General features: G+C 48.5%; 1 protein-coding gene across 2 annotated transcripts; it reads right to left on the bottom strand.

Annotated features, from left to right (window-relative positions):
• Nucleotides 1–7197: 7197 nt before the first annotated feature.
• Nucleotides 7198–42050, bottom strand: TNFRSF21 (TNF receptor superfamily member 21). 2 transcript variants are annotated; one of them, XM_017813099.1, is made up of 7 exons: nucleotides 41956–42050; nucleotides 35617–36271; nucleotides 33410–33907; nucleotides 18848–19113; nucleotides 12338–12391; nucleotides 9494–9713; nucleotides 7198–8611 (listed from the first exon to the last, which is right to left on the bottom strand). In XM_017813099.1, exons 1-7 carry the CDS (start codon nucleotides 42007–42009, stop codon nucleotides 8382–8384), a joined length of 1977 nt encoding a protein of 658 aa, XP_017668588.1. In that variant the 5' UTR covers nucleotides 42010–42050; the 3' UTR covers nucleotides 7198–8381. The 2 variants fall into 2 exon arrangements, with proteins under 2 accessions (XP_017668588.1, XP_017668589.1); XM_017813100.1 differs by lacking the exon at nucleotides 41956–42050 and adding an exon at nucleotides 40968–41030.
• Nucleotides 42051–66812: the final 24762 nt, after the last annotated feature.

Below are 66812 nucleotides of genomic sequence, written 5' to 3'. Positions count from 1 at the left end.
CACAGACACACATCTATCCATTTAAAATCTGGCAGGCCATCCTAATTTGGTTCCTCCAGAGGAGTCTGTAATGAGACAGAGCACCTGTGGCTCAGGGTGTTTGGCTCTGACTGTGACCCACATGGCCACCCATGGCAGCAGCAAGGCACTGCTGGCATTATTCATCCACAGGGATTATGTACAGGAGCACATCACCTTGGCAGTGGATGCAGAAAAACAGTCCCCTCCAGCCCTTCCCACTCCACATCCCTCCACACCGAGGTCCTCAGGGATGCAGCTGTAGGACACAGAGCAGGGGAAAGCAGAGCAAGACAAAGGGAGTGGAAAATGACAGTAATTACATGGGGGTCCTTCAGTATGAGGTGCAGAAAACCCAGGTTACTTTTATTTTTGCCATCAAAACAGCTTTTTCTTTTTTTCCCCCAGCATGGAATTGCTCAGGTGTCCTAGGGACACACTGAGCTTCTTCCACAGCACGTGCCCACACTTATGAGTTCAGAGATTACATCCGCCAGTGACTTGCCAGAATTTGGTCCCTGCTGGACCAGCTTTTATTTCCCTGCCTGGTCCAGAAAACCTTGCTGATTCAACTCTTTGGCACCTCATCCTGCACGCTCATGGCACGACCAAGTAGCTGCAGCTACCAAGAAAGTGTCACCCCCAATTTGTGTCACCATAGGAGGGAGAAGAGCCAGGGCTATTTCGTGCTTATTATATTAGTGTCCCTATTTCTACACTAACAGTAAGACCAAGGGATGCTTTGCAGAAGGCTGTGTGCTTTATACCAGGCAACAAATCCTGACTCAGCCTGTTACATAAATTATTTATCACAATCACAGAAATTCAGAGGAGAGGAAGGCTGGATTAGTCCAGACAAGGAGGTTGATGGAAGTGCAGTGAAAGTGCAAGCAAGCCCATGGGGATAAGGCTCCTGATTTCAAAAGGACAAAGCCCACAAACTCAGCATCACCACAGCCTGGCAGCAAATGCCACTAGTGTGAGGACAATAAAGATCTTCTCAGAAGGGAAGGCTCCAGGGAAACCTCATTGTGACCTTTTGTACTTAAAGAGGGCTTATAAAAAAGAGTGAGAATTACTTTTTGTAAGGACAGATAGTGATAGGAGAAGGGGGAATGTTTTTAAACTGAAAGAAGAGGGATTTAGATTAGTTATTAGGAAGCATTCTTTACCATAAAGGTGGTGAGGCCCTTGCACAGGTTTCCCAGAGAAGCTGTGGCTGCCCCATCCCTGGAAGTGTCCAAGGCCAGGCTCGATGGGGTTTGGAGCAACTTTGTCTAGTGGAAGGTGTCCCTGACCATGGCAGGTGGTTGGAACTGGATGATCTTTAAGGTCCCTTCCAACCCAAACCATTCAGTGATTCTATAAGATCCCTGAGGGTAGTGCAGAAGTGGATGGTATTTCAGCTTCCATGAGTGATACGTGCTGATGGCATATGGCTTTCTCCATGCATTGGATGTACCTGGATGATACCCTGAGGTCCAGACCAGCAGCAGCAGCACCATCCACTGGCCTGATTTCCCACACAGAATCACAGGATGGTTGGGGTTGGAAGGGACCTCTAGAGATCATCTAACCCCCTTGCTAAAAAAGGTTCACCTGGAGCAGGTTGCACAGGATTGTGTCCAGGTGGGTTTTGAGTATCTATAGAGAAATGGATTCCACAGTCTCTCTGGGCAGCCTGTTCCAGTGCTCTGTCACCTGCACAGTAAAGATTTTCCTTATATTCAGACTGACTGACCCAGAGAGGGTCTGATGGGGAAGGATGGATTTGCTCACTCAAGGAGAAGGGGCTCTGGCTCATGATTTGTGCTGAGTTAAGCTGTGGGAGGTGGGAAAATACCTGCTTTCTCCTCCCCACCTTTGCTACAAGTGTGAAAACATCCATAGAAGAAGAGCAGATGCTTGAGGATGGGAACCCCTTAAATAACCAGGGGTGACACAAAACCCTGAGAAAACAAAGCCCAGAGAAGAAAAAAATAAAAGATAGGGAATGGGATCACAGTCTTCAAATACTCCAGAGAGGAGCTAAGGGGCAGCCAGGGAAGTATAAATATCAGGCAGGGAAAATATTTAGTTTAGCTAAAGGACCATATTGACACTAGAGCAAAACAGGATTATCAGTCCATGGACACATTTAATTAGAAGAAACTTTCCAGCTATTTGATCAGAAAAAAGCAGAGGTGAGGGGGGAAAAGAAAAAGCCATTTTCAAGTTTAAATGTCATTTTAAAAAAGGAAATTTTATAAGATGGCAGCAGCAGGGGTGGGGGAAAAGGTTGATGTCCTGTTCCCACATTTCCCTAGGGGGTCTGATTGCATGTGGGCTGGTTAATTCAACTTTACTGTCGAGACTGTTGAAGTTTTTGGGTGGTTCCCATGCCTGATTTCAGCCCAGGCCAACTCACAGGCCTGCAGGGCCTGTCTGGGGAGTGGAAGGCAGGTGGGTGCTCCCTTCCTGCAGCAGAACTGGGAGGTGCCACCCATCCTGGAGGCTGGCAGAGTGAGAGTCCATCCTATTCCCATCACTGCCAATGCCTGTTTCACCATCCTCTGGCCACAGAAATGATGGCCAGATGCAGGGGGCTGGTCCATGGGAAAGGAAGAAAAGGAGTAAAAAACACAGAAGGAAGAAAAAATTGCTGTTACTCAGCTGAAATCTTTATTTGCTATGTGGCAATTCAACAGCTGTAATTTCCTTCCCTCCTTTGAGGGAATCTGATGGGAAGGTTTCCACCAGTCGTGGGCAGCTGTGATTTCCAGGTGTGAGTTCCCTGGAGCTGTGGAATTAATTGTTTTGCCTGCAAAGCCAAATGCTTTGATTTTGTGTCTTTCTTCCATCAGTGATTCGGGCATCACTGCCATGCTGTGCCCTTCCATGGGACAGAGAGAAGGACCATCCCTGCTCTGGGGACACAGCACAGGCTGGGGCAAAAGGCAGGAGTGAGTGGTTTTCTCTGGGGGAAACAGGTACTAAGGATGGAGGACGAGGCTGTTGGCTCAGCTCTGGAGCTGGGCCTTCCTCCCAGCTGTGCTTGCTGAAATGGGGCAAGAGGAAGGCAAATGGTCTAACCAGGGAGCCAGCAGGCCCACAGATTTATTCCCAGCTCAAAAACTAGTTTAAAGGGCAAATTAATTAATGGAAAGCATGGTTTGGGAACATTGCCTCCACCCTTCCCCTTTTGCAGCACTTCACATCCCAAATTTCACCCATACGCTCCTCGACGGAGGCTGGTGCAGGGGCTGGTGGAGCAAGACTTTTCTCTGAATTTTATCCTGATTTTTTTTCTGATCAGTTTGCCTATGGGGAGTTTCATCTCTCTTCTTCAAGTTTCCCCACCTGGAAAATTACTGTAACCCTGCCAGCCTCAGCTGTCAGGCACCTGAAGCTCTGTTCATCAGGAGAGTGGAAAGACAACTGATTATTTTTAAAATAAATTAATATTATCAGTAGAGAAGAAGCAGTTACCACAAAAAGCACTCATCAGCTACTGAAAGACTCTGGAAGATCAATGGTTTAGTTAATATCATTCTCGCCAAGTATTAGCCTGGAGAGATCAGAGCTGCCAGAAACAAAGTCAGGCAGATTAATGTCCTGCCCTGGTCCTGGTTTCCTGCAGAGCCTAACTGATCCTGGCAAAAGCTCATGTGCCCAGAAATGTATTCTGAGACCAGCATGCTTACAGAGTAACTCATTTCCTTCAAATTAAATCAAAGTGAAGGTAATCTCATAAACAGTGGGCAGGGATCAGACAGATAAAGCTGGCGTGGCAGCCAAGGGGTCCCTGAGGGGCTTGGAGCAGAAAGTGGGGAGCAGGAGCACAGATACAAGGGTGCATTGGCTACAAGGGCTTGGGGTACAGTGCAACAACCCCGAGCTGCAAGAAATACCCGTAGCTGCCACAACAGGCAGGTCCTCCATCATCCCGCAGCTCCCTCCTCTCCTACCCACCCTAGAAAGAAAGGAAAATTAAATTACAGCATCCCAAAGGAAACTATAAAGCTCATGGATGCTCACACAGGGAAGCAGCAGGCGTGTCCTAAAGGCTGGTGAGATAAACACCTCGGGGGGTGCCACCAGGCATGTATCCAATGAATACATAAATGATGGCTCCTCTTATCTCTCCTCCATCTTCCCATTTCCTACCAGTTGCCCTGGAAACTTCCCCGTCACGGCACTCACAGGAGCAAAGTCCAAGAGAAAAACCAGCTGCAAAGCCTTCGTGATGTAAAAGCTCGAGGCCAAGCGATTCCAGAGGAAGATTTCGGGGAGAGCTGTCCCTGTACCAACCTGCCTCCCTCCCACACACTGCACAGCTTGGCCCTGTGTGATGGGCACAGACACCCCTCCCGAATAAGCCCCATGCCCCAGAGAGCCCGCGGGGCATCCTCGGCCTCCCCACAGGTTCTTCACACAAAAGGCTGCACAGACGATCCCTCCTACGCAGACACTGTTGCAATCCACAGAGAATTGGCTGATATACAAAAAACCAGAGGGGTGAATGACCTCCCAGGAGACCTGGGTGCTTTTCCAACCGGGACACAAGCAGCCACACCCAGAGGCTTGTAATTAATTCCCCATTAAGATAAACTCCAATTTGGCTGAGGTAGGAGGAAAGTGTACAAGATGTCTTGTTCTTCTGCAGAGAGCACCTGCAATTCATGGGGGGGAAAAAAAAGAGAGTTAAAAAATACAATCTCAATTCCACTGGAGGAATTAAAAGGCACTGGAACAGCAGAGCCAGGCTGTCCTGAGGATGCCAGGCCATGCTGGATGTGTCTCCGGAGCGTTTTGTCCCAGCAAACACTGTGACCTCGGGGTGAGATGCAATGTCTACACCTCGTGTCCAAGCCCCACCATCCAGGACTGGAGCAGTTGATGTTTCATGTGGCCCACACCAGAAATTTCTGTCTCTGCTCTGAAGCAAAAAGCCCACAGCAGGCAGAGGGGGGCATGACTGTGCCCAATATGCTTCCTGTCTGCTCTGGTTTTACATGCTCTGCCATCCAGGACTGCCACCTCAGCACCAAATTCCCACTCCTCTTGCCTGTCCCGAAGTGGAGACATCACACAAGGAGCAAACACCATAACTGAGCGAGGCCAAGTGAGGGCCAAATCCCAACTCTCACCTGCAATGCACTATCAAGTACGTTTAATGCAGATTTTGTATAGAATGCATTTTTATGGATATTGCATGTATTTATGAAGATCTTTATATCACACCTTTACTCTGCTTAACCATTTAGCCACAGACTTGACCCATTTGAGTTGCACATCACAGCTGGTGCTGCAGAGTGCACAGTTTGTGCATTGCCCACAATGCTTCAAATAAGCCCAGGATGAGAACAAGTCCATGAACCCATCGATCCCACCTGCCTGGTTTATTTTCTTAAGGCTTAAGGGAGCTGGCCCAAGAGGAAGGGTGAGGGTGCAGGGCTTGTGGCTCCTCACACCTCCCACGTGTCCAGGAAATACCCTGCCTGTACATGGGGCTCAGCTGCTCTCCGACACTTCCCCTGCACACCCCCAGAGACAGAAAATATTTATATATTATACACCTGTAAAAATACATAGTAATAATATAGAAAAATATGTAAATATATAAATAGCATAATATAAAAAAGTTTATGTTGTGTATATAAATACATATGTTTATATAAGTATATAACAAATAAACATATTTCACACACATACACATGCATACAGCAAAAGACTGAAAATCTGAAATGATGGAGCCAGGAACAAGGCCAACATCCAGGTGCAAACAGAGGAGAGAGTAATGCTGGAAGTGTGCACAGCACAGATGGAGCTAAGGATTGCTCCAATCCTGGCCTGTTCCATGACCTGCCATCAAGATTAGTTAAATGCAACCCACCAGCTTCCTTGTGCTTTTTTGGCATCTCCAAGGCACCTCCTCAACATGCCTGCTTTGTGGTGTCTCTTTAGCTGGCTCTTCAGTCCTTCCCACGACTGTTCTTCTTTTCGCTTTTCCTTCAAATCCCATCAGAAAATGTGAGCAGCTGCCAGGATGGGAAGCAGAGCTGCGGGATAGGGCTGGTGGTTCCCTGTGAGGGTGGCCTGGTGGCTCTAGTGCTTTACAGGAGAACCTGGCCCACCAGAAAAGGAAAAATTCTTAATTTCCCAGCTGGACTTGCTCCCAGAGCCTGGAAAGGATAATTTAAAGCCAGCTATCGATTGAGCCCCCAATTGCACATGTTCCCTCCCCTTATCAGTTCTTGCCGAGGTGGATTGACAGCAACCACCACTGCTCCCAACATGGAGGTAAAAAAATCCACCTGCCCACAGCTCACACTGGGCTCCACCTCAGCATACAGCTTTTAGCAACACGGTGTATGCCAGGCACATGAGCCACACTCACTATTTCTTTGTGATGCTTTGAAGACACATTGCAGGTACCAAATGTTCAGTGCTTCATTGCCAGCAAGGGAAAACTCCATCCCAGAACTCCCAATAAAGGCTCTTGCTATTTCACACTATATTTCATCTGTCCATGTGTCAAAGAGTTTTAATCCTGCACCTATGTATAGTCCTGTACCAGCAATTTCCAATGCCAGCCGGAAAGAAAACACAGCACCATAGTTAACAGAAAAGACTCTGGATCCAAGTAAACAAAATGACAGTCTTATAAACCAGAAGCATTTGTCCCATTAAGGATTCCATTTGTAGACAGAATAACATGGATGAGTTATTTGGAAGCAGAGACTTTAAGGACCTGGGTAATGTAACAGCAACAGAAATGCTGTAACTGCAAGACCTTCGCTCAGGAGTGACTCAGCACAGCAGCTGCATCCTGGAAAATTAATACTTCAGCCTCCCCAAAATGCCTGCAAAGCCTTTGAGAGCTTGCAAAAACCAACCCTGGAAGCCCCATTAGCCATCTGATCTGGCACCGCTGTGGGGATTAACACACGTCCCCACCCCAGCACAGGGCGGGGACCTGCAGAGAGCTCCAGCAGCAACCGTGGGGGCTCAAGGCACTGCTGTCAACAGAAAGCAATCATATTTTGGAAAAGCTAAAGGAGACAACCTCTTCACCACCCCCAACCTCCAAAATCTCTCTCGTCACCCTGCCATGGGCCCCCTGAGCAAGACCCTGCTCCAAAACCAGGGGTCCCCAAGCAGAAGCAGCTGTTAAGGAGGTTAACGCAGAATCATGTCAAATAACAAACATCTAGTATTTATTAATAAATTAGTACACTGGAAGGCAATTTTTCAATTCATTTCCCTCTTCCCCCACTCCCACCCCCTTCCCACGGGGCAGCTCATGCCACCCTCGTATCATTACTTCTTCAGATTGAACGTAGTACAGACTGTTCGTTACGGGAGCATAATAATTGCAAATATAATCAGACAGATTTCTTACGATGCAGCTTTTCCTCCCCCCCCCCAAACCTCTTTTAATAAAAAGTGAAGTGTGATTTGAAGAGACTATTAGAGACCACGTAAGGTCTTCGAAGAACTTATCGGCCACGTCTGTATAAAAAACAAGAGACACGAGTGTAAAAGCAGAGCTTGGTTTAAGTCTTACAGCACGAGGAGAGCGGGACCACCGGCGGCCACCTTCGCCTCCCCACGTCCAGCACTGGCTCCCTTGGGGGCCCCACCATTCCCACAAGGCAAGATAACTCCTTACATTCGACTGGAGGCAAAGGATCTTTCCATCACCTCAGAGGTTGGTGGGACTCGACCCTTTTCTTTTGCGGTTAAAGCGCTTCTGCTGTAGCGTAATAGGAGCGCGATGCATTGTCCGGGTTAAAACCATACAATAAATAACCGTGCTAGTAAAATCTCAGCAATGGATATGAGCCAAACAATAGTACATTAATAAAAAAGTCAGCTTGGGTGGGAAGCTTAGCTGCGTTAAGAGACAGTAACCAGCAACAGTTGGGGGGGTTTTTTTGCGTGTTTTTGCCATTTACTGCTCCAAGGCGAAGGGGAGGTGATGGGAGATGGTCACTCTGAGTGACAGCTTTGACAGAGGAAGGGGGTTACAGAGGAATCCCCAATTCCATGTGTTAAATTACACCAGATTCGTGGTCTTTTAGTTCATTAACTGCGTTTTTTTTGTCAGATTTTTTTTTTTAAAGTGCATCGGCTGATCTGATTGGAATAAGAATAAGGAGAGAGGTTCGGGAAGGGGGCAGAGACTTGGACTGAGAGCGATAGTTACGGTGGAGGGGTGCAACGCTGGCAAACTGCCCCCCCTCCAAAAACCAAGGACACCTCAACGAAAATACTGGCCATATATTCTACAACAAAACCTGCCTGCGTATTGTCGTTCATCTTAACGAGCGCCAAGCTAGCTCTAGCAGATATTCGGAGAGTGTGTGGTGACCCAGTGCCTACAGTAAATCAGGAAGGTGGCTATAGACAGAGTCCAGGAGGGTCTGGCTGGCTTCCTGGCTTTTGACACCGGCGATCTCAAATAGCCTGTCCAGCTTGTCTTCGGCCTGCGGGATCTCCTCTATCACGTGGAGCTCCTCGGGATTGAGGATGTGCAGCATGTCGTCAAAGATGGGCTGCAGGTCGCAAGGGTCCAAGCGCACCTGGCGCAGGACAGTGTCCTTCTTTTCTGTAGGAGGAAAGGAGAGGGTGGTCAAGAAACTCCTTAAGGAACCTCTGCTAACCAGGGCTTGTTCTCCTGGGACCATACCCTGGTGCCACCTCTGGAGAGGGACACGTCACAAGGAGAACTGAGGGAAAGGATGGAGGGTGATGGGGAGAAGATGGAGAAGCCAGTGCTGCTGAGGCACCTCAGTCAGGATCTTGCAAGAGCAAACACAGCATTTGTAAATGCTGAATGGTGAGTGCAGAAAAGTGAGGGCAGGAGGGGAGCCAAAAAAGCTGAATTCTGCGCTTTCAAGTTGTTTTCGTTGGGTCAGCTTTATTTATGCACCCAAGTATAAATTTGGTAGATTGACTGAGCTCAGTGTTTCACCTTCATCAGAAGTTAAAGACTGATTAAATGCAGCAAGTTAAATATGGTAAATTAAACCCTCTGAAAAAAAGTGGGGGTGGCTAACAGTACCTTCCGTCCCAAGTCACATGCTGCAACAAACAGGACCAAGAGTGAAAAAAATTTAAAAAGAAAAAAAAAAGGCAGTCTTGAAATTACAAATTACATCCTCTGGTTTCAACTCCTAAAATAACATAGAGGCCAACGCAATAGCAAAAGTCAGGAGAAACATCCAGGGATGCTACAACTTCCCTGGCAGAAATTCAAAGAGTTAAAGCCTTTAAAGGTGTTTTTCGGTCTGAAATCTTTATTGTCTTTGCCAACAGGATACTCTGGTCTAGAATGAGGATGTGATAAACGTATCCTGGAGGGCCAGTTTTTCTAGTTATTTTTTTAATGATATCATACATTGAGCAGCTTTACAACATGTGCTGACCACATGGGACATGTCGTGGCATCCCTTCAGTCCTCCCATTCCCGCCAGGCTGATTTTGGTACCTTTGGTAATAAAAGAGCCTGTCCGGCTGAGCGCGGAGGAGCCGCTGGAGGTGGAGTCGCACCGCAGGAGGGGCTCTGCTTCATCCACGAAGAAGCATTTCTTCTCAGAAGGAGAGGGCTCCACGGTGAGCACAGCAGCCTCAGGGGGCTTGGGGCTGGGGGTGGGTGCGGGGCTTACCGGGCTGGGGCTCACCGGCAGCGCCAGCTTGTCACCTTCCAGCTTTGGGGGGAGGAAAGGGAGGGAAAATTAACTTGGGGGAGATGCCATGCAATGGGCTCACACTCAAGACCATCTGCACTCTGGCTTCCAACATGCCCCAGCCCACCCTCAGCGAGTGGTCCCTGCATTTGGTGGCCATCTTGTCCCAGAGGACCTGCTGTCCCAGAACAGGCACTGGAGAGCCGGGCTGGGCATCAGCACCGGGATTTGGCACATCAGGCAGGAGGGGTAACACAACCCTGCACCCTTGGTACCTTTGGTAGGACCAATCACTGCACCAGGATGGTGCCTGCAAGCAAAGCAGAGCATTTTAGCTCAGTTTTCCTTCTCACCCTCAGTTTATTGAAGCCCAAAGCACAGCTCCTGGGGGCAAGTGGTGACGATGCCCAAACAAGGAAGCTCTCCCCAAAACCTGCTCCACAGCTACTGTTTGGTTAAAAGCAAGGTACAGCCTGGCTCCACAGCTCCAACCAGTGCCAGGGCTGCAGGGTAAGAGCTGTGAGACCCCTCAGTGATCCCCACTGCAGCTCTCACCAGCTACACTGGTCACACTTTGAGTTAATTATTTGTTTGCCCCTTTTGTTTGCCCTTGTTCCCGTGAGCACCCCATTAAAGCCTGAGGGAGAAGTCTGTCTCACCAGACTATAAGCTCAGAGCAAGGAAGGACAGGCAGGAGGTGGCACTGACCACAATGTCATTCAAGTGCCTTTGCTTTTTCCTACTCTGATGTGAGCCAAGGGCAAGCATTTGGCTCCGCAGTCCCAAAGACAGAGGTACAAGCACTGCTGGGAAGCACTGCTGGGAAGCAGCACTTTGACAAGTGACAGGTGACAAGTTACAGAACGAGAAGAAATGGCCTCAAGCTGTGCCAGGGGGATTTAGATTGAATATTAGGAAAAATTTATTCACCAAAAGGGTGGTCAGGAATTGCAATAGGCTGCCCAGCAAAGTGGTGGAATCACCATCCCTGAAGGCATTAAAAAAACTTGTGGATGTGGCCTTGGGGACATGATGCAGTGGGTGAACATGGTGGTGCTGGGTTAACAATTGGACTTGATGACCTTAGAGGTCTTTCCAACCCTAACAATTCCATGATTCTATGATTTCGGGGCTATTGTGAACCCACTTCCTAATTTGACTGTACTCTGCATCTTCCTTCTTGGATCTCCTTCCCATTTTCGTGGCAGCAGCCAACATTATCTACCCTCCTCCATCTCCCAACATCCCCTCGAGGTGCAAATCTCAAGCACAGCATTTCTTTGTTCCCATTCCCTGAAGGGATGAGGTGCCCTGGGCAGCATCACTCCATCCCTGGCTGGCAGCTTGGGCACCTCTGCAGGTCATCAGGTCCTTCTAAACAGGTTGCTTTAAGGGCCATCCAATATTTAACCATCTTTGCAAACCCTGCATCCCTGCTCGACCTGCCAGAGAACAGAATTTCAAGCCCTGTCCACATGCAGTTCTCTCTCCCAACAGCATTTCACATCCATTTTCTCCTTCTACAGAGGAAAGACCAGGCTATTCCTGCTAACACACTTTTGCCTAGTACCCAGGGATAAAATGCAAAATTGGGATAAAAGGCTGTGGGAAAGGGAGCTGCTGAGCCACCTCCGCACTGGCATGGATGTGCCCGAACATTCCTCATCCGTGTCGAGGAATTCACCACCCACAAATCACATGTCTGCTGGGACGCCCATTAGTTCACATTAAATTAACATTGAAGTCTGTTCCTGGTAGAATAAAAGGGTTTTTTTCTCCCCTCATTGAAAATAAACAGGGGAGGATTTGTTCTAGCTCAGCACATTACGCAATAGGCACGTTAAAAATAAAAGTCAGCTTTAATTTTTAATTAAAAGAATCTGCCTTCTCCTCTGAAACTCCCTTTCCAGAACAGTTCATCATGGAGAATCAGCTATTGCCATTAAGGGGGAATATCAAGGGAAGGACCAGAACGGCAGCTGGCTGCTTTCCAAATTGTAATATGCTCTGATATCCCCTTTAAAAATAACACAGGCTTTAAGGGTTAGTTTTTCTTTGTGCAGCTCATCTACTTAATATCCAACAACAAACTCATCTACTGATTCCCAAAAAGGGGCCTGATGACTGAGCAGCAATTGGCCAAGAGAGAGCAGGAAGCAGACAGCTGCCCCAGCTCTATCATCCCAGCAGAAGGGAAAAGCCCTTCCCCAAACCAACTCATTTGGAGTTTAATTAAACAGCTGCTAAAACAGGCTAGGAAAGACAAAATCACCTGAGGTTATTTGACTGTAGCCGTCCCGGGAGCACAAGGCTTTCCAAATAGCTGAACAGTTGCGAGCTTGAGGCAAAGCAAACAGGATGCTCGGATGTGTGTTAATATTTAAACCACGGGAAGAAAGCAAGTGGGAATGAGGGCTTTGAAAGACCAGGGAATGCAGAAGGTTGCTGAGAGGTGAAGCCTGTGGAATAGGTCTAAAAACACACTATTCATAGCCTGTGACTCATTTTGTTGAAACCACCTTGGCCATTCCTATTTTTAAGAACAACGGTGCTTGAGTGAAACCAAGCTCTGGCTGGGAAAAAATCCCACAAAAAAAACCCCTCTTGCAGCCCTTTTGCCTTTCCAAAGATACCGAATTTCTCACCTTTACATCCTCGTTGCCGGGGTCCTGCGCTTGCCACTGAGGCTGCATCTGCACCTGCAGAGACAGACACATGAGACACTGTTAGATGGACAGTCCAGAGTGGAAACCAAAGGCACCGTGGTGGCTTTGACACATCAGCAGCCTCCTGCGACCCATCAGTGGCACTGGGGCTCTCTGCCAGCTTTTTTCCATTTTTTTTTTTTTTTGAGCACTGCAGCAAGAGATTTTCAATGCCAAAAAAATATTAATTAAAAAAAAAAAATCCTAAAAGCTCCAGTGTACTTGCAGCCCTTTAGACTGCAGTTCAAGCACCTCTTCGATCCCAGTGCATGTGGGAGGATGCTCTAAGCAGCTCAGGGTATCTCAAGGTCCTTCCTAAATGGAAGAAAAGGGGACAGAAGGGGATGGAGGCAGAAGAAGACACAGGCTTGGCTTTGTTTTCTTTCCACAGCTGCTCTCAACAGCTCTGTTTGAACTGGTGGGTCCCATTTTCTGCCTCCATTTTACAGTACTGCAATAAAAGCTTAAGTCAGACAAACAGAAACTGCAGCTGCTGTGCTAATATTAGGAAGGAGCAGCAGCAAGCACTAAAAAACACCCTTCCCTCAGGCAATGCTTCCCAGTAATTCCTCCTGCAGCAACCAGGCGGGAACAAAGCTGGTGGCAGGTTGGTGCTGCCGAAGGTGGCTGTGCACCCTCCAGGATGTGGGGGGGATAAATTTAGCACTGAGGCAGCCGTTTCCCGGATTCCCTGCCAAAAGATGACACCCGGCTGACACCAGCCCTATTCCCAGGTCTGTTATGCCTCTGTAGGGGATGTGGGAGGAAAAACCCCAGCACAAGAAGCAGGGTGGGCTGGGTGGCACCCCGGAATAGGCAATGCTGCCGGCACAGGGTGGTGTTGAGGGGGGGGATGCTCTCGCTATGGTCCCCACAGGCACAGGGAGGATGGATAAACAGCTTCATGGTGATCATGGTGTTTGGGGATCCACCCTAAGGGCAGACCAGATCTTGGCAGGTGAAACACCACTGGGCAGGCCAGGAGGTCTCATTGAGGTGGCTGAGACAGTGATACTGTGTGGTGTTGCAGAGCAGGAGGCAAGCCCTTTGCCAGGATGGGAAGGGCACGAGGATGCTGGAGTGGGAAAGCCCAAATTTCCTCTGTGCCCCTCATATCACCAGTCAGGTTTCAGAAGAATGCTCGACCCATCTCTATGGTAGAGCTGCATCCCTCAACACACGGCAGCCCTGGAGAAGAGCTCCTCAAATCAAGCCCCACACAACCCAGAATGGGCAATGCTGGGTCTGGGGAAGGTTTAGATGACAAGACTAAAGCACAGCCACCTACGGAGGAAGCAGCTCTTCCCCTTCTGTCCTGGCCATTTGTGGGTAAAGTGTTTCTCCAAGCAGGAGATGCTGTCTCCGGGAGAGCTCCTGGTGGTTTCTCCTTTCTGTAGATTTGCCTACCCACTTTTTCAATTCAAACCATAATGAAGAGTTGATGAAATTCTGATGAAGATTATCCAAACCCAATTACAGGCTGAGTAAGTCAATGCTCAGTTTGGCTAGTACAAGAAACCATCTTCTAGTTTCTTCTTAGGCACCCAAACCCATTACACTGCAAATGCACAGACCCCAGTAGATGTGGCCACCACAGCAGGGAAACTTCAAATATCGCTGCATCTATAAAGTTTCTATTTTTGTGTTTATGTTATTTATATTTGTATTACTTTATAAATAATTACATTTTTGTTTATTGCACATTTCCAGCCTAGTTCAAACCCAAGCTGAAAATCAAGTCACGGTTTAGAGCAAACCCGGAGTGATGCCCACTCCAGCAAAACTCAACCAGCCCTACCCCTTCCCCAGGGCTCTGGCCACTTCAGCCTACAGCTTTGTGCCTCAAATAAAACCTGATGCAAGTCCAGAAGGAAAATTCTGTTCCTTTTCTGGCTGCCTGGGCATTTCCCAGCCCTAGGACCACAGCCTCCTCCGGCTGGGAAATCCATCCAACCACTTCACCCTCACTCCCACTGCTGACACATGAAGTGAACACAGAACAAATTTAATTCCTAATTACTGGGCCCAGCCCAGTTCTGTGTTGCCAAAAGAGGAAATGAAGGGGATAGGTAGGAGCTGACAGTGGCTGGAGTTGAGGAACGCTGCTCCAGGCTCAGCAACCACCCCTTTCACCTCGGGGTTTTGATCTGTGAAAGAGCCACAGAAAAGGAGCCACAAGACACCTCCACAGCTGCAACCTGGACACGGGGCTGCTTTCATATCCAATTCTCCTCTGGCACCCCCAAAAACCTCACAGCTTAACCTCACACCAGCCTCTGCCCCAACAGATCTGCTGACTCATGGGATTATTCACAAGGTGAAATTAGCCAGGAAACTAAAACTCACTGGGTTCAGGGCTGCAGCCTCCTCTTTCCACTTTCCACATCTCCCTTATTCATATATTTTTTTTTTCAGCTTTGCTGAGGCTGCACTGCTGAACTGAGGTTGTTTGCTTCCCTTCCATCCAGTCCCTGAAACATTTCAGCCGAGGCCAGCAGAGCCATAAATAAAACGATAAGAGCTTAAAGCCCTGCTCACAGCAGGGCACTCAAGAGTAGCCAATACGGCCGGCTGTGCCAGCTCTACCCCAGGCCAGCCCAGGTGAGCACAGACTCCCTCCCGGTAGCTGCAAAATGCTGTTATGCACCACAAAACAAAATTTCATAACCAGTGAATTCACTGAGCTTTTCTGATTTCAACCCCAAAAATGGAGAATTGCAATTTGCTGGGATAGCAGTGAGAGACCTCTCCCTTTTTCTCCCGCCTTCTGTCCCCTAACTTTTGTTGTTGTCAGTACCATTAATTTGGGGTGTGCTCGTGCTCGCTAAGCAGTCCCCAGGCTCACATGCTGCTGTCCAGTAAACCTGCCTGCGAGGGGAGAGATTTTGCAGACACTGAGCCCAACAAACATTAATGGTCAGGCCAGGCTTTAGCAGGAGCCCTGTGAGTTAATAGCACCCCAAAAAACCCCTCCCACAGCTGCTGCTCTTGCCGTATTTTCTGGCTCAGCAGCAAAAAACCCCAAGCAAAATGATTCAGAGGGCTAATCTCGGTTTAACCTAAATTCATCCAGCGCCATGCAAAACCAGCATAATCTCCCACAGCTAAAAAAGCCGGCAAGTCTGCAGCAGAGCTGTTCATTACCTGAAGGAAAATGTTCATGCCACGTACTGTAACGCTCCATAGACTCTGATTAATTCCCCTATTCCTATCAAGGGTTGTAAATATTTGGATTTCGGAGCACAAAAGGCTGCCAAGGGAATAGGGCTGTACAGGAGAGAGCAGCTTTGCCTCCATAGGTTTTACAAGGCGAAGCCAGACACCAGATAAAGGATTTAGGACAAGGATGTGATAGTGGGTGGGATGGACCGGTGAAGGGAGGCTGGATGCGTTTAGGGTATTGATTTGCCATCTGAGAACTACATTATTCAACAACACAATTTTTACCTCTGGGTTGGAGGTGTTGGTGCTTTCTTATGACACAGCATCAGGGGAGGGATGGGGAAACTCTTTTGCACCCAGGGATGCTGGGCAGGGCCAAAGGCATCACACACAGCACAGTCACCCATGCATCCATCCCTCCTGGGCTCATGTAGGACACACCAGCATGCATTAAGAGACTTGCTGCTGGCTCAGGTCACCCCAAGGGCATCATGCTGTTACTCAGAATCACAGAATGGTTTGGTTTGCAAGGCACCTTAAAGCTCATGTCGCTCCCATGGGCAGGGACACCATCCACTAGACAAGGTTGCTCCAAGCTGTGTTCAACCTGGCCTCGAACATTTCCAGAGATGGGACATTCACAACCTTCTTTGTTGTTGTTTCGGGGTTTTTTTTGCAAGACTACTTCTGCAGAGTTGGAGGGGCCCATGCCAGCCACCAACAGGGCGACCCAGTCCTTTGGATCAACCAGTTTGGCGTGGAGAAAAACTGCCTCAATTTGTCTGCATTTCGACAGACAAATCAGCATGAGTCAAGCCTCAATTAGCTCTAATTAAAGACCTTCCAACCAGCAGATTAAAAAAAAAACAAACCCAAAGATCAACCTCCCTGCCTACTCCTGGCAGTGATCTCTCGGCTCCCTGGACTGCTGGGATGCAGATCAACCGTCAGCACAATTCTCCAGGGATTGTCTCCCATGCACAAGCTGCTTCCCACAGGCTTCCTGCATCCTGCCCGGAGCCATTCTATCACCACCCACATCGACAGTGCAGGAGCCAGCTCAGGAAGAGGAGGCAGACAGGTTACAGCAGGTAACACCTTGCAGAAACACAATGTGCTGCTGTGCTGAATGTGCACCCCTGGGTGCTTTCAGGCTTTGACATCCCACACACAGCTTCAGGATCTCCAGGGCAGGGGAATGGCCAACTCCTAAGGTTGATCATGAGGGACACTCATCTGAAAAACCCCAATCAGATGCATGGGGAAAGAGGATGTGCCAGCTTGGGTGAATTTGTTAAAAAACAACTCCTTTGCTGAAACAAGCCATATTTCTCATGTGGATCCACTTGAGCCACCTGCTTAAAAGATCAACAACCCAATTTTACCCATTTCTAGAAAAACAAGTGAAACTGATGGGGAACCATCACAGTCCAGGTGCTGCTGGACACTGGAGAATACACCACCACACTCTTTTGAAAAACAAAGAGACACAGAAAAGGTGGTTGGGAAGTCCAGAAGACTTGTGTACAGTTATCCATGAGAATTGGGTTTGCTCATTCTCTGGAGCTCCTGCTTGATGTATTTCCAGCGTTATGGGCACAGCCTGTGGTTACTCCATCAGCAGGAGTCCGCCATCCCAACAAGTCACACAATAAACCCTGCTCCTGGAGCTACCACCTCCATTTTTGTGCTATTTGATAAGCACAACCTGATGATCTTGGCCAAAAGAGTTCAAAGCTCAGAAGCATTTAGCACTGCACAGCCCAAGTCTGTTAATTAGGCATCATTCTCATGAACAAGCCCCAGGTTTTATCTGATGTCCTTGCCCAGCATTTTGCCATAGAATTCAAAGCAATAACTAGGAGGACAGAGGTTACTACCTACACCAGGAGAGCAAGAAAACAAGGTGTCCTTCTGAGACACTGCACATACCAGAAACTTTAATTCACATATGCAAAATGACAATTTTCTCTGCCTCCCTCCTCTCTCTAACCATAGTTTTTCTTGGTCTTTTAATTTCACTTTTTGCCATCAATGAGAGGACCATACACTGCTTAGTTAAGTTACCAGGAGCTGGAAGGAAAAAACAGTAATTGAATGGGAGCAGGAGAGCTGGGGCAGCTGGCAAAGGGAATCTATCCAAGATCTGGGCAGGGCACGCAGGGTGATGCTCAGCACACACCTGACTCAGGGTCTCTCAAAAACACAAGCCCAGGGCTCCTGCCAGTGCCTCAAACCCTGTGATTTCACACAATGGTTACAAGGGACCAAGACGTTTCACACTCTGAGTGAAGTGATTTAAGATATGCAAGACAGTGAGGGGACCACAGTCTCTCTTAAAGGGTGAAGTCTGCGATGGTCAAATCAGGATTTGGGAATCCCCTGCCCTAACAAATGCTATGCCCCATAAGCTTTACTATCTGTTAATGTCCACCTTGCCAGGCCCCCACCAAGTGCCCAGAGAGGTCAGCAGGCACCCACCTGCTCCTGTTTGGGTCTGGGTCACTGCTGAGGCAACAGGAAATGTTTCAGCAACTAGTTTAGGGAGAAGACCCCCTCCCTCAACTTCCCCCACTTCCATCCCTGTGCTGTCCCATTGGCTTCCACGTTCAGAAAAAGCCCCATCCAACACCTTTACAAATGCTTCCAGACCACTGAGTTACTAGAGGCAAAAAACCGAAACAAGTAAAGCAGCCGTGGCCAAAATAAACTGCAAAGGTCACTGAGGCACCTTCCAATAACTTACACCCAGCTGAGAACCTACTGCAGGATATTCTGCAGCAATTTATTTATTTTCCCAAAATATGGGACAGGTTGTTTTAAGGCCAGGGCTGCCAAAAAGCAACAACTCTGGAGGGCTGCATGGACTCCCCAGTGCTACTGGTCACCATCTTGGAGGAAGCATCATTTAGTACTCAAGATACTCGGCCCTTCTCACAAAATCCATGGCATTTAATTACAGCATTTAAGAGCAAATTTAAAGGGAGATGCTTTTTCCTCCATGTCCCTGACACAAGGGCTCAGGTACTAGGTCCTCCTGGTGATCTTCAAGGATAATGTGCAAAGTGCAACACATGGGATTTAAGAGCTCATCAAAACTTTGACTAAGATTTGAGCAAACTTTGGCACAACTTTGCTCAACAGCAATGTACAACTTAAAATAAGCCCCCTGAGGAGCTCTGTGGAGAGATGGAGCCCAGCGAAGCTCTTAGCTAAGCTCCAGGCCACAGCTGGGTGCCCTGCCTCCACATGCTCTCCAAGCCCACGCAGAGCCCAGCCCATCGTTACCGGCGTGGTGTCCTCCATCAGGCCGCGGATCTTCTCCACGACATCGTTGCGGCGGTGCTGCCGGAGCGCGCTGATGAGCTGGGCCAGGCTGGCCTCGGGCCCACGGATGGTCCAGTGCTGCAGGGCGGCGTAGGCACGCTCGTGGTCGGCCGCGTAGCCGTTGGAGAAAGCCGCCACCTCCCGCTCGCTGGCGTTGCACAGGAACTGGTAGATGTCCTTCCACTGGCTCCCCACCTGGGCGGCCACCAGCTTCAGGATGTCGATGCCTGCGGGGGGGCAGAGAAGCTACAGGTGAGGCACGGGGCTCTGCAGGCTTTAGCAAAGCTTCTCTCATCCCCAAATAGCCATGCTTTGCTTTTCTTGGGTTGGTCTTTGAGATTTTGTTGTTGTTATTATTATTTTAAGACCTTTCAGAGTCCAGGCTGCAGACAAGCACCACCCATAGCATGCTCAACAGCTGCCTATGCACATAAAGGGGGACAGACCCGTCAGATGCCCCAGCGTGCTCTAAAATCAATCACATAATTTATCTGTGAAGTTTCCTGCACTCTTCAGCACAGGAAGACCCCTGGTACTCAGCCAGTGCATGGCTGGAGGAGCAGGGCAGAGGGCCACGTGCTCATCCACACACCTGCATCGAAGCCACTGCTTTGAACAGGAGCTGGATTAAGAGGTGAGTCACCAAAGCACCTCTATAAAGATCTGTATTTCCATAACAGAGCACCTACAGCAGCTATGATTGCATTTAGAGCCATTTCCAGTTCGGACCGGTGGGATGACTCAGTTATGGGGTGGGAGACGCTGCACCGGGTAAACACTGGGTGAATGGAAGATCTGGTAGGAATTTTGCTCTAGGGAGAGCAAAAAGACAGAGTTTCCCTCAGAAAAGCCCTTGACACATGCTGGTTTGAGACGGTGAGGGTTTTCTCCATGAAGGTTAGGGAGCAATACAAACAACACACTTATCCTTGAGTCTACTAGAGGTCAGGAGTTACACCTTCGTGTAAAGCCATATATCCTTCATAACAACTAATGAACTCTGTTTTATCAAGCTGAGCAACACCTTTTTTTCCAACAACCACGTGAAGGGTCAGCATAGGTGAGCTGCAAAGAGAAACTCACTTTTTCCAGAGAGACAAGCGCACCTCAGGTTTCCAAGTGAGCCAGCATGCCCCCATCACTACAGGGAGCACTTCTCTTTCCCTCTGCAGGCACAACAGCTGTGTCAGCAAAATCAGCTGCTTACAGAAGAATATCATAGCCATGGTCTTTCCATCTGGTCTAAAATCTAACAATTTCTAATGCTGTTTAGACCAAACCTCCCAGCTCCAGGTCAGAGCTCTGATATAGCCAAATAGATTAAAAACAAAAACAAAAAACCACCAAAAAAACCTCAACCAAACCAAACCAAACCAACCAACCAACCAAACACACAAAAAACCCCTATACAGCCTTATATAGATATATTGCTATCTCCTTTTTATATGTAAACATATATGTACCGATATGCGGTGGGTTGACCCTAGCTGGACACCAGGTGCCCACCAAAGCCACTCTGTTCCTGCCCTCCTCAGCTGGACAGGGTACAGAAAATATAACAAAAGGCTCGTGGGTTGAGATAAGGGCAGGGAAAGATCCCTCACCAGAGACTGTCACTGGCAAAACAGACTCGGCTTGGGGAAATTAGTTTAACTTATTACCAAACGAACAAGAGTAGGGTAATGAGAAATAAAAACTAAATCACTTCCCACCCACCCTTCCCTTTTTTCCAGGCTCAACTTCACTCCTGAACTGTCTCCTTCCTCCCCTCAGCAGCACAGGGGGATGGGGAGTGGGAGCTGCAGTCAGTTCATCGCAGTGTCTTTGCAGCTCTTTCCTCCACAGGAGGAGGAATCCTCACACTCTTTCCCTGCTCCAGCATGGGTCCCTTCCACAGGTCACAAGTCCTGCCAGCAAACCTGCTTTAGGTGTGGGGTTGTCACTCCTTCTCCTTCTTTACTGACCTTGGTCTCTGCAGAGTTGTTGCTCTCACATATTCTCACTCCTTTTTCTATTGGCTGAAGTTACTGGCTTTTTTTGCCCCCCTTCTTAAATCTGTTATCCCAGAGGCACTATCATTATCCCTGATGGGCTCAGCCTAGGACAGTGGTTGTTCCTCTTGGAGTTGCCTGGCATTGGCTCTGTCAGACATGTGGGAAGCTTCTGGCAGCTTCTCATAGAACCCACCCCTGCAGCCCCTGCTACCAAACCCTTGCCAAGCAAACCCAATACAATATACACACCCCTATATAAAATATCTATTCAGCCTGATATATTTATATATATATTACACATACTTTTATATATACTAATCTATGATACAGCTATTTTACATATATGTGTATATATGCTTATATAAAAAAATACATATACAAAAACGATACAGCTTCATGATATTTTTGACCAAACCTCTTCTCACTTAAGGGAAGCTTATCAAGACCTGCTATATATAGACTTTAGTTTTCGCTTCCAAACTAGATAACACAGCCATGAGCCCACGTTGCTTGGTGCATTCAACCTGCTCTAAATCAGAAACACCAAGAAACACAAAGTACAAACCACATTTTGTACTTCCCCACCCTCCTCCCACCACAACCACACTTCCCTCCCGAGCTGTTTACAGTCACATGCATGTACTATCTCACATGGGTTGTAAGAGTCAAAGATTCTCCTACCAGAAAAGCTCAGCTCACCAACCCAGCATGGGGGATGCAGCCCACCCAAAAAACCCCAAACCAACCAGAGGACTTAGTTTTAACTATGGAGAAAAGGCTGCAGACCTGCTGTTGAGATTTATGGTGGGGTTATTGACGTGTCTCAGATCATTACAAGAGTGTGGCAGGAATTAAGCCTGGTCTTGTTAATGCTTCCCAGATGAAGACCCAGTGGTCCTCAGTTCCAGGGACACAGGTAGCCTGTGTGCTTCAGGCAAATCCCAAATTCTCATCCATTGATGACTTGGCATCCATGTTAGCTGTCAGTCCTGTGCAGGAAGGATAGACAGACCAAACCATGCTGGCTACCAAGCCCTTATGCCTTCCCATATCACATACCCTGGTCAGTAAGAAGCCCAAAAGACAACTTAGGCTTGGAGTCAGGTCCTTTAAACCAGCAAATCCAACTGCTTTTGGCATAAGAGCAGCAAAATGCCAGGTTTATGCAGCTGCCACTTGATTTTATCACTCAATCCAGGGGATAAAAAACCCCTAAAAAATCTCTGAATACAAGGGCAGGAAAAGCTCTGCAAGGCTTGTGCACTAAGGTAAAAAAAAGTAATGCAAAGAGGGATGAGCAGGTTTGACACCACCTATTATATATGTCTATCTATAGAGAGATAATGATTTATGCACTTAAGATATATATATATAGTGCATAAGTCATTATCTCACTGTATAAATCTTGCAGAGCTTTTTTTACTCTTGTATTCAGGATTTTATTCTTGCTGGGTTGAGTGGCATATATATAGGTATATGGATAGAGATAATGCTGCCCATCTTTTTATAGACACACATGCATAAAACGAGCGGCATTGGGTCCCCCTGCCAGCACTTGGCCTGCAGCAAGACAACACGTCATAGCTGGGTGGGGGCTTTGCCCACACCCACTCCCATGCACGTCAGTCATACAGAAGTATCATAACATTATTTGCTGGTTTATTATCCCTGCATGGCACACCTAATCCGCCCAGTAAAAGAAAAACCCATGTACTACCTGCTCCTATCCATGTATTTAATGCTGATAAATCCCAGTGTTTACAGCTGCTGTACTGGTGAGAAAAGTTTTCAGCTGCTCGCAACTTGATTTGCGCCGGTTTTATGCAGCGACATGACATTTATGTCCTAATGTTCTCACACAGGATTTATGACGAAGTGCTCATGCTCCTACTGACATTTTCAAGTTTAGTATATTTAATCTCACCGTTCAATAAACTGGGCCCATAAACATGTTTATATCCCTTGGCAATAACATCCCAGGGCACAAGAACACACCAGGCAGCAGAGGACTTAATGGCGCGTAATAATCTTTGAAGAACAAATGTTCTATTAAAAATGAATTTGGAAATGCCTACCTTAATACTGTAAGAACCTTAAACTCATTTTCTTGCGACTATTAAATAAATTTAAGCCCCATATGTTCGCTACATCCACTACAATATTGTGCAAACAAAACCCCAGAGAGACATGAGCACAGATTTGGCTCCAGTCAGTAAGAAAAACACTGCTCCCTCTGTTCTTGAAAAATAAGATTAAAACCATTACATGACAAGTTGTGGCTGCATGCTGCCAAGTATTACTGCTCCAACAAAAATAAAATGGTAATGCATGTAATAAGCTTACCATCCTACTATTTCCATATTTCCAGAAGTCCTACGAGTTAACAATGCAGAGCACTAATAGTGCCAGAGCATCCTATCATGATGGGAAGGTGCCTCTTAAAGTGCATGGAGCAAAAATCCCAGCTCCATCTTAGGTCCTAGGTCCTCCCCAGTCCCTGAACCATGAGAACCTTCTCCAAGCACACTCATCTGCACCCTGAGGATGGAGATGATGCTCAAAGCCCTCCAGACCCCAGCAATCCCAAGTAAAATGGCCAAGCTCAGCAGAGATGGTGTTTTAACCCACTCATTTCACACTTCCCACACAAGGCTGGTCACAGCCACGTTGACGCTAAAGCTAAAGCTGGTCTGAGCTTGCAACAGCCCGAGTTGTCTTCCTTCTTTATCACAGGCTGTAAGGACAGCCTGGGAGAGCTGTCACCATCCTGCTGCAAATGAAGGAGACACCACCACCACATTATCACCGTCAGGAACCATCACCATTGATGACTCAGCTTTGGTTGCCTCAGACAATGGAAACACAAATGAACCCCCACATCTGAATCCAGCTGAGCTGTGTTTTCCATGGCCAGTCCAGAGCAGGCAACAATCTGAAGGATCCAGGACATTCACGTGTGTCTTAGGTACCTGGGCAGGTGGCATTTCAATTGCCATTACCTTAACATTCCAAGTCTCTAAATGCTGTGATGGGCTACTCCCTGTAGCCACCTACTATTTTAAGGTAGTGATAACCCCAGAGCAATGATCAGCTCCACTTTGAGCCAGGACAAGGTCAACATGTTGTGCATAGGCAAGTGTAAAGCCCACGGGTGGATGCACACACATGGTAACGTGGGCACAACCAGGCCCATCTACAGCCAGGGCACACTGGTAGAAATGGAGACAAGTCTGGAAATGGAAAAATGCTTCCAGAGTGGCACAAGCAAACAGCACTGCTGAACACACATCCAGCTCATCTGCAAAGACACTGAGCTGAAGGGAGGACCTTTCTGAAGAGGCAGTGCAGAGAGATTGACCCCCACCTCTCTACAACCTCCTTTCAGGTAGTCATAGAGAGTAATAAAGTCCCTCCTGAGCCTCCTTTTCTTCAGGCTAAACACCTCCAGCTCCCTCAGCTGCTCCTCATCAGACTTGCACTCCAGCCCCTTCACCAGCTCCACTGCTTGTCTCTGGACGCTGCTCACCTCTGCCTTCTCTTCCCCATAAACACCATTTCAGTTTACTTAAGTGACTTCCATTTGCTTATTTTGAATCTGGTTCAAGATTTTTCCCACCCATTTCCAGCTCCTTCAGATGTGTCCTGCCTCACTGCAGCACACTTCGATGTAGTCAGAGCAGTCAGACTCCTTCCACGTCACCAAGGTGGTCATCAAACACGCACATAAGACTTGGCTGGGCTTTAAAGGCTTGTTCTGGACAAGCCTCACTGGTCTCCTGTAATCCTGCTATTTACAGGTTGGACACAGATCCAATTCTTCAGCATCATTTGGCCTCCAGCAGGGCAAGAAGCCAGTGTGGCGCGGGGCCGTGACCGGCAGTGCTGGCACGCTGACGTACAGTACCTGCAAGGGGCCATTCCTCTTCTCTGCCATTATTTTCTCACATCTTTAAGCAAACTCAAGAGCAGCGGAAGAGCCACCCCGCCAAGGCTACACCCCAGCACCTGGCAGCAGATACAGTAAGGTCTAACCACAGCTTGGCCACAGAGGAGCTGCAGTTCCTTCCTCTCATGGACAAAAAGACATCATTGTTTTCATTTTCAGAACTCAAGCCAAATATAACTGGTGTTTTTCAGAAGAGTGCTCCTTAAGAAAATGCCACCTTCGAGGAGAAATCTCATACTCAGAGCCCTCCCAAGCCATGTGTTCTCTCATCCCATTAATAATGAAGAATGAAGAGACACAGCACAGAGAAAACGTTTAACTCAACATCAGTTCAAGTCTTATAAGGGGTCTTATACAGCTAGAAAGGAAAGCTCAGGAGATTGTCCAGGACCCGTGGCACACACAGTCTCATCGAGTGAGCAGCTCATCTGCCCAGGGTTCCAGAGACAGCTTCATTAAGTTTCAGAAAGGCTGGATTTCAGGAGGCTCCATGCTCCAGCCTTTCATCATCAGGGACAGGTCCCACAAGTTCACCCACAACATCTGGGGGGAACTGACCCCTACCATCCCAGTAGAAATCTGAGCCGGAGCACCTGGAGCTTCCACCACCTACATATTGACACAGGTATTCCAGAGATGGGCAATATTAGTCTGTGCACCACATGCAGTGACAAATCCTGACTGTGACAGGCTGTCTGGATGAGGCATCACAGACAGAGTGCACAGCCCAAGGGCACACACAAGTCAGACAGAAAAACCTCGGTGATGCAGCCCAACCCTCCCCTACATTCAGATAAAAGCTCCGAATCACTGCAAATCCAGCTCTGCTCCTGAGCTCAGCCCACCTCCCTCCCCCAAATATCCTCCTGACTCATGCGAAACACAGCCAGAGCAGCCTATTTTTACCTCTGAGCACACACTGAGAGCCTGCATGTACAAGCGAGCCAGGATGCGGCACATCCACACTCCAGCTGACAAGATACCACAGCTCAGCCAAACCAGGACTTAGAAATCCCAAATTCCCGGCACAAATACCTTTCCAAAATACAAAAATTTCACCAATTCACTGCTGCCAAAAAGGGACATTACTGGAAACTCAAACACCTCCCCCTGCCCTCCAAATATATTTCAGGTCCTAAATGAGGTCTGGAAGATGTGGAAAAGTCCTGCACCTGGGTCAGAGCAATTGCCAGTATTGGTACAGGCTGGGGGAGGAAGGGATTGAGAGCAGCCCTGCCAAGGGGTGTTGATGGATGAAAAATTGACCCTGAGCTGGCAATGTGCGCTTGCCCACCAGAAAGCCAACCATGTTCTGGGTTTCATAAGAAGCAGCATGACAAGCAGGTTGAGAGAGGTGATTTTCTCCCTCTATTCCACACTCATGAGATCCCACCATCCAGCCCTAGGGTCCCCAGCATAAGAAGGATGTGGAGTTGTTACATCAGGTCCAGAGGTGGCCACAAAAATGGTCTGAGAGCTGGAGCAGTTGCCCTAAGAAGACAGGAGGAGAGAGTTGGGGTTGTTTAGCCCAGAGAATAGAAAGCTCCAGGGTGACTTTACAGGACCTTCCAGTACCTAAAGGGGCTACAACAGAGCTGCAAAGGGACTTTCTGACGAGGGCGTGGAGTGATATGACAAGACAGAATGGCTTTAAACTGACAGAGAGCAGGTTTAGATTAGATATTAGGAAGAAATTCACTGGCACAGGCTGCCCAGAAAAGCTGTGGCTGCCCCATCCCTGGAAGTGTTCAAGGTCAGGCTGAACGGGGCTCTGAGCAACCTGGTCTAGTGGAAGGTGTCCCTGCCCATGGCAGGGGTGTTGGAACTATATGATCTTTAAGGTCCCTTCCAACCTAAACATTTCCACGATTCCAACAAGAGCCTTTGTCAGACAGGAAGAAAGGACACACTCACAAAGGCTTGTTAACGATCTGGTAGTTTTCGCAACCAGGGAGGACAGTGCTGCTATCCTCCCAGGACCCAGTGATTCACATCCTCAGCAAGTGCTGTTTGGGCAACAAACCACTAAATCCTTATGTTTGGACTTGTTTTGTTGTTTGTTTTTGTGTTTTTTTAAAGACAAAACCAAAAATCTTGCAAGGCAGGAAAGGACTCCTTAACAACACTTCCCACATGCTCTATGGAAAATAACCAAACCAAACAGTGGAGAAAGGTCTGCGATCAGCCACATGCAGTTAGGAACATGTTTCTGACCTGGGAACTTGAAGGTCAGCAAGAGACAAGACTTTCCTTCGCAACACATGTTAAGTGGAAGTCATCTCTGTAACAGCACCTTGGTCCAACCCTCCCAGGACCCACATAAGCTCCTGCCCACTACCATGGGATGCTAAAATGGGGACCTGCAGAGTGGACTTGCTCTTCCTTCAGTTTGCATGGGAATGGCCAGCATAAGTATTTTATGTAATTATTAAATTTTAAACAGCTTTCGCAGAGTTAATCTTCATTATAACCCTCTGGGACAGCTGGTAACCCTGAGCACGCACACTACCGTGGCCAGAGCCTTATAAATATCCAGACACCCACAGATGCCAACCCAAGGATTAAATTCACCTCCTGCATTTTTTTCCCCCCGGTCTTAGAGAGCAAGTTAAAAAAAAAAATCTGCCTTGTTATTCGAGGAGTGATGTGTGAGAGCCTTACTGAAGTGCGAAATCACAGCCCTCCCGGCGCAGAAACTGGTGTCGGGTTTTTGGCAAAAAAACCACACTGGGCTTGGACTGTTTTTCTCCAAGGACAATCCTCCTCTCCTGCAGAGCTGCCCTGCTTCTGACACTCGGCCCTACACCTTAATGGGCAGGCACAAATCCCAATCCCTCATTAAATTAATACAGGGGCCACCCAGGAATTTTGGCCATGGGGTAATTTGTTTTTTTCTTTTCTATTTTGAAGCAGACTTGGGAGCAAATGTTCCAACTTCACACAGACCTGCTCATGCTGTGGATAGATGGCTCGTGTAGTAACACACATTAAAAGTGATCAAGCACCAGTCTTTGGTGCTAATGCAGTAAGGTCGAGGAACAAGAGATGATAAACCTGTACATTATTAGGTTTCCTCCTCTCTAAGCAGAACAGCAGCCTCTCACGTTTGCATTTTCCAAGGCTCCCTTTCACCAAGAAGTCCTGGTCAGCTCTTGCATATGCCCTCTGGAAAACACAGAGCTTCCCAAAAGGACAAAGATGATTTTTGGGCAAACCTGAACAATGTTTTAAGTTGGGCAGTTCATGGAAGATGGTGTTCTGATCTCATCAGATGTCAGCCCAACGCTCCTATGGCAGAGGTTTGTGCTGCAGATGCAGAGTTGCTTCACCCCACCCAAAGCAGAGCATTGTGCCCATGTTGGAGCAAACATAGCACAAAATGCAGCAGAACAAGCTCCAGTGAGGAATCAGTCCTGTTTTAAGCATCCATATTCGTTGTGGTGCCCGGCACATATCCGCCTCTTCCAATTTAACCAGCTCCCTTTCTGCCTGGGTCTCACTCTGTGGAAGCGGACAGGCTGTCATCAGAGGACCAGGAGTCATCTGCAGATCATCAAGCTGCAGATGCCAGAGGAGAGACTGCTTTGGAAAACAAAAACAAAACACACCACCTTCTGCCTCTCCGTTTTGGCAGGTAGACAGACATTAATCCCTCATCTCATGCTCTGCCTGCCAGAGTCATATCAGGGTTTGCACACAAGCCCAGGGCTGCTCCTCTCCAGGCGTAACCACAATTACCCAATTATGTCAGCAGTACTGGGCACACCTGCCCTCCTGAGATGCTGTGGCCATCCATCTCTGCCCTACCTGTGGTCTGGGCACACTCGAGGCCACCACAGTTTGAGGCTGGTGAAGCTTTTATCCCCATCACTCCTCCCAGTGCTCTGTAGATGGAAGAGATAGTCTCCAGGGGTGTGTTTCCACAGCAGCCCCTGCCACCGAGATGGGACCTCTTCAGGAGCTGAGGGTAAACCACCCCTACCAAACAAAATCATTACACTAAGTGGCTCACACTAAGGGTGTGGTCACTCTTTAACATCCTCAATGTCTTCCTTGGGAGCAGACCAAGCTCAAGCCTAGCCCTGGTCCCTCAGCAACCAATATGCAAGCCAAGGACTATTCCTCAACTCCCCACTTTGATCTTGAGCCATTATCAGCACTGAACTTCTACCTGCAGTCAAGCCTCAGCTCCATCACAGCTTCAAACAGCTTTTGCAGAACACTTAATTTCTCTGATTATTTAACCAGAGGCTTCCTGGCCTTGCTCTCACCACCCAGTGCAATAATGTGCAATTACAAGACTTGAAGAAAAATAAAAGGGAAGTGGCATCTCATGCCAGGCCAGTGCTGCCAAGATCTGTTTCTTTGGTCTTTTGACTCCAAAAAAACAAAAATCACCAAACTTTCTTCTTGCCTCTTGGCATATCAATTCAGGCAGCTGCTTCTATACACAGGTTTTACTCTAACATTTTACAGCCTTTGTATTTCATCCGCCTGCTACTAAATGTGTGAATGTCAAAGGCAGTGCTATCAGCAGATTCTGCAAGAAGAATTCAAGCCCATCTTCATGTTTGGCATAGAGTGATGGCAAATTTGGCATTGCCATGACATTTGAGAGACAGGCTTCAATTCTCAGTTTTTATTGAAAGGTTTCTGCCAAGCTCAATTCCTTGCCTCTGAAAATATCTGAAGAAAGGAAATGGGTATTTGCTAAAATAAAGGGATTGTTTACAAGAAAGTCCAGTGTGTAGGCTGTTCTTGATCTTCTAAAAAAAAAGAAGTCCTACAAGGTTAAACTACAGAGCCCTATCAGCCCAGTACCCACATCACTCAGGCACCAAGTGGATAATTTCTTGGGAAATCTCTGGCAAACTGTTTTTCTCCTTTGGATTCCCAGCAGCAGGGCTGCAAAGTAAGAGACAACTGAAGCAGGAAGAGGTCCAGCTTCTCCAACCGCAGCTGCACTGCTGGCATTGCTTTACCTTCTCAATTCCCTGTAGACAAGATGTCAGGGCTCTGGGAAGAGCCCCTGTTGTTTGGGTGGACACAAGGACAGATGTGGAGGTAGGCTGGCTGCTAACTCAGGCCACTAGTCATTGCAAGCTCTTCCCAGACCTCTGAACCATTTAATCCAGTGAGAATCATTGGCATTTGCTGCCTTGGCTGGAACATATCCATGTTAAGGACATGTGTCTAGTTTTAACACCAGCCTCCCAAGCTACTTCTATTTTTATGTTTGGGCTGTTATTTAAGGCATGTATTATGCCAGAAAGAGGATGGGGCACAGATACCAGCTCACGGGGAGATGAGGTCAAGTGAAACACCCAGTGACAACAACTGCTGACCAGGATAGCAAACCTATCTCAATTATTTAAACAATTCAGGAATCAAGTGCCTTCAGGAACTGGGGAAGAGCTTCAGCCCCTACTTCCACCCTGAAATCCTCCTCTTTTGGTAAGGAGCCCAAGCACAGTGAGATGTCTTTGCTCCAGCACAGAGCAGTGCTTCTGCCACCCTGACTGTTTTTACCCAGCACCCATGGCCTTGAAGCAACCAGTAATAAAATCCTCCAAACAGGCAAGGCCTTGGATGCCCTCCTGGTGCCACAGGAGGTTCGGGGGGTTGCCGGTGTGAGGGCAGGTGCCCAAGCACAGCTCCTCCAGGAGAGGTTCCAGAGCCTACGTCAGACCCAGACTTTCCTTTCAAAGGTTAAAGATGTTTACTGAAAAGATTAGGAGGGAGGAGGCGGTAAACTAGGAAAAAGTTGGGGGAGACTGTTTGCAACAGCAACACCACAACCCCTCGCTGGTATGCTGCCAACTTACAGGTGGGGAGGTCATAGGGATGTGGGTGCACTGCCAGCACCCAGCCCAGAGGCTTCACCCCCAGCCACAGAACATAATTTAAAACCTAATTGCTTGCTCTCCACACCCCTATTACAACCACAAACCAGGCTGGCACCTGGGGAGCAGCTGTGGTCCTCACATCTAAGGAGGCTTTGCTCTGGCTTCGCTCCTGCCATAAAGGGATCTACACAGCAGCACAGAAGGGGAAAGATATCCTCTCTGCAACAGCCTGAAGTTTAGCCCTGGCTGTACTCACCCCTGTCTGAAACGCTGCTTCAGGATGAAGCATGATTTGGTACAAACACTGCTGGAGCAGCAGAAAGCTAAGCCGTGACACGGCAGCTCTGCAGTTCATCTCAGCTGTACAGCCAGTTATTAAATGAAAGGTCAATTCCTTTATGGCACTACACCTCTCCTTTCAAGTAAACAGCCTTAAGAGCCAGACGTTCCAACTGGAAAAGCAAAGAGGGATTTATACACTGCCGCAGAGGAGAATAATGAGAATAATTTCCATATCTGACATGACAGAGCACCATCACCAAGCAAGAACTAATGAGCAAGACCCTTCCAGCTAATGTAACAGTATTTAGTTTGCACTAAAAGCAAGACAAAGCATTAATTGTTTTGCACTCATCTGTCTGCCTTGATTGCACAAGTTCAACTGAGGACATTGGGCAGGAGGAAGTCACGAAGCCACCCGCGCCAAGGGGGAACCAGCGTGACTATTGCACGAATGACTGGGAGTAACGGGGTTATTCACCTCCAGACTCCATCCAGGCTGGTTTATCACCTAAGATTGGTTTTGCTATTACATCCAGATTATTTCCCAATCTGGAAATCCTGCAAAATTGATGCACTAGCTGAATTCAGCTGTTAACGGATGACAGAGAAGACTGGAACAACTCATCCTGGGAAGCACAGGATGACCCATGAATGATGCTGTCCTCCAAAGGATGACAATATCTGGATAGTGAGGTTACAACCTAAATATTTAGGGTTATACCTAAATACAGTCTCATTGCTCACCACATAAACCTTCTCTTATTTGTATGGTTTCTTTAATGTGAATCATGCTTGGAGACCAAACACACAGCAGTGCCCACAAAGGCAGCTCAATGTGTAGGTTTCCAGAAGGACCACCTGCAGCACAGGCGTTTTGGCACAGGGTCTGAAACACCAGGCTAGAATCTAGAACTGCCTCCACTGCATCCATCCAACTTGGTCTGGTCCCTGCTCTCAATCAATCCCTGTCCTGTATGAACTCAGACCCTGCTCCGAGATGCTTCAGAAAACAGGAAAGTGTCAGAAATTCAACCAACTGGTAATTAAGGTCTTGGGGGAAAGAGTTAATACAGTTTAGTAATAACCATGTGCTTTTGGCCAATGAATCATGGCCAAAGACACATGGTATTTCTGCTAACACCCACAAATAAGGATGTCTAATGAGCTCTGCAACTTCATTGCAGATCATTCACCACAGCCTCAAGGACCATGCTTCAGGTACCACAGATTTTAGGGACAGTGGAGTGCAGGGATTATGGGAAAAAGTTATCACGAATGGGAAAAAATTATCACAAATGGAAAAAAGCTTAAGAAACTGCAGCCCAAGAACTCAAAAGACTTAAAAGGAAACTGATAAGCAACACAAATACAAGAGAAGGCAGAAAACTAATTCCAACAAGACCTTACCAGTTCTATAAATGCATTAATGAAGGCAAACAAAGTGTAGGTCTGTTAATCAGCAGGAAGGTGAAGAGAGTACACGACCAAAGACGCCCTATTCAAAACCTTCTTTGCTTTGTACTTGAGCACTCAAGGATGACTTTCATCAAGGACTGATCTCTCTTAAACCTTACAATCTTTGTTCAATTCATTCTTTGTTTGCCCCCCCCTTGTTAAATGTGCTTTTCTAAAGGTTAACTGTGAACGGATGTTTAAGGTTGAGCAACATCAGCTCAGAGTGAGGACTTGTCAGTGCTGTCTGCACAGGATAAGGAGGGGTCAAAATTGCCATTGTAGCTCTGCAGAGGAAGAACCACGCACCCTGCTCAGTGCTCACAGTCATGCCACCATTAATTTATCACTGATTCCAATTTAATGATCACAACATGTCATCTTTAAAGTCTCATCAGAAAGCTGACAGCAAATCATCCACTAAATGAACAGAAAACACTACTAAAAAGAGCGCCCAGGCAGACCTGATGACACTCGTGGAGCTGTACACGTCCACGACATGGCCTTTAAGGACAACCTTCCTGGCTCCAGCACAGGCAAGGGGCTGGGGACACAAGCCAGCAGCTGGGATTTAGGGCTAAGAACCTGAAACTGAAGTGCTGCCAAGAGGCGGGGGATGACTCAGCCTCCCAGAAACTGATGGGGTGAGGGTAAAAGGACAACATGAAAGATAACCAGACCCTGAGTCACCGAGAAAATAAGGACAGTGTAACACATAAGAAAAGTGGAAAGGAAAAAGAAAAGGTGCCTTCACTCAAGAGCCTTCTACCAAGGATGGGTGGGAAGGAGAGGAGGTGGAGCGAGCAGGTGACATTCCCTCCATTAACCCTTCCTCCAAGAGCAGGGACACGCCATGGGAACTGGAAGAAGGAGAAACCAAGGATGAAGAAACATCTGAGGAACCACTATATGAGCTTTGTCCTCACTACAAGACCCAGAAAGTTAGAGAAGCCATCACTGGATGTGGGGGCAGCCCCTCCAAAGCCCAGTCACTACTGCTCACCGTGCCCGTTGCAGTAATAGATCCACTTCTCCCTGTTCTGCGTGGGGGTGGTGGACTTTTTCATAATAGCTTTTTCCACAATGGCACTGGGATCTTGCCTGGGCCCTTTCTTCAGAGTCCTTGAGCTCTTCCTGACGCTGCAGACGACGATCACCACCAGGACCAGCAGCAGGAAGAGGACGATCATCCACGGCAAGTGTTCGTTGATGTCGAAGTGCTGGTGGACGTTCTGCGAACCTCGCCGGGGGGGCCTGTACGGGACGCTGGACTTCTCGCCTCCCATCATCTCCAGCGACGGCTGCTTCTCCAGCGCTTGGCTGGTCTGCTTGTGCCGGTAGCTCTGTGCCTGGCTGGTGGTGCCAGAGCCCATGAGGGTCCTGCCAGCACCATCCGTCCCGTTGGCCGAGGTCTCGTTGTCGTAGCGTGCCGGCTCCACCATGCTGCTGGACGCGCGCGGCGCTGGAGAGGGGACAAAATCGGGAACTGAAGAGTTCAGACCTGCGAAAGGAGAGGAGAGTTCAGTGTCACAGCACCGGAGATGTGATATGGCAGGTCTAAGACCCTGCTTGGCCAGCAGGCAGAAACCCAACGCCAGGCAGCGAGAAGGAGTAGAGGTGAAGTTGAGGTTTGTCTCTGGGAACAGATGGGTACAGTTACAGAGGGAGTTTCGAGGTAAAACTGGTGGTTAAGGCTAGTGGCAGCTTATTAAAAAAAATGAGTTATTATAGGCATATTGTTAATCTGTGTTTGTCCCATATTCAGCATTTCTCAGAAAACTCCCAACTTTGAGCAAGTTGATTTTTCTTTCTTGAGTTTACAAAAATTAGTTTTAGTTCAGTTGCGAAATTTCATACTGGGGCTAAAAGTACAAAAATACATAACAATTTGCAGGCTTAATATCTCTCCACTGGATTTTGTTAAGGATGCACAACCTTTTTATCAGCACTGCAAGCAGTTGCAGATGCATCAACTACAAAATAGGTTTCTGAAGCAACCAAACTTCCCCCTAAGAGCTACCTTCCATCTTTATTGAGTTTCCTTATCAACCAACAGCTCTCAGGTCCCAGCCAGTTACACCACCAAAGCCTGGTGAGAAGAGAAGAAGGGCTGTTGTGGCAAAAACTGCAGTGTATTTTGGAAACTCATCTGTTGAAGATTGTGTCTTATCCCAGCTGACGCAGAGAGTGGGTCTAACCATCTGTAACCTGGTTTTGCCCCTGACTTGATTACCCAAAACACTGTGACCAAGACACAAATAGGGAAAACCCTTTAACTTTTACGTAATTGTCTGCAGTTGATTTCAAAGTTCAGGAAACACTGTCCTCTCCCAATGATAAAACAATGTCAGAGTAAACTTTGAGACCTAACAAAGGTGAAGCATTGGAAGCCTACCAATGTCAATACTTCCTTGCAATTATATTTACCAGCTCATGTGTTAAGGTTATCAAAAGTTGCACTTTTTAACTAAAATGCTTAATATGAGACACTGTAGGGAAGCTGCTTCCCAGGGAGTGCAGAGTACCACCTTGAGTGGGGTCCTACAGCAGCAGCCCCAAAACCAGCCACAGCTAAAGCATCATTATAAAGACTGTGATGATGAACCACTCCCAATTAAGCAAGAGAATGGGGAACTCCACTTAGTTCTCCCCACTGTTGGTAACTTGTGGAAATCTTAGAAATTGAAGAAAGTAAAGTTACAGGACAGCCCAGGCTCCTGCAGGGCTGTTTCAGCAATGATTCCCATTCAACTGTACTCTGGCAGAGTACAGAGTGAAACACAGCAAGGAAAGCACAGGCACGAAAGCAATGAATCCATCAGAAGAGTCGTCTCCCTGCTGCAGGGAGACTGCAGCAGGGGCTTTCCTGCTGCATCCCAACTCAGGTTCACCACAACTGCACAAAGACTTTGCCAGCACATCACAGAGATGGGGAAAGAGGCTGGGGAACGTGATGTCCTTTCAGCCCAAACAGTAGGACAGCCAGGAGTCTGACCATGACTGCAGTCTCACTGAAAATGTTATTAAATGCGGTTTAATACAAGTGAGGGCAACCCAATATACTCTGCAGCTGCCTTCTGGCCAAGAAGCAAAAGCACCACCCTGGCTTTAGACCAGGTTGGTTTTTAACAGCCCAAAACCAACCCTGACCAAGGCAGGAACACAATCCCACAACCAAACCCACATCTGTGTTTACGTGGTGGACGTTACCTTTGGGAAGATCAGCGGTTGGTGGAACTTCATAGGGCTGTTCACCCGCTTCGGTGCTCGATGAAGTCAAAGACATGTTCGGAAGAGACGCCGGAGAACCACAAACGTTGTCGCTCTCCTTCGTCCCTGGCTTGATGACCACCATGTTTTTCCCAAAGCAGTCAGTGTATGGTTTGCACTTCATCACACTAGAAGGCACATCAGAAAAGGTACCACGAGGGCACGGCTTGCACCTCACGTCTTCTGTGTCGGTTCCTTTCTTGCGGACGCCCCAGCCGACCGGGCACACCGTGTAAGGGACGCAGGTATCGTTCGTCTGAAACGTACCAGACAGGCAAGTGCACTCGCGGTCAGTCAAGGCAGTACAATGAGTTTTCTCAATCATTGGCAGTTCACAGGGTTTCCTACAAGGGTGGCACCGCTCTATGCCGTTCTCATGCTTGGTGAAGGTCCCTTCTGGACAAGGGCTGCACTCTCTTAAGGTACTCTTCGTGCAGTGCTTAGACACGTAGGTTCCTGCGGGACATTTGTCACAGGTCAGCTCTTCGTTGGTGGCACGGTCGAGGTGGCGGTACTTGCCAGGGGAGAGGCTGATGGCATTCTGCTCAGAGGTCAGCTTTGACTGACCATCAGCGATGCCAAGGAGCATGAGCAGCTGGAAAACAAACAGGAGGTATCAGTCAACAACAGCATGCAACCGGAGCCCTCTCTGCCAGCGACCCCTTGTAGGTTCACAAGGGATGTCCCAGAGGCATGTCCCAGAGCCACAGGACCATGGACAAGTTACTACGCCCAGGGGAGGGACCTCAGTGAGGCTGGAGTGGAATAGAACCCGAGGAGGTGGCAGCACACTCTCCCGACACATCGCCAGTTACAATTATAATTCCCTAAACTTGACACCGCACTTCTCAGTGAGACTAAGCATCATTTACACTGCAACCCTGCCAGGGTGGTAAATACTGCTAATTGAGTTTCAGCAGTACGTGCTACCTGGGCACCCCAGGAGAATTCAAACCAGCTTTGCATTTCAAGGCTGAGAGGCTCCAGCACAAGGCAGGCGCTCCCGAAGAAGACAAAAAACACACACACAGGTGGAAGCTCTGACATGTAAAACTTTCCTCCTCTATTTGTTAATCTGCACTTGTTCAAATAGTTACCTTTCTAAGTAATGCAAACCAGGACAGAATCCGGGCTAGCAGCTGTTTCTGAACCATTTCTCAGCCCCTCTGCCCTTCCACAAGTTTTTATGGCCCAGTGCAAGCGTTGGGTTGGTCAAGACCACAAGGGATGTTCCACTTTGAGCCTCCGACCACATCTGAACTCACTCTAAACTCACTCTAAACTCACCAGCTGCATTAGCAAGAGGAGAGAAAACCTGGTGCTATTTTTACAGCTGTGCTGTAACTCAGCTCCTCATTGCATCAGACACAGGTAAACGGATGCCAGTGTTTAGACACTGAAATAAAACCAGCTGGACTTCGCCATACAATGGCTATAAATCTGTTTATCTTTACTGACTTCCAATCCTAAGGCTTTATTCCCTTAATTCCTTCACATTGATGCTGCTCCATCCCTAAGAGAAGCCCCATCTACCAAGAAGGATCTCTGCTTCCCCAAAATATCTCTGGTCCATGGATTTAACATTAGTTATGGCAGCGGAGATAAGATACCAAGAACAAAAGGCATATCAAAAGAAAGGCTGACACAACCTCACACAGCATGCAAAGCAATAGGAAATATTTTCAAGCAGCTGCAGGATAAGTTCAGAGGGTTAGAGGGAACAAGTCAGCGTTACCTTGAATTTTCAAAGGTGCTTTCCTACACTGAAGGTAAAAAGACCAGAGACCCTAATGCTGTTCAGCTGCACAGCCAAGCACATAAATCACTTGGCTGTGTTATACAATCCCTCGCCTCCCGCTCTGCTACCTATTCTGGGCTATCAGCCAACAAGAATATATTCAGAAGAAAAAAAAATAAAAAAAGGCTCCCAACAACATGACTCTGCAGAAGGCACATCACGGCAGAGCCGCAAGCCGCGCCGCATCATTTTTTTGGTGCAGTCTCTCTTTTCCTGGAAACACACGGCACATTCCTGTTTCACCTGCTAAATAATTTACGTTTTGGGATTTGTACAAAACACTTCATATTTTTATTTTTTTATTTAGTTAGTTTTCTCCCCCTGAAGCAGCAATTACAGAGCAGGCAGAAGCAGGCAAGCCCGCAGGAGCTGACGAGGATCCTGCAGCGGCCAGACTAATTACAGCATGTCAAATTAAAAAGCGGGGCTGCCCTGGCAGGCAGCAAAGGCTTACAGGATGCATTTTATTTTTCCCCTCCCCTAAGACATGATTTAACAAAGCGCTTAGCTGGCTCTAAGGAAACCTGCCACCCTCCCCTGTAATCTCCATGACGCATCCTGAATTAGCAATCCAGCCTCTCGTCGAGGTGGAGTGGGGGGTCACCTGTGTTACTCACCCTCCTCCAGTGCCAGCGGGACAGGGTGTTGGGAGAGGCAGGACAGGCAGTGGCTCTCCCACCTTATCAGGGGTGAGCTGTGTACTGCTGTCTCAGACACTGATTTCTCCCTCAGCATCAAGCCGGACCTCGGGAAAACCATAGACAGCCCTGCTACAAGCATGTGCCATGGGTTCCCTCCTGCTCTCCCTGTTTTTCCCATCTCCAGCATCTTCCCATCACTCATCCGGGTAACTAAAGCCTGTAACAGCACCAGGTTTGGGTTGGGCTTTTTTTAAACCCTATCTCAAGCAAAGCAGTGCAGTGCTGGTATTTTTGAACATCCCAAGATCTTCAGCTGCACATGCACTTCCAAGCTTAGGGAGAACAGCAAGTTCCAGTGGGGGAAGGCTAAACAGCTTCGTGCATCCGCTATTTATTCAGACTGGCATTTCTGGTCCCTGAAATAATTCAGCTGCTTGGGTTTCGCACCCCTTGGATCTCTGCAAGCAAAGGCCAGAAAAAGAAGGACATCTTCAGCAAAAAGGGGTGTCTGCTGGTTTGTTCTGTCACCCTCACGGCTGCCCACTAGCACACAGAACAAGACAACACCAGTTGTCTTTCTGGCTGACAACACCAGTTTGCCAGTGAAAAAAGCAACCAAGTAACAAAGCGAGCTCCGCTGAGCCGCTGCATTTCAGTTCATTACTCCGGTACCAAAGGAAGTGTATAGGGTAACAAAAAAACCACAGGAGAAACTGTGATGCAAGACAACACTACACAGCAGATTTGGTTTCAGCAGTTTCAGCGATGCTCCCTGTGCCTGACGCAGAAGCAGCTCTTAACAACGAAGGGTTAAAAGGGACAGGAGGCCCTTTCCAAAAGGGTCAAGTGGGACAGGGCAGGCACAATCTCAAAGAGCATCCCCAACTCAGCACCAACACCCTGCAGTGCACGAGCAAAGGCACTGCCCAGCCACCTTCACCTATTTGAACACATGAAGGTTTTATGGTATGAGGAAATCAGACTGGGCTGAGGGGCACTACCATTCTCACCTCCCCACATAGGGAAACACTCAAACAAGGGGACCTTCATGTTCAGCTGCAAACAACCCCTCGAGGCAGCAGCACCCCACAGCTGGTATAGGCACATTCCACCTCACCACCACCCAGCTTGAGGACTCCACCTCAGTGGTCACCTCTGTGCCGTGTCTCCATCACCCTCTTTCAATAGCTGTGTGCTGCAGGGGAACCCAATGGGCAACCTGCACAATAAACAGCTTTTGGGGGTCCACAAGCTGCCTGGGCACTTGCACAGAGGATGCTGTCGCGAACACCTGAGCAACCTGGTCTAGTGGTTGGCATTTGTGTCCATGGCAGGGAGGTTGGAACTAGATGATCTTTAAGGCTCCATCCCAACCAAGTCATTTTATGATTCTATGAATACACATCTCACTCAGGACCCAAACCTGCCTGGTGAGTCAAAGCACCAGCAGAAAGCTGGTGAATCAACTTTCTGTCCAGAAATTTGTGTCCTAAAATGCTGTGACACCGAGACTGTTGTAACCTTATGCTGTGTACAGTGGCACCCTGCTACCAGTCCTTCGGGGACACAGCAATAAACATAAAACTAAAGTAAAAATAAAATAAAGTAAAGTAAAGTAAAGTAAAATAAAGACAAAAGGCAGCTAAACGCAGGGCACTTGATCCCAGTAGAGAAGAACAGGAGTAGAGCTGTAAGCGAGCGCAGGGACCAACAGTGCTAAACTGATACTCTGGGAATGGTTTCCAAGCAAAACCAACAGAATTTGGTAGAAACAGCAGCTGGCTCCATGGTGATGCCTTGGCACAGGTTGGGGATGAGCTGCACTGCCTGCCACCCTTCCCGAAGATCAGCTGCACCCTTTGCCGACAGCACCGGGAAAGCACTTGCAACATTAAAAAAATAAATATACGAAAACCCCAGAAAGACAAATAAACTGGTCTGGAAGTTTTACGGTAACTTGGCAGACAGGAGGAGCCCATCTCCTGCCCCACTCTCAGTAAAAAGGATCGAGTTACTAAGACCAAAAAAAAAGTTGCCTGTGAGGAGAGTATCGAAGAGAAAAGCAAGTTTCTGCATCTTGCAACACAACCAACTATTTCAGCTGGTTTTGGGTTTGTGAAACCAGTGTCCGGGACTCACTGCTCAGCAGTTCCTTTACTAGATGTCAAGAGCGAAACGCAGGCAGATGAGTGAGCCAGAACAGCAGCACTGCAACATCTGGTCCCCATGAAGGAAAACCCAGCAGCCACCCCTGCAGTCAACGCAGACCCAAGCTCGCCAGCATCCCCGCCAGCCATGGTTTTGCTCCAAACAGATGAAATCCCCCAGGTTTCCAAAAGCCCCAAGTTGAAGTAAGGTGACATCATGCAAGTTCCAGGTGAGGGCAGTGGGGGAGATCGTGGAAACCACCTTGCAGCAGCTGGTGGGTGCCCAAAAAATCCGCCAAGCAAGTGAAACCATGGCCAACACTAGCCCCATGCAACCGCTACCGCTCCTAAAAAAAGGAGCCAGAAGGATTCGGGTTTGCTGCACCCGTATAAGACCCACCAGCTATGGATTTGAACACACTTCCCTCAGGCTGGGAAGACATTAACTCCTTGTTGGGCCAAAGGGAGATGCCCAAAATGTTGAAGAGACTGGATGAAAACCCTGGAAGCATCCTGCCAGCTCACAAGCAAATGGGAATTTTGTCTTACAGCTCATTTGCTCATACACACACAGAAGTGTGAGAACACACAACTAACATACATGTGTTTGCTCTTAGTCTCACTTTATTCTCCAGAATTCTATTTCCCAACACCTTTTACATCATCCTTTTCCCCTTCCCTCTACACCCTTCATTCCCAACTGACCTCCACGATCCTAGCTGGAGCTGCATATCTCAAGCTCCTCATCAGCATCTCATCTTCCAGACAGCACTTGCTTCTCCCAGCGGGAACCCGGTGCTCGGGAGCGCACGGCCAGCACCCAGCACCGCGCACGGACCTATCTGCTCCGCCGCTGCCCCAAGTTACCCTTTGCCTTCAGAGGCTGTTTCCCAGCTAATGCCCTTCCAGCTTCAGATTATTTGTTGTTTACTCGGATTCCTGTCGAGCCAGCGCCAGCTTGCTCAGATCCACCTTGAGTTCAAGAGCAAGTGCTCTCCTCGGTTACACAACTCAGCCGCAGCAGCTGCGGCGGCTGCCTGACACACCGAATTACCATCTCTCCCCAAAATAGACGGGATGTAGCCCTAAAGCGCTGATTGGGAAGGGCCCTACCTGGGAAGGTAGATGTGGAGATGAAGCTGGCGGAAAACATTTCTCTGATAAGTCGAGGCAGCTGCCTGCCATTCGCTACGGGGAGCTTTGCTGCCTGGCCAAAGGGTGGCAAGAAAAGCAGCTGGGACGGATGGGTAAATGGGTGGATGGATGGATGGATGGATCTCTGCCCAGTGCCGAGCTCCAGGAGCGGGGCAGAGGGCAGAACAAGGATCCGCTCAGCCCTGGCTATGCGGCACAGCCCTGGATGGAGGATGCCTCCGCCTGCGCTAACATAGGGATGGGAAGGATGGATATCGCAGGGAATATCCCACCCAGCCAGCGTTCCCTGCCAGGACCTGGGGCTGCGGGACTGGGTGGGCAGCACACCGCGGGGAAGGCACAGGGGAGCACCGCACACCCCCCGGCGGGGAGGGGGGGCCGCAGGACACCCAGATACACTCTGATACACCCATCCCCTGCCCACCTGCCCCCGCACTGCAGCACGTCCCCACCCACCCCGCGGACACGCGGATGCTGCGCGGGCGGCGCAGCCTCGCACCGAGCACCCCGAGCCCCGCGCACACACACACACACTCACCGTGAGGACACCGGTGATCCCGGCGGCGCTCCGGGTCGCCTCGGCGGCCCCCATGGTGGCGGAGCCGGGGGGCTGCGGGCGAGGCGCTGCCCGTGCAGCCGCGCTGCCTCAGGCGGCGGGGCGCGGGGCCGGCGGCGGCCGGGCGCCCATGGTGGGGGCCGGGCCGGGCCGGGCCGAGCCGGGGCCGGGGCCGGGCGGGGCGGGGGCCCTGCCGCCCGCCGCGCTCCCACCTGCCTGCGGGGCCGCCGGGCTCTGCCGGGCGGGCGGCGCCACGTGGGGGCGGCGCGGCGGGGCCGGGGCGGGGCGGCGGCCGTGGCGTCACCCGCCCGCGCGGCGGCTGCGAGCGAGGGCGCCCTCGCGTGCCCCCAAAATATCGTGTGCCCCCAAAATATCGTGTGCCCCCCACAGCCCCTGTGGGACCGAACTGTCCTGTGCCCCCACAGCCCCTGTGGGACCGAACTGTCCTGTGCCCCCACAGCCCCGGTGCCCTCAAACCCCCTGCGTCCCCACAGACCATGTGGGCACAAACCATCCTGTGCCCCCAAAACATTCTGTGCCCTCAAACCATCCTGTCCCCTCAGACAATCCTGTGCCCCCACAGACCCTGTGACCCCAAACCCCCTGTGTCCCCATGTCAGCCTGTGCCCCCACAGCCCATGTCCCCAAACAGTCCTATGCCCTGACAGCCCACTGTGCCCTCAAACCATCCTGTAGCCTCACAGCTCTGTGCCCTCACAGCCCCTGTGGGACCAAACCATTCTGTGTCTCCACAGCCCCTGTGGGCACAAACTATCCTGTGCCCCCACAGCCTCCTGTGTCCCCATAGCCCCTGTGCACCTGAACCATCCTGTGCCCCTGCTCCCTCTGTAGGCCCCAACCATCCTGTGTCCCCAACCATCCTCTGTCCCCAAACCATCCTGTGCCCCCAGAGCCCCTGTGTTGCTAAAACCCTGGCCCCCCACACCCCCTGAGCCCTCAAACCCCTATGTCCCCACACATTCCTGTGCCCCTGCATGCCCCTGTGCTCCCACACCCTCCTGTGACCTCAGACCCTCCTGTGCTCTCAAACCCTCCTGTGCCCCCCACCCCAAATCCATCCCATTGTCCACCCAATCCATGGGGCAGCAGTGGTTTCTGTTCCCTTGGTGGTTTTAGTTGAGTGAAGCTCAGGTGTTCCATGGCTGTGAGCACAGAGAAATTGCAGCAGGATGGGTGTTGAGCACCATGAAATCTTGGAGTGGGATTTTTGTTTATTTTGGTTTTCTTGTTCTCCAATATCAGACAGATATACAGAAGAATTTTTTTACAAGAAGGGTGGTGAGGCGCTGGCACAGGCTGCCCAGAGAAGCTGTGAATGACTCATCTCTGGAAGTGTTCAAGGCCAGGTTGGATTGGGCTCTGAGCAGCCCGGCCTAGTGGAAGGTGTCCCTGCCCATGGCAGGGGGGTTGGCAATGGATGACCCTTAAATGTCCTTTCCAACACAAACCATTCTATGACTCTATGAACGTGCAGCACATTTCCCTGTGGTGGAGGAATGCATCAGGGAGCAGACATATCCCTCCACGGAGGAGGATTAGCTGGATGCTGAGGGTGGCCCCAGCACAGACAGTGCTCTGACAGCCCATCCTGCAACATCTGAGCAGCGTGCTGGTTACAGTGTCCATCGATAGCTGTGGCAAGTGATGGAAACAGGTCCAGGGGTATCCAAGAAGTCAGGAGGAACAGGAGATGGGGCCAGAGTTGCAACATAAGTCCGAAGTCCTTACAGAGACGAGGCTTCAGGGTTGTTCCAAAATCCAGCCAGGAGACCAGAGCACCCCCAGGTATGGCTAATCAGGGCCTTCAAGGTTTGCAGGTTTTCTGCTGAGGAAAACAGTCAAACAGCTGATTTCCAGAGCATGCACAAATCCTACTGACCAATAGTCACCTTCTGGATGCATCCTGAAGGCAGTTGAACCAAGGGAGAGTTGCAGTGCCACACCAAAGTAAGCAGCACAGAACCTATAAAAATCCATCTAAAAAAAGAGAAAAAAGAAGAAAAAAGGAAAATAAAAGATGGTGTTCTTCGTCTACAGGAATGTGGGTTTATCCAAGCCCTTTGAAAGCCCACAAGAAGCCCCATTCTGGTTTGAGGGAGGTTTGAATCCAGCTAGAAGGCTTCTCTCCCAGACAAAGTGGACTTTTTCTCCCCATACTTTCTCTCCATACTTTCTCCATCTCTAATTCTGGAAGGGAGCTAGAAGGGAGTAATGACCCTTGGGAGCCTGGGAATGAGTCTGGAGAAGAGCTTCCCTCCCAGAGCCGGGGTGGCAGTGGCAGGACTGCTGTTCCCAGGAGGGGAGAAGACCGACCATGTCACATGTGCGGGGAGAAGATGTTCCTCCACAGCTGGCTGTGCTGCTGTGCTAGTGCTGCAGAGCCCTGTTTTGGGCTTTGCCTTCCCTTGGGGCCCCCAAACCCAGGAACAACATGCTCTTCCCAGGAGGTCAATGAAGGGGAGTTTCATCCCAAATAGAGGTCGCAATGCAAACCAAGACACAGTAAGGCTGTTCAGAAGAAATGGGATGCCCATGGCTGCTTTTAATTTAAAATAAATTGGGCAAATAATAGGCAATAACACAACTGGGTTAACACCAGGCTGGTGGATGTTGGAGAGGATTTTAAGTTTAAAAGTGTGTAGCTCCCTGATGAAATACAGGGCAAATCTTGGTGCAGAGCTGTCCAGGCTAGAAGAGGGTTTCAAATGCCCTGGCAGCACAAACCCACCCTGGGTTTGTGAAAGGTAGTGTTCAGATTTTATTAGGCAAAAACAGAAAAATAATCATCTGGAGGACGGAGTGACTCAGGGGATTGGCAATAAGATGGATCATGTTACTGCTGTGGAATGGATTCCAATTAGTTACATCCGCTTTTAATTATTATTATTTATACAGAACATAAAGACAGTCCACAGATTATCCAAAAATGTGCGGGCTGATCTGTAAATCCCCCATCGCTTCCCCCCCTCACAGCCCTTGTAATGACAAACCCCAGTCACGCTGCCTAGACTGGTTCATACTGGCTGAGACATAAATTGCTTATTAACAACTGAATTGCTGCTTCTCCACTTTTGTCAGTCTTCGAAAGGAAAATAGGGAAGCGGGTGACTGAGTTCAGAGTTTCGTGTTAAGTGTTTTTGGTGGCAGTAGTGGCTCAAGAAGTTCCTCATTGCCTCCCTGCATCTGGTTCCTTTTCCCTCTTGAGCCACCCTGTGAGTCATGCAAATACACCAAGGTCACAGAACTGCTAACTCTGAAAAACAAGGAGGATTTTTTTAGTCAGAGTTGGTGAACCTCACTGCTCATGTTGACCAGAGACTTAATGTCTTCGCTTAGTGCGTCTTCACTGAGATGGTGGTGGGAATCCGAGTGAGTGATGGAGAGGCAGCCACTGACCTGGTTTGCCACCAGAAATCTTCTCTCCAGTGACAAGCTTTCTCCTCTTGCAAGGAGAAACTAGTGGTCCTGCTTAGTCATCTGAGGCTGATTAAAGCATCTTCATGAAATCAGAGGAATTGTTTCAACAAAAGAAGGTTTTTGGGAAATATTAAAGAATACACTACAGAACCATGGATTCATAGAATGGTTTGGGTTGGAAGGGACCTTAAAGGTTATCTAGTTACAAGCCCCTTGAAATGGGCAGGGACACTTTTCACTAGACTATGTTGCTCAAGGCCCCATCCAGCCTGTCCTTGAACACTTCCAGGGATTTAGCCCCATCACTTGCTTCATCCTGTAGAAACCAGGAGCATTCTGGGAAGTGATTTCTCATCACTTATTTGCAATAAAAGAAGCCAAACTAATGGTGTAGACATAATTTACTTCCAGAATTTCTCATTCTCTGCACATGGACCATCGCTTGCACATCTTCTGTAGAAACAGAACATTTTTACATTCTGTGGTTTTTATGGGAAAGTATCTGCTGCTTGGGAAAATTCACAGCACCTACTCATATAGAAACCACATTTATAACTTGCATTAACATAAAGTGGGAAGTTAAATCAACAAAGCCCATAGACTTCCCTGGGTGAGGGAAACAAGAGTTTGGGTGGGTGTTCTCACCCTTTTGGCCCTCCTTATGATCTCCAGGAAATTGGAAAGGGAAATGTCTACCAAGAGCAGATGTTCCCAGCAGGAATATATAAATATATATAGATATAGATATAGATATATACATAAATATAAACACAGTGGTTTCAAGCCAGGTGTGTTATCACTGATGGATTTCCTGCCTTGGTACTCCTCGGTACCGACAGGGCCAGGAGCCAGGGAGCCGGGGTGGCAGCTGGGAAGTGAAGTGTGGCACTGTTGGATGCAGGTTTGATTGCCATCACTCCTGACCTGATCTCTCTCTTCTAGAAAAGGTGGATACACAGCTGGAGAGCCTGTTTTCCCAAAGGACCTTAAGAAAGGAGAAGCTGAGCAGCTGATGGCCAGGCTAAGTACATGAACACCACCTTAGCCCTGCGCCCAGGGAAAGGGCTGTGGGATAACCAGCAGATGGGGAGGTGAGGCTGCAGCTGAAGCACAGCTGGCCCTGTATCTTCACCTTTGGTAAGACAGAGGCAACAGTGCTGGCATCTCAAATCATTTCCAAGTCAGTGGCTTACTTCAAGGAAGTTTCCTTCCTACCCCCCAAGCAGTACAGCAATGCAAGTGCTGTAATGCAGAGTGGTTTATCTCCATCCAAAAGCCACAGCTGCCTGTGTGCCCAGCCCAGGGCATGTGGAGGAAGCCCAGCAGTCACATCTGCACATTTCCAAGGAAAAATAATGGATGCATATAAAGCTAATGCTTCTTGTTTTGGGGGTTTATCCCTTTGGTTATATGGAGTCTTATTCTGCAGGAGGTTCAGCTGAGGAGTGAGGTCCAGATATTGAAGCCTGAATGCTCATCTCAGCCTCACCAAAAGCACTGTGACTCTTGGCACATCATACAGTGTCCTCATTCACCTTCCTACTCCCTTCCTCATTCCCTTCCTTCTCCTTGGTTCAAGTGCTCTGAGTCTGGGGCTAACAAACCTGAGCCTTGCTCTCAGCTGGGGTTTTTTGGTGGTCATGAATCTGGAAATAAAAAATGATGAAAATTATTTTTATGGGTGTATCTGAAACTGGAGAAACCAAAGCAGCAAATTAAGTGGTATAGTTATGATCAGAGCATTAGCAGCAGAGCCAAGAGCTTCATGGTAAGCAAAGGATCACATGTTGCCTTGCTCCTCTAAGCATGACCTGAGTAGCACCGGGAAGTAGCAAGGGGGTTGAGGTGGGGCAGAGCCCTCAGAGAGCACTGCAAAGCTCAATATGAGTTTTCCAAAGCCAATTGCTTTCCTGGAAGAGTTGTGCTCTCTTGTAAGTTCAACATCAAATGCAGATCATAGTTTTCATCCCCCCCCTGCAAATCTATGATTCATGTCAGCTGTGGATGCAAGATCCTTCCTGTGTCAGATTACCCAGCACACGTGGTGTGCCAGCTTTATGCCTTGTGTCACCTGCAGGACTGTCAGAGTAGCACGAGCAGCCACTGCCTAATCCAGCCTAAATCCTCCTGATTCAGAGATGATCCAGCAAATAACTCTTGCCACCCCTACCCCAGCAGGCTTCATTTCACTCAGCACAGCATGCCGCTTTCTTTGCTCGAGCGAGAGGTCAAAGCCAGCTGTGCAGCCTTGGGGTTACGTTTGGAGCCCCTGGAAAATGTCACTTCCCAACTGACCGTGCTCAGCATCCCAGCTGCACCCAGCAGGGCGGATCTTATTGCTGAATTATCACAGATAACCTTAGTCACAGCCCCCCCATCCCCCTGATGTAAGGGGGGCTCCATGGGCTGAGGGCACAAAGGGCATAACTCCATGTCAAATATATATCAAATATGATGTGCAGTGCGGGGACAGCAGAGCCCCTGTGAGCTATGCAGGTAATGGTGTTCACAGAGGGAGGATTGTCAGGGGGAGAAGTAGCTCACAGGGGCTCTGCTGGCCATGCACTGTACATCATATTTGATGTATATTTGATACAGAGTTATTCAGAGCAGTTAAAGGTGACAGCACAGAAAACATAGTGCCTGACCAGGCAATACAAGCACATGTAACTCTCAGTGTCCTTGAAGAGGGGCAAGGACTGCCTCCACCTGGGTTAGTGCCACCCAGGAATGAGGTCCCAGAGCCCTTCAGAGGCTCCCATGGGTATCAGGTCACAGCACAGTGGTGGGCGAGGAAGCCAAACAAGCCTTCTCTGTGTGAGGATGGTGAGGGATATGGAGGAGCCCCAGGATGGGGAGGGCTCAGCAGGCGAGTGGCAGTGGGAACATAAGGCTGAAGTCAGAGATGACACAAAGAAAACCAACAGGGGAATTAGTAACATATCACTCACAGCAGATGTAGGTGACAGAGCCTGGGAACATGCCGAGTCTCTGAGTCACCAGGATTTGTGCAACCTCAGTCCTGGCAGTGCTGGGTGTTCCCCTCTGCATTGGCCGAGTGCTGCCGGGCAGCCTTTCTGCTGGAGCAGTTGGAAGTGTGCACGGAGCACCCTGCTGTGGCTGTAGGCAGCTGCCTGGGGCCCAGGCAGTGACTGTCCTCAGCACCACAGGGAGGAGGGCAAAGTAACTTGGAGGTAGCGAGGTGTTCACATCTTCCCTAGGCTCCTGCAGTCCAGCACAACTATTTAAAAGCCTCACCCAAGCTTGGCTGATTTAAATCACTCCAGGCTATTTATTCATCTCGTAAGCAGACCTAGCTCAAAGACTAATTTATAGACTTTACATTGGTTAGAGTAACTCTGTGGGTTGTATAAGGAGCTGGTTATGCCATGATAAGCTTTCAATGGAGAGGAAGACCCAGGGAGGAAGATCTCTAGCACGAGGGAACTCTAGCCTTGTGTTATACACCAGTTTATGAGGCAAGAGGAATTTGCAGGAAACTCCCTGCAGTCTTGCACTCTCCTGCCTTCACACATTTTAACTGAGTGCAAATCCTCCTCCAGGAAACTGAGAATTAGCCCCAGTGCTAAATTACTTCGGAAGAGAGGATCTTTAGCAGGGATTATTGCTGGAAAGAATAACATGGCTGGATGTGTGAACCAGTGAAAAAGTAATGGGCCAGCTCATGGCAGGGACATGTCCCTCCCATCTCACCAGCCTCCAGGTCCTCCCTGTAGACTGGGCAATTTCTCCATTCCCTTGGCAGCTTTTCAGACCCTCTCTGTGATGGTTTCCACTGTTTACCACCACAGTTATACTCCAGCTGCATAAGAGGGAGAAGAGAGGATAAGTCCCACTCTCTGAGCTCAAATCACTTTCAGCCATGACTTAAACAGATGAGCTTGAACCAGCCTAAGAGCTTGCCAACATGGAGGTCTCATTCCTGTCTTTTCTCCTGCAGCTCCGGGCGACCAGCTCATCCTCCTTTCTATCTTTGCCTTTGCACTGGATAATTCAGTGCTGACTTAGCAGAAGCCTGTTCCCTTTTTTCACTCAGTTATTTTTGTGCCAGATTAATAGTTTGGGTGCGTGGAGGCTGTGCAACACCAAAGCTGATGCAAGGGAGTCGATAGGGTGGGGATGGAGGATGGTTTCAGGCAGCCTGTGGGTGAAGAATACTCGCTATGGGTATGACTGCTGCATCAGAGCTGAGTCCAAGGTCATATGGGATCAGAGGGTAAATGGAGATGGTCATTTGGGGCTACAGTGATAACTGGGGTTAAAAGCCTGAGACTGAGGGAACTGGACAAGCTGCTGGAGTGTCTATGGAGCAAGTTGTCCTTGAAAATGAGCCAGGTCACAGCCTTCAAAGCTCTGTATGCTGCATCTGGGGCAATTCTGTAATAAATACAGCCTTCCTCGCAGCAGCAAGGGAACAATTAAGGAACCCCTAATTTCTAAGGGTCTTCAAAAACCCGTCACCAATTTCCAGCCAGAATCCTGGGAAAATTTACTCAAACCAGCCTGGATACTCCAGGGACTATCCTGCCCTGCAAACCTTCTCCCACCATTCTGCCTCTGCTCTCCTTCCCTCACCTCATGCCTCAGCCATCCTTCCCCTTCTTCCCTTCCCGGCTATCCTTCCCCACTTGTGAACAAAGGAATTTATCAAAACAGTGCTTCACTGAAAGGACGGGAGGCAAGGGAAACAGGAAAGCAGATAATATAACAACAAACAACCACCCCATCCAAAGTACACAGACAAGCGTTCATCTCTCCCTTTCTCTTTGTTTTTCCTTGGCCCCTAGGAAAGCCAGCTACTGCCTCCATCCGTCCACTACGTCAGTTCACTGATCTCAAACTGTGGGCTATTCATTTCTCCCAGGAATCAGATATCCATCCTCCCATCCATCCATCCACCTCCATTAGCCACTACGCATCATTAGCTGTTCAGTGATGCCCTTAGCAAGAACCCCATATTGTTGTCCCTCAGAATAATACTTACTAAATAGAGTCAAAACCCAAGGGCAGCCCATTTTTTATGGGCACAATTTCTTATATGGGTTGTGCTGAGCTAAGGTCTCAAGGTGATGAAGTGAGAGGAATTTTACCCAGGAACTTGCAGACCTCCAGTTTCCATCTCTGGCCTCATGTTGTGCTCAAGGAAGGATGGAAGAGGAGTGACTTGGAACCACAGAATCACTTAGGTTGGAAAAGATCTCTGAGATCATCGAGTCCAACCTTAGGCCAATCATCACCTTGGCAACTAGACACTTCCAGTCTTTCCTTAAATGCCTCCAGGGATGGTGACTCCATCACCTCTCTGGGCAGCCTGTTCCAATGTTTAAAACCCTTTCCATGAAGAAATTCCTCCTGATGTCCAACCTGAACCTCCTCTGGTGCAGCTTGAGGCCATGTCCTGTTGCTAGTTGCCTGGGAGAAGAGGCTGACCCTCTCCCTTCAGGTAGCTGTAGAGAATGGATCAGGATTGGGAGCATAGGGAGATGCACTTTGGCTGCATTGCCTGATGAGTGCCGTGGTGCCAGACAAGGACAAGCTGTTCCCTGGCTCATTATTGTTACCAGATGAGTGGGGGACTTACGACGGCTGGGTTTGGATAATGAAATGCCGACTGTGACAGAGGAAAGAGGGCTGCACTCCTCATCCCTCCTCGGCACACAGCCCCCTGCCCTCCCACAAGGCTTTGTTCCTGGGGGTGATGTGCAGCAGCCAGGACGTGACTGTGGATCCCACCCCCCCATGACGCCCTACTCTGTCTGGGGTTATTGTGCGATGCCCAGAACAATATGTTGTGGTTAGGGATGCCTGGGAGAGCGCCGGGAGGCTCCCTGCTCCCCCTCTCTCTGCTAGTGCTGGGGGAAGGCAGCTTTTGGCCATCTGGTAGCTGTGGGTTTGGTGGAGGTCCCCCAGCAAGGGAGAAGATGCAGTCATTAATCCTGTTCCTAGAGAGGAAAGACAGTGTTTGGCACTGCTGAGCCACAAATGCACTGTGTGTCTTGGGCACAGGATGGCCTTGGGCACTGTAGGATGACAGGATAGCTCGTGTGGGAAGGGACTGCAGGAGGTCTCCAGCCTAACCTCTTCATCATGCAGGGCCAACTTTGGGGTCAGACCAGGTTGCTCAGGGCTTTATGCAGCTGGGTCTTCGAAACCTCTGAGGTTGGAGGCAGCATAGCCTTTATGGGCATCCTGTATCAGTGCTGAACTGTCCTCCTCATAGTGGGAACACTTTTCCACATATCCAGGCTGAACCTCCCTGTTTTCAGCTTATGTCCAGTGTCTTTGTGTTCCATTTATGTACCTCTGTGTTTGTTCAGCCTGAAGAAGAAGAGACTGAGGGAAAACCTCATAGCTGTCTATAGCTTACCCATGAACAAAAGTGGAGGGGCAGGCACTGATCCCTTCTCTCTGGTGACCAAGACCCAAGGCAATGGCATGAAGCTATGTCAGGGGAGGCTTAGTTTGGGTATTAGGAAAAGGTTCTTCACCCAGGGCGTGTTTGGGCACTGGAACAGGCTCCCCAGGGAAGTGGTCACAGCACTAAGCCTGGCGGAGTTCAAGAAGTGTTTGGACAACGCTCTCAGGCACATGGTGAGATTGTTGGGGCTGTCTCGTGCAGGGTCAAGAGTTGGATTCAATGATCCTTGTGAGTCCCTTCCAACACAGGATATTCTGTGATTCTGTGATCATCTCATACCCTCCTTGCAGGTATTGGAGGTCACTGTCAGATCCCCACCAGAGCACTCTCTCCTCCAGCCCTGCACCCTCAGCCTCCTCCCCCAGGCTGTGTGCTCCCATGCCCTGATCATCTTGATGGCCTTGCTCTGGACTCACTCCCATGTGCCCCTACCTCTCATGTACTGGAGGCTGTTGCAATATCCAGACATGGTATCAGCAGGGCTGAGCAGAGGAGGTTTCCCTCCCTTGACCTGCTGGCAACACTCTGCCTAATGCAGCCCAAGGAGCTGTTTGCCTGCTTTGCTGTGATGATACATTGCTGGCTCATGGTTAAACTGGTGTCCACCAAGACTACCAGGTCCTTTTTGCGTAGCTGCTCCCCCACCAGTCAGCCCAGTCTGTGTTGTATAAGGGGGTTATTCCTTCCCAGGTGCTGGACTTGGCATTTGCCCTCAAAGAAGTTTATAAATATCCCTGAAGTATCAAGTCAGAGAGGGTGACCATCCAGCAGGTGCCTTGTGGACTTGCTCTAGTCACAGGGACTTTTGCTTTGTAATGGTTTGGAAAGTCATTTCTAGGGCCTACCCACACCTTAGGGGGATGAATCTGCTTATTTGGGATGTTGTGATGGCTGGAAGCTCAGTCAGTGATGTAGCTCAGTGAAATAACCAGGAACAACAGAACCAGTCTCACAAGAAAAACTGCACCACCCAGTGCCAAGGGAAGGAGAGTTAGGGGCTTGTGTGTCCTCCAGTGGCCATGGTACTAACAGAAGGGAAGAGAAAATGTGTCCTTTCTGGGTTTCGGAGTCCAGTTGGGTGCCTGGGTGAGATGTCCCTCAACACACATTCTGTTTATGCAGCCGTTCTGAGCAGTCCGGGAAAGATGCTTGTGTACGGTAAGAGGCTGGGCTTTGGGTGGTCTGGACTTCTCTGTCCTGGCTTGCTGGTTGATTCCCCTTGTCCCCATGTCCCCCCAAACTGAGCCAACCCTCAGAGACAGTTTAGTGTGGAGTATGTTTGGTCCAGGATCTTTCAGTCACCTTAGTTTGCTGTGTGAGAGTCCTTTGGCCAACAAGTGTGTCTGGAGGTGGGCATCGCCTTTGGTAGAGACAAGGTGGAATAATGTTCTTCCCCATTAAATATCCATGGAGCAACAGGATTTTTACAGGCCCTTGTGAGACCCCACCTGGGATACTGTGTCCAGATCTGGGGTCCTCAGAACAAGAAAAACATGGACCTATTGAAGCGAGTCCAAAGGAGGCCACAAAGATGCTCAGAGGGCTGGAGCACCTTTGCTATGGAAACAGGCTGAAAGAGTTGGGGTTGTTCAGCCTGGAAAACAGAAGGCTCTGGAGAGACCTTAGAGCCCCTTCCAGTAATTAAAGAGGGCTTATGAAAAAGAGAGAGAGCAACTTTTTACACGTGTAGATAGCGATAGGACAAGGGGGAATGTTTTTAAACTGAGAGACGAGAGATTTAGATTAGATGTTAGGGAGAAATTCTTTACTGTGGATGTGGTGAGGCACTGGCACAGTTGCCCAAAGAAGCTGCGGCTGACCCATCCCTGGAAGTGTTCAAGGTCAGGTTGAATGGGGCTTGGAGCAACCTGATCTAGTGGGTGGCATCCCTGTCCATGGCGGGGGGTTGGAACTATATGATCTCTAATGTCCCTTCCAACTCAAACCATTCTATGATTAATGTGGAGACATATAGGAACATGCCATTTCTTTTCTCTGGATGAAGACAAAGACCCCCTTGGCTCCTTTGACAGGAGCTCCCATTCTTCTCCAGTTTACCACAGCAGCAGTGCAGGGTCTCACCCTCACCATACAAAGGTCCCTTCCCCAGACCAGAGTATTTATTCCCAGGACTTCCCCACCCCAGGGCTGCTCATTCATCTCTCGCAGACAGAATGGAGCCTGTCACAAGAGCAGATGCAGAGCAGGCAGAGCTCCCCATGAGACCCTTCACCACCAGAGATGATAAACAGATGGGGAAATCTGCTGGGAAATGCATTGACGTAAGGAGGTGAGAGGCTGGAGCTCTGTCCCCAGGGAGGTGGAAACATGCTGAGAAAGCAGAGCCTGGTGCACAATGGCTCTTTGATTCCCCCAGACGCTGCTAATGGACCGTTTCCTCTCCCAGCCCTCCCTGTAGGTCAGAGATGTCTTGCCCTCCTGTTATCTCTCTCCCTGACTTCTCTCTGGGATTTCCTCTGACCCTCTTCAGCACACTGCTGGGTCATCCCAGGCTAGCATCCCTCATAACATCACTCTATCCCCAGAGCTGCTGTGGCCAAAGGCATTGCTCTTCAAAGTTACTTCAAAATTACTGCTGCAATATGTGTGTATGGAGCATGGAGAAGCCTCAGCCTTCCCATCCAGAGGGAGAGCTGGGCTCAGGTACTCCTCCAGGACCTCAATTGAACCTGACAGCCCTCCTTGGAGGAGTTTTCACACCAAGGCTGCACCCCACTGCATCAATCCTTCTTGGAAGGATGGAGCTGTGTATGCAATTGCCATCTATATAATTATCTGTATGTTCTACCTGATATACCTCTCCCTTTTCCTCCAAAAACTAAATGGGAAATAAGGCCCCATGGCAGCCCCCTCTTCCAGCCAGGAATCCAGCTACCAGGAGAGCAAGGCCTTGGACCACCACACTGGGCACAGGAGGGACAGGCATGTGCCCAAGAAATTTATCTCTATAGCACTGAGGTGCTGAGCTGGTCTTTATTATCAAATTTTAATTACCGGGGCTGAATTTTAATAGAGAAACTGTGCAATTCCACCTTACATCCCATCCCCCAGGCCAGGTCTCTCGCATCAGAGTCCCTGATGTTGAGGCTACAGGGATTTTTTGGCTAATGCAGCAAAAATTCTTACTGGATTTGGAAACACAAGAAATGAGTTGCCCTTGGGGAAGGGGAGGCAGAGGGCTGCCTGGGATGCAGAGCTGCCAGGAGGCTCTGACAGCCAGACATATATTGCTGTTTATAATACTTAATAGCGAGCAACACTACAAAGTCCTTTCTTTATTCATTTCTCTCCCTAGCACTTCACAGCATGCAATAACTTGAATTTATAAATTAAACATGCCCCTTGTTTTAATATATCATCTACTTCTTATTCCACAGTCCCATAATGGGATTTTTAATTGCCTGTCATAGAATCGTGCATCCTCCTGGCAGCCTGGGAGTGCGAGTGTAACCATGAGCTCATTGGCCCATGTTGGTATTAAATGGTGCATTTAAATCTTCACATTAACAAAAGCGAGGAACACGAGCGGGAATGTGGAACAGTCATCATTAAGGAGAATTGTTTTCTGTGGCAGAAAATGAGGAAAACCAGGCCAAAAATACAAACAGATTTTTTTTTTCTTTTTTTCTTTTTTTTTTTTTGTCCCCAAAGGGAAAGGCATTGCACAGTGTTTTAATTATTCCTGGGTTTATTTTCAACTGATGCATATCCAACAGCTTGAATCCAGATTAGAGTCTAAAGGGCTAAGGCAGGGGGCTAGAAGACTCACTCCAAGGGTGGCCACACACGCATTATCTGGTGTTTAAATTGGACTATCCAGCTCCAGATCCCTGTCCTGCTGCATTCACTGCAGGAAACATGGTCTTTTTTCCCTGCTTCTGTGCTCGGCAGTGCTCAAATCTGTGCTGCTGGTTCAGTCAGTCCAGCCAAGATGTCCCTGCCAGAGCCTGGGAATCCTGGGCAGGAGAGGACACCAAGGAGGGAGATGGAAAATAGAGCAGTGGTTCTGATGTTATTCTGATATTGTCTTCAACCTCGGTGCACCCAGTGAGCACTGTGTGCTGCTCTGGTCTCTGCACCTCAGGGTGGGCTGGAAAAGGGAGAGAAAAAGGCAGTGAGATGGTTAACAGGGAAGGAGCCACTGCCCTGATGCAATTTAATGTGATTTCCTCTTGCAACACTCAAATATCTGCTCTTTGTAAGAGTTGGCTGTATATGAGAGCTTTTATCACAGATTCTCCTTCCTGGCAAAACAAAGTTAAATACTTCAACCTTTCTAGTTTTTCATATCTTAATCTTTTTCAGTTAATTAACATCTTTGTCGAAGTGTACCCTAAATAGGAGAGTTGGTCCAGCTGAGACCTTATCAGCATGGAGGCAAGTTGAATAATTACCTCCTCTGGCTTGCACACAGCAGTCTTCATATTGCATTCTGGAAAGAGATTTGCTTCTGTTGGTGTTTTCCCAATGGCAGATTTCTCATCCCCATCCTTTGTGAATTGCCATTCTCTTCCAGTTCTGCTGTGCTGTGTGATATCGCTCCTGTAAGAGCCACAATTTGTGCTGTTATTTATTGGACTTCATCTTGTTTCATTCAGGCTTTTTTCTCCAATTTTTCCAGGTAATTTTGAATTCTCATCCAGTCCTCCCAGGTGCTTGCCATCCAGCACAACCCGCATATTTTACAAGTGCGTTCACTGGGCCATCACTTGAATCAGTAAATGAAAATACTGAATAGAATCACCTTTATGCCTGATCCAGGAGGACACTGTTCAAAATCTCCTCCTTGTCTGGCTGAAAAATCTGCAGTGACCCCAAGTGTATTTTATTCAATTGTTCCTAAATTCACTTTCTCATATTTCCTTAATTTAAGAGAATTGGTAAAATGTCAGATGGGACTGTTTCAAAAGCTTTACCTAAATCATGGCACACTTCAGCTGCCCAAGAGGGAACCTGAGCTGAACATTACTCTGATTTGGGCAATTTATTTCTGACAAATTCACCTTTCTTCTTATCCCCATGTTCTCCTCTGGCTTCGTATCAACTGTTTGTTTAATAATTTGATCTGGGACTTTTCCAGGGCTCAGAGTTAGGCTCCTGGTATATAAATCCTACTTTTTAAAGGGAGATATTGTGCCTTTTTAAAGGGAGATATTGTGCCTGTGGGACATTTCCTAGCCCAGAATGTCTGGGAAGAGCATCACAACTCCTTCCTCCACTCACCTCCCGTGGGACCATCCTCTGCCTAAGCTGACTCTATCTCCTCTGTCCCACCTAAACTGTCTCCAGATGGTTTGTTTCTGCTCCACTCCTTAGTTTGATTAACTAGTAATTGCAGTAAATCAGCTGATGACAAGGAACCTTTTTTGTGGTCCTTTTCTGAGTCATCCCTTGGTTACTTTCCTCCCTCTTTCTTCCCCTTCTGATGTTTTCTGTTGCCTTCCCACTCTTCTTAGGTGAAACTCATTCAAGCCTTCCCCCCACCCTTCTTAGGTGAAACTCATTCAAGCCTTCCCCTGTGGTTTTGCAATGGGGCGTGTTAGGCTGTAAATATATAACGAATTCTCATGGTTCCCATCTCCCTCTGCCCCGGGTTTGCAGCAGGACCGCTGGTGTCGGGGTCAGTGGTCATGTTTTCTGCCTTCCTCCTGGCAGGATAAACCACACAGTGCCTTTAGGGCTTTTCCCTCCTGCGCTGGCTCTCCTACTTCCCCAGGAGCCATCCACAGCTTCCCTAGGTCTGCCAAAATCACATCTTGGATCCAGCATCCCTCTGCCCCTGCTCTTGAATCTCCCTGTTTGTGAGAAAAATTAATTCTGCCACTTTGTGATCACTGTCCTGAAAATCACTCTCCCTCCAGTTCCCAGCTGGATCCTCATGGTCAGTCTGGTGTAGGTACTGTTTGTCCATCTGAGCTGAAACATTGTCCCCAGCATTCAAGGGATGCAGTGGACTGGGACTTTGCCTGTCTCATTTCCAGTTATGAGTAGTTAAAATAACATCCCTTGCTTTCAGTGTTCTTGATAATTGGAAGAACCTCTTCTGCCTCCTCCTCATGTCTCCTGCCATGGCCACACCCCAGACACCACGATGTGCCCTCCCGGCTCTGCCTTCCTTTCCTCCACTCTTCCCAGATTTCCTCCATAAGGACAGAAATAGGTTTCTCTGCTGTACATTCCCTGTACACCCACATTATTGTGGCTGTGTCTTAAGAATTCATGTTGCATTTATTCATGTCCTAGACCCTTGTGGGAAGTTGTACAGACATAGCAGACAATCACTCCATTGCCCTTTTCCCTTTGTCGGGTCGCCCTGAGATCAGCACTGTAATTTCTCCAAGAAAACTGGATCCTCCCCCATATCCTGTAATTATGTACCTCTGCCCAGGGTGGGGGGCTCTCAGCTGTGAAAATTCGGCCACCAAATTCATCCAGAGTTGGCTGACCTATCTCACACTGCTCATCCCAGTGACCACACAGCTTGAAGGGTGACTTTATTTGGGATGAGGACAACACAGCTCCCAGCTTTGGTGTCCCATAGGCATCCAAGCCTAAGCACTGAGCTCTCTTTTTTTCCATTGTCACCTTGAGAGCCCTGAGTTCCTCTAAACCACACAGACACCAGGGGCTGGGGCTCACAGGTTTCATCTTCCACCCAAACCAGCAGGTTAAGCCAACCTGCATCACCAACAGGAGACCCAGGATGTAGGAGAGGGATATTTAAAGTGGAAATTGGGTTCTGAGATTGTCCTCAAACAGTTCAGGAAAATGTTATAATTAACTGTGAGACATCTCTGCAAATGTTGCTGGCTGGAGCAAGAGACTCAAGTATCCTTTCTCTGGTCTTATTCTGCATTGCAAGAGTTTATTTACTGTACATTGCAAAATAGAGCCCTTCTCCCCTCCCCGTTTGGAGTGGAACAAACAATGCTATGTCTCTCCTGCCACTGCAGTATTAGAAAAAAGTGGGTCATGCATATAATTCTGCAGAGAGAAACAAAAGGCCATTCTGCCCCTCTTGGATCTTGTATTTATGGATTCTGTGGCACATTATGGTAATTCTCACTCAAATCCAGCATATAATTAATAGCTAATAATTTGTCTGTTGCATTTTTACATGCAGATATAGGGAGAGATTCATGACACTGTGGACAAGACAGTAAAATATGACTGACACTACAAACTGCTTGCAGACTTTCCAAGGCACCAGATTCCCATCTCTTCTTTGCCTTCTGGCTTTTCACACACTTGTATGTGAAAAATCTCTCTCATTTTAGAGAGTGTTGTTGATAACTTATTCTTTCCTCTGCTTGTATTCTGTCCCATTTTAAAAAAATTACAGCATGTCTGCATGCAAAGCTGGATGGTTGATGAATTTATTAGAATTATAATGTCGACATCTGTTCTGGACTCACAGAGGGGCCATTTCAGGAAGGTGGTAAATTGTGTGGACACAGGAATATACTCATGCATACCTGCTTGTAGGCTGTACATGTTGATTTTATAAATGATCATATACGAAGTGGAAAAAATCAGCTTTGGCTTGATGGACAGGCTGAAATCACCAGAAATGAAAACTGGTGTAAATATATTGATTTCTAACACATTTTTGTGCTTATTTGTGCTCTTCTGTGTATTTAGCCAAATATTATCTCTTCTATATGTACTCAGTGACTCATTGCAGTAAGAGCAACCTCGGGCTGAAGAGATGAAAATAAAATAAACAAAAAATCCCTAGAAAAATTGTTTCCATGGCTGTGACTGAGAACAGAAGTGTTCCTGCTTTGCTGAGGTCAGGGTGTGATATAAACGCCCTCCCTCCCAGCAAGGCTGAAGTGAAGAAGGTGATGAAGCAAAAATCACTCCCATTATCACTCTGGGATTATCAGCCATAATCCTGTGGGGTGAGATGAGGTCTCAGGGAATAAACCTTGTCCTCTAAGCGTGTCCATCTCTGCAGGCTACTGCATTTCCCTGGCAAATCTGGGGTAACATATGGTCTAGGAAATCAGAGCTACAGACCCCCCTCTGACTTCCCCAGGCACACACACAGCTCTGCATCATTACACGTCACCTAAACAGTAAATATCTACTGCACCTTTTTGTTTGCGGGTTTGATTTTCAAATAACAGCCAGTTAAGGTTGTGGGGCTGCCTTTCTACATGCCAGCATCTCCTGGTACTGCAGTGCCTCTATACAATTTAGCTGGGAAAACCCTATGTGTGTTATTTATATAATCATGGAATGGTTTGAGTTGTAAGGGATCTTAAAGATCGTGTAACTCCAACCCCCTGCCATGGACAGGGACACCTTCCACTAGACCGGGTTGCTCAAAGCCCCATCCAACCTGTCTGTGAACACTTCTAGAGATGGGGCAGCCACAATTTTTTGGGCAACCTGTGCCAATGTCTGAATATTTCTCCTCACTGACACTCCAAATAAATTGTGTGACTCAAGGCACTTGTGGAATAATTAAAAGCACCAACATTAGAGCTGACATCACTCTACAGCATTCACAAGGATTTTAAGCAGCGTGGGGCAAGTTGGCTCCTACTGACCTGGACAGCAAAACAGAGGGACAGCACTGGGAGTGATGGCTACAGCATTCCTGCTCCTGGAGAATCATGACAAACACATCCAGCTTCCCTGCCACCCCTCGTTACACATGGGATTGGAGGATGCAGGTCCTTGGGATCACTGGGGAGAGCAGGAGGTGTGTGAGGCTGCAATGAGAAGGAATGGCCAGATCCTGCATACCCTGCCCTGGAGGGGAGAGGACAGTTTGGCTCTGCTGCTCTGATTAAACAGACCCTATAATGTGCTGGCACTGAAACAAGCATTTTGGCATGCTAATTCACGGGCTTTCTGGGCTTAGGCAAATGACTTGACATTCCCTGTTTCTCACCTGCTGGATGCCCAGTGCCTTCCTTGCTGGTTTTGCTCCTACAGTAGCTGCTCCACTCTAGATGCAAAGAAAGAAAAATGTGAGTAGAAAAGAGGGAGGGTGAGGCACACACACATTTCATTTTTATGGGCCTTTTGTTGCATTTCATCTTTCATTTAAACACACCGATGACATTTGCGCGTTTCCTGAAATGCCACCTAGGAAAGAAAACAAATTAAGAAACATCTTGACATAAAGAGTGAGGTGTCCTTCAATGGGACTGACTGGGAATGCACAAGGCAGGCTGCAGGCACAGGCATCCCTCTGTGCCAAGCCATCCCTGGATCTCTGGGTTGCAGTGTCGAGATGCACCAACTTGATGGGGCAAATCAAAGCAGCTCCTGCCCCTCAGTTTTGTCTTACATGATCCAGCTGCCACTTGGAAGCAAAGCTGATGTCCGGAAAGTAGGAAACATTCATGCAGGGAAATGCTTTCCTGCCTCCCCCAGCTGTGCTTGCTCTGTGTGCTCTTCCTCCAGCAATTTAATGACTTGCCTTTTCTAGGAAACTGCAGAAGGCATAGAGGAGACAACAACAATAATGATGATGCTGATGCTGATGATGATGGTGATAATGATGAAGACAGTTAGTGCTGGGATGCAGATAGCTCCTGGTGCTGGGAAGCTCCCTGGGCCAGGCACACCAAGGCAACAGGAACAGGCTGGTGATTTATTTTACCCTTTAGACGCAAGAGCTTTGGAGCTAATAACACCCATCCTTCACCAAAGAACTGCTGTTTAGAGCCTTAATTTGGGTGATTGATGGTCTCTGCTGGGAACAAAACAACTCTGCAGTTGTAGCTGACAAGTTTGGTACAGGGAGGCAGGACCACCCTTCTCATTCCCTGTATTGTATATGGCTTTAGACCTGCTGTGGCAGTTCGGCTGTGCAGCTTAGCCCATACAGGTCATCAGCCCTTTGTCCCCTAACCCTGGATGAAGACCTTACTCATCATTTGTGTGTGGCCTTCCCAGGGAAGGGGTGGGATGCTGCACAAGAACCCATTTGGCCTGAGCACAGCCCTGGGCTCTCCGGTTCCAGGCTAAAGACCAGCTCTGGAGCTGACCTGTTTCATGCTCTTGGGCAAGTCCCTGCCCGGGGATAATGATGCCTGATGCCAGTCTCCAAGGGGAGCACAGAAGCTTCGTTAGCTGATGTTTAGGAAAGGCTTTGAGCAGGAAAAGTGTATTCAGCGTTAAAAATGAATGAACATCAGTAATGTCAAAAATGTACGTGATAGAGAGGGAGAGAAAGACAATATCGGAGGACAAAATACTCAGGGAGCTGGGAGCTGGCCCAGATGGAGCCACAGCTTTGCTGGTGCCCAGGCAGAGGGCATGGCTGTAGCCCTAGCCATGGCACAGTGTCCTTCAGGGACAAGTGGCCCAGCTGGCTTGTCCCACCTTGTCCTGGCACATAGAGCAGTGGAAATATCTCAGCACTCTCCTGGGGATTAGCAAGCATGAGATACGCCAGTACCACTGTCCTTCCATCATCCCCTCATTCCAGTCCTCAGACTTGTTGGGCTGAAGACACCTCCCTTCCCTGAGAAATGGGTGGTCCAGGAAACATCTCATGCTTCCTTCCCCACCACTGCCCAGTTTTATACCTCCAAGGCCACACTGAGGAATGACAGACATAAAACAACACCAGACACCTTGAAATGGGAATTCAAGCCTCTACCCACCATGTTCATCAAGAAGATTTGCTTATACAGGGTTTGTAACAAAACTACCAAGCATTCAGCCGGTCTCTTACAAGGAGCAGCCCCAAGAAGCCTCATTCTTCCTCCCATTTCTTCTAGGATCAAACATCAACCTTAATCCAAACCAAGAGGCTGCACTTTCCTTGGCTACCAGAGCAGGTCGGTGTGGAGACCTCACCACAGGGATGCTTTTGTTGACATTAGCTCAGGGTTTGCCACGTGAAAAGACATGGAAAGGAGGATGTTTCCTACAGCTGAGCGCCTGAGCTTGGCTGTGACTGAGGAGGCAAACCTGCTGACTCACGTGGTTTCCCTGATGCTCTTTAGGGTCCATCTCACACTGCAAGGAACCTGCTGGCACCACTGTCCAGAGCATTCCTCCATGGAGCTCCTCCTGTCTCTCCCAGGCAGCTCAGTTCTTGGCCAGCAGGAGCACAGAGGCTCTCTCTGCAACTCCAGATTTCCCAAAGGCTTGGATGGGAAAGGACCTTATAACCCTTCTCTTCCCAACCCTCTAGCAAAAAACGTCTTTGATCTCATGTGTATTGCTACTATATCTCCCTTGTGATGTGGTTCTGTGAGAGAGAGGGAAATGTCCTCTGGTCTCAGTACCCAGGTGAAGGTACAGCTCTCATGGACACATGCTAAAAGTACACTGTGCCTCGTGCTCCCAGGGAAATGAGGACACTTCCTACTCTCTCCCTGAGGAGAACAGCTGAACTGCTTGCAGTGAAAGTACTGCCAAGCTTCCCAGATGAACCACATGTCACTTCCCACGTCCCTGGAGTAGCAGCTCTGACACTGAGTTAACAAGTGCTGCCAGCATGCCAGGAGCAATCCCCCTTTTGTATGTTTTTCCAGACTGAATCCTAGCTCTGAGCCCCTTTAACTGGTGACCCACTATTACTGCAGGCCAGCGAGGCAGAGAAAACTGTGTGAGAAGCAGGACAATTATACTGGGGACCAGGAGAACCTTTGGAGCAAGACCTATGTTTCACATTGCAGTGAGTGCTCACAGCAGTGGGATCTTGCAGAAGGTTGGTACTGTAGGATCCAGGCAGGAATGAGCACAAAGTGCAGCCGGACAAGGTTGTGCTGTAATTAGAATTTCTGCTCAATAGCAGCTTTCCCATTACCAGCACTGGGTGCAGCCTTACACCACCACAGCTTTCCCAGCCAGCCCACTCCTTTTCTAAGAGGAGGGGAAGGAAGGGAAAGGGAATGAAAATGGTTTGCTATTTCTCATTTAAGAGAGAAAGATTCAGAAGATGGGCCTTCAAAGGCGTGTCTTCAAACTTCTTTATGATAAATATCATGAATGACCCTTGGCAAATAAAAAACTTAGACTCTTTTGGAACATCTAGTTTGATTTCTTGTTTGACACAGAATTATAAGATGTTACCAGCTCCTCCTGTTGAGTCCAACAGCTTGTGTTTGACTAAAGCACAGATTTCCCATCTGTTCTTTAGTCTCAGTCCTTTTTGCTGCAACATCACACTGTGAACTGGTGCAGATGATTCCCCTAAATCCCTCAAATCCTTTTCCAGACACAGTGAGTCTCAATTCTATAGGCACTGCCTGTTTTTCTTATTCTCCTGTATGTCCCACTGCAAGGAACAATATTTATCCTATGCCACTGGAAAAGATACAGACCACTGTCCAACTGCTCTGTCTCTGCATTTACTGATTATCCCACCAGTCTTTCTGCAATCCTCAGCTTTTAACAGCAATTATATTTGTTTTTCCCTCAAACTAGTGGCAGAGTTGAACAGTACTGGAATTAGCAGCTCTGTCTCCAGTTTCCAGTTAAGGAAACCAAGTACTTTATTTTGCCTGGAGCTATCTGCACCATTTCAGGCTAACTAGATCATTCCTTCTGGTAGGCCTGTATTGTTCTACACCCTGTGAGGCTCTGACACATGGGCTCCTGCCCTACAGCAGCCCCTTCCATGGGAAGACCTCAAGCAGAGCCCATCTTCAAAAGAAAAAGGGAAGGAAGCTGCTGGGAGCAATGCAATAGAAGGGTATGGAAAGTCTTGGGCTTTGGTTTAGTGTAAGACTTTGCTGTCCTCTCCTACAGCCTTGCTTCTTGCCCTTTTAGAAAATGGGAACAGTTCCCTAAAAACAGCAGAGTGCTGCCTCCATGTCTCAGCAACTGAGGGAAGGTTAAGAAAGCTGACAATGCCAGAGCTGACCAGGAAGCCCCATTTCCTTGATATTACATTGGGATTTTCAGAGTTATTTTCATGTGGAGTTAGAAAGAAACCTCCAACAACATTAATGGAACTAAAATCCTGCAGTTTTGTTTTGGAAACACAGAATTTTCTGAACATGAATATGGCTTCCAAGATACCTGGCAGCTTTGGGATAAAAATAACAGGATTCCCAGGGGTTTTAGGGCTGCTCGGGGGAGGGGGAGCTGCCAAGAAAGACCATGGCAGATGCCTCCATTCAATACAACAGGTACATGGAGACTCACCAATTGCTGGGTTTGTTATTCAAATTTGACAAGATTTTGAAGAAGGTCAGTGATTGAGGTCATTAAGAGGGGAAGAAAGGTTGGTAAGGAAGAGAATAACCAGTTTTGTGCCCCTCAGGGGCTTTTATCTAGGCCCACCTGAAATTATCATGATGCCAACAGAGCACATAGGTGCAGACAAGGCTGGGAATAAGACTTGTAGGGATGAAGAAATATTTCTTTGCAATGTGGTTCTTCCCTTTCATTTATGGGCAGCACCCTGCACCACTGAAATACTCCTTTACAACACTCCCACTCTTGCTGAGGGTCTCTGAGACATGAAGTGTTCCAACCATCCAACACATGTGCAGGAGCTGCCATGAGACAAACCCCAAATCCACTACCCCTGCCTCTGCTCCCTCACCCCATAGGTCCTTGTTGTGCACAAGCCAGGGTATCTCAATGCTACTTTGAGCCTGGGGGACTCTGCTAGGAGTAAATGTGACTGGTTAAATAGTGACAGGTTAAATCCTCCAAAGATTTTATTCTCACATAGCTTGGCCCTCTACATGGCATCAAGTGTCTTCCTTGTGCAGCCTTCACCCTGTCCCATACTGCCCAAGCTGGGTGAGTAATGATAAAACTCGAGGCTAGGGACTACTGCAATGTGACTGGTTAAACAGGGACAGGGGTTTTACTGCTGAGAAGAGCAGCTCCATATCAGCTTCTCCATAACAGAACTTAAAATGACAGCTATGCACAGCTATGCTGGTACTGCTCAGCAATAAAGGAGTTGATGCATTCCCTGCTGCTGATGTGACGATGATGCTCAAGGAGGGAGACATTTTAAGGAAAGTGGAGTCTCAGCTGAGATTTTGATTACATATTTCAGCCCTTGAGTGATAACTCAGTGGGGGTCCTGAAACAAATTGACACGTTAATGTTCTTAGACACAGGCTGTTATCCTTTGGGGGTGGTTTGAAACAGATCTTGGGGGCTAATTCTAAAATAGTGGAACACATTGCACGGCAGGGTACAGCAGGCATTAACACGTTAAAGCCTAGTCATCAAACACACCTTTAACTCGTAAATGCCTGAGAAGCTTTTACAAGTCAGCCCAGCCCAGGATGCTTTTGGGATGCCTTTGTACGGCACACCAGGCTCCAGTACAGAGTGCAAGACTCCTTGTTGCCATGAGTCAGGAAGGCATCCTTAGGCAATAGATCCTCCAAAGACTTTATTCCCTTCCAGGCTGGCCCTTTATATAGTATCAAGAATCTTCCTTGTGCAAATTTTACCCTGTCCCATCCTGCCCAAGCTGGATGAGTAATGATAGAACACAGCAAGCAGACCAGCTCCTGTTTGCTTTGATTTTCAACTAACAAGACTAAGCCTGGGGAGAGGGACCCCAGTGCAGGTTTTGACTATGGTGCCAGTTTGGAGCCTGCAAAGGCAGAGCAGTGGTTTACAGCTCAGCTCAGTGGGAAGGAGACAGGGACGAGAGAAAGAGGAAAGGAGTGACTGCAGAACACAGGGAGATGGAAGGGGAGAGAGGAACTGCTGTTCTTTCCTGAGGCTATTGCCCACTAAAGCACTGTGCAAGGCTGTCCTGGTTTGAGCTAAGGGGTTGCTGAGCCCTGACTTATTCCTCCTACACAGCCTGATCAAATGGCACAAGGATGTCTCCTTCCCTGTGCTCAGGAGTGAAGAAATGAGGCATGGAAAGGCTGAGGACCACAGGATGTGACAGCCCCTGCAGCAGCAGGTTGCTCATGGCTTGGGTGGCCCTTTTGGAGCTGTGGGGCTGCTCCAGCTCTGCCCAATCCAGTCGTGG

This window comes from Lepidothrix coronata, unplaced genomic scaffold (genome assembly GCF_001604755.1).
Source record: "Lepidothrix coronata isolate B3197 unplaced genomic scaffold, Lepidothrix_coronata-1.0 Scaffold39, whole genome shotgun sequence".
Taxonomy (NCBI): Eukaryota; Metazoa; Chordata; class Aves; order Passeriformes; family Pipridae; genus Lepidothrix; species Lepidothrix coronata.
The sequence above is the reverse complement of the archived record's forward strand: the minus strand, read 5'-3'. Positions and strand labels throughout refer to the sequence as shown.

Coding starts and splice junctions, on each gene's coding strand:
- TNFRSF21 (XM_017813099.1), bottom strand. CDS start 42,009: ATGGGGGCCGCCGAGGCGACCCGGAGCGCCGCCGGGATCACCGGTGTC. Junction 19,114..33,409: donor CTATTACTGCAACGGGCACG/GTGAGCAGTAGT, acceptor GCCCCCCCGCAG/GCATCGACATCCTGAAGCTG. Junction 9,714..12,337: donor CCGGCAACGAGGATGTAAAG/GTGAGAAATTCG, acceptor CTCCCCCCAAAG/CTGGAAGGTGACAAGCTGGC.